General features: G+C 44.1%; 4 protein-coding genes across 5 annotated transcripts; 2 read left to right on the plus strand and 2 right to left on the minus strand.

Annotated features, from left to right (window-relative positions):
• Positions 1-6,048: 6,048 nt before the first annotated feature.
• IRF6 (interferon regulatory factor 6) lies at positions 6,049-18,576 on the plus strand (the record flags this gene model as incomplete). The annotated part of the gene is made up of 8 exons (XM_080698504.1): positions 6,049-6,072; positions 7,073-7,249; positions 11,420-11,624; positions 12,817-12,945; positions 15,186-15,359; positions 16,269-16,661; positions 17,391-17,509; positions 18,352-18,576. Exons 2-8 carry the CDS (start codon positions 7,076-7,078, stop codon positions 18,574-18,576), a joined length of 1,419 nt encoding a protein of 472 aa, XP_080554630.1. The 5' UTR covers positions 6,049-6,072; positions 7,073-7,075.
• A 5,305-nt stretch (positions 18,577-23,881) lies between these two features.
• On the plus strand, positions 23,882-24,691 carry LOC308264831 (UPF0739 protein C1orf74 homolog; the record flags this gene model as incomplete). The annotated part of the gene is made up of 1 exon (XM_080698358.1): positions 23,882-24,691. One exon carries the CDS (start codon positions 23,882-23,884, stop codon positions 24,689-24,691), a length of 810 nt encoding a protein of 269 aa, XP_080554484.1.
• Positions 24,692-25,288: 597 nt separating this feature from the next.
• Positions 25,289-47,982, minus strand: TRAF3IP3 (TRAF3 interacting protein 3; the record flags this gene model as incomplete). 2 transcript variants are annotated; one of them, XM_080698963.1, is made up of 15 exons in its annotated part: positions 25,289-25,381; positions 26,429-26,542; positions 27,381-27,499; positions 28,869-28,925; positions 30,067-30,129; positions 30,738-30,873; positions 31,737-31,874; positions 32,310-32,450; positions 34,995-35,066; positions 44,703-44,798; positions 44,888-44,917; positions 45,136-45,160; positions 45,427-45,490; positions 45,622-45,769; positions 47,698-47,982. In XM_080698963.1, 15 exons carry the CDS (start codon positions 47,980-47,982, stop codon positions 25,289-25,291), a joined length of 1,581 nt encoding a protein of 526 aa, XP_080555089.1. The 2 variants fall into 2 exon arrangements, with proteins under 2 accessions (XP_080555089.1, XP_080555088.1); XM_080698962.1 differs by having other exon boundaries at positions 47,638-47,982.
• A 10,288-nt stretch (positions 47,983-58,270) lies between these two features.
• LOC308265666 (cell division control protein 42 homolog) lies at positions 58,271-58,846 on the minus strand (the record flags this gene model as incomplete). Its single annotated transcript, XM_080699469.1, has 1 exon — positions 58,271-58,846. The coding sequence occupies one exon, from the start codon at positions 58,844-58,846 to the stop codon at positions 58,271-58,273; it is 576 nt and encodes a 191-aa protein (XP_080555595.1).
• Positions 58,847-60,948: the final 2,102 nt, after the last annotated feature.

Below are 60,948 nucleotides of genomic sequence, written 5' to 3' on the forward strand. Positions count from 1 at the left end.
CCTTAAGGAATCACATTAGATATGGGAATTTCAATTGGTGTAAAAATGAGTGTCTGGGTGTGGGCTCATACTTAAATGCCATTGGGCTTTGAGATCCCCTCAAATGACACTCTGCAGGGGATCAACCCCCTCCCCAATCTGCACACACATCCCAGTGGTGTGCATTTGCTTGTGTCTCAGCAGCCCAGCCCTGGGCCAAATGGAAGATGCTGCTTGTTTAGTCAGCTCATTAGCAGTAAAGAGCAGGCTGAGCTGGTGAACTAGCCCCTCCCGGCGAGGGAAGAGTGGCCACGGGGCAGTGGTTGAGACAGAGGCTGCCTGAGTCAGGCCTCAGGGCCCTGCTGCCTTCCCAGGCCTTTGCTGGCTACATTTCAAAGCTCAGTTGGGCTAGGAACAAGCCCACATTATTACCAATCTGGGGCTCTCCAACTCACTTATATTAACTTACCAGGGCTCCCATAACAAAGAACTATAGACAAGGTGGCTTACACAACAGAAATTCATATTCTCCTTGTCCTTGAGGTTAGAAGTCCAAAATGAAGGGGTTCTCTGAGGGTTGTGGGGGAAGGATCAATTCCAGGCCTCTCTCCTTGACTTGTAGATGGCCAACTTCTCCCTATGTCTCTTTGCATCATGATACCTCTATGCTATTTGATTCTGTCCAAAAAGTTTCCCTTTATACAGAGAGCAGTCATATTGAAATAGGGCATTTTTATTTGATTTCTTCTGCAAAAACCCCGTCTCACATTGTGAGACATTGGAGGTTAGGACATTAACATGTGGATAAAATTCAACACATGACACTATTCTTTCAGTTTCTTTTCTATTATTTTAATTAATTAGCTATTTAATTATTTTTTTTGTAGTACTGGGGATTGAACACAGGGGCACTCTACCTCTGAGCTACACCCTCATTCCTTTTTATTTTGTTTTGTAACAGGGTCTCTCTAGGTTGCTGAGAGTGTTGCAGAGGCTGCCTTTGAACCTGAATTCTTCCAGTCTCAGTCTCCCAAGTACTGGGATTACAGGCATAGGCTACCATACCCAGACCCCTCATTACTTTAAATACCAAGACCTAAGTGCCCTGTCCATACTCCATCTGACCTGTGACATAGCAGTACTTCGAGTGGGGAGTTTGTGTTCTTTTCTGGTATACAGTTCTCAGTGAGCATGTGGATGGGGACGGTGAAGCACCCAGGGTTGAATTTCAAGTAATAACAAAGGATTCCCTCTTATGCTGTGGAGCACTTTTTATAAGGTACTTTTGGTCTTTACAACCAATAACGATCGCAAGTACTTACATGATACTTGATAAATGCCAAATACTTATCAACTTGATAAGTTCCAAACACTTTATATATAGTAATTTATTGAATCCCCACATCATTCCTAGGAGTAGGTACCATTATTAGCCTCATTATGCAGATGAGAAATTAAGGCCCAGGGAGCTTCAGAAACCTTTTCAAGTCTGTAATACCTGATGGAGTTGGGGTTTGAAACCTACTAGTTACTGGCCTTAGAGCCAATGATTTTAATCATTATCCTATGTAGATTAGAAACAGCGGGAATTATTGTTTTCATTGAATAAATGAAGACACTGAAACCATGAGGAGTTGAGTAACTTTTCCTGGATCGCACAGGTAAGAGACAACAGAATTCCAGTCCTGGAAGCCACAGGGATAGGACTTAGTATTCGAGAGACTTCTTCCCATAGCCAGCTCCACGGGTAATAGGGCCTAATCAGAATCTCAAAGCCCTTATTTGTGCTTAACTGTCTTCATACCTCAGGTAATTACGGGGCACGAGGGTGGGAAGGCTTAGGCTCGACTTAGATTTGACCTCCCAGTGGCTTCCAGTTCCCAGGACCACCAGCCCGGAGGCACTAGGGCGAGGCCAGAGTCTGGTACTTTTCTTAGCCCAGGTTAGAAGCGGGGGAGTGGTTTGGGGAAGAAGCAGGGCGGGGGCGGACAGCCCAGGAACGCAGAGTATCATGTTTCTTACAACCCACCAATCCCGAACGCCAGAGGGCGTGGCCACACCTGGAAGGCGTGGCCAGACTGCGGAGCAGGCAGTGGTGCTCTGGGGCGAGGCGCTGACGTGAGCTCGGCGCACCTGGGTTGGGCAGGTAAGGACTGGTGCGCGACTCGGAGAGGAGCCCGCGGTCCCCACTTGCGCGGGGCCCGGCGCCACTGGGCCAAGCCGTCGAGGGGCGCGGTGGCGGCCGGTGATCACAGCTGCAGACTTGCTTCGAAGGGACGTCCGCTTCTGGTAACCAGTTGAGGAAAGGTGAGTACGCCAATTTCTAGAGACCACCCTGAGGGAGTGGAGACACCTCCTTGGGTGGGGAAGGGTCCACGACAGAGTTTGTGTGGGTACGAGAGCTTTCTTTGGGGTTACCCACCGGAGCTGGGTGCCTGTCGCCAGCCTCCAGGTAGCTTGGGGGCGGTCCTAGTTCTGTAGCGCTGGGCCCCTCCCGATCTCACGCGGAATTGGCTCCTTTTCCCTCCTCCCAAAACAGAGTTCGCTTCACTGGGCCCCCATCTACCCCCCTCACCACCTGGTCGCTCTAAGGCGCCCCACCCCACTCCCCTAAGGTTTTAACTAACTTCCTTGGCCTCTGAGCCCTTGTCCCAGAGGAAACTTCCCAGGCCCTCCGGCCCTTGATCCTGGTGAGTATTTGGGGAAATTGGGGATGAGGGAGACCAGGAGTTTTGGCCGGTTTGTTTCCCTTACCTGGGTTTGTTTAGCACAGTCAGGCCTCTCGGCCTGGACTTGGGAGACACCCATAGATTTCCAAGTAGCCAAACTAGGTGTTGGGGAGGTGGCGCCAGGCGTGGCCGCTGGGGGGTGGGGGTGAGGCCCTCTTTGCCTGAAGGGGCTGCAGTCAGGTACAGAGACGGTGGGGGGGGGGGATCTCCTAGGCCTGGCTGGAAAGGAGACCTGGGGTGCCACTCTTTCCAGAAAGTCAGCTTTGTGGCAACGGGTCACCTGGCCCCTGCCCTCTTTTGGTGGATATCAAGAGTGGGAGCCAGCCAGGAAAGGAAGAGAGAGGAGAAGGTGCTTGAACAGGGATTGAAGCTGAGGGTTAGATGCCTGTAAAAAACATGACAGCACCACCACTACCCTGCACACCTTTCTCCACCTCCCCAACTTCAGCCATCAGGTAGGAAAGGTGTGGAGATTATGGCAAGAGCCCAGAACTTACCCCTAAACAGGGCTAATACACTTAATGGAGGGGAGCCTGGAGAACTTAGGGCAGCATTTCAGTTCCCTTCAGGAGGAAGGGAAAAATGGAACTGCCCCTAAGATCTGTTTGCAAGAAATGGCAGGGTGTCTTTCACTCTGAGCGAAACCACTGACAGCCATCTCTTGGCTTTAAGGTAGCAAAAAGTGCCTGCAAACTGGTCTGGGCAGGGGCTGTGAAGGCAGCAGTGGGGGGTGTTTATAGAGGATCTGCCCCCTGGAACCCTGAGTGTGAGTGAGGACAGTTAGTGCCCCAGGGAGGCTGAAAGTCTCCCTGCTCTATCTCTGTAAGGGGAATGGATGGGTGGCATCTTTGTCCTTTGGATGGTTAAATATGTGTTAGAGATATAGGCCTTGAATTAGCTGTTCCAGTAGCTGGAGATACCAGGGCTGATTTCAACTTGGTGAAGGTTGAGTGGCAAGAGTGTTTAAAAAGAGAGCTCTGATTTCAGCAAGCTAGCAGGAGAGAGGCCTTTTCCTCTATGTGTCTGTTCTTGTCTTTGCCCATGAACTTGAAAATGGGCATCCTGCAGTCTCCTCCTCACACACTCATTTGAGCCTCCAGGGGGTCTTTGTTGTTGTTTTTGGTTCTTTTTCTTAGTGTGTAGAGGAAGATAGGAGGGACTTGGATTCAGGGCACAGTGGCAAGATTTGGTACAGCTCACTTTGACTCAGGAGTGTTGTGTCTGGGGTATAGATAATGCATTCAGTTTTTCATGCCTCAGTTAATCCAGCTATAAAATACCACTTTAGGATCCTGAGGATGAAATCAGATACATTAAAAGTATGTGTAAAACTGAAAAGCCCATGCAGCAAGTATAAAGGATTGTTATTATCCTTCACAAGAAATGTTATTGTTCTATGATTAAAATTAGTGTTGAACCTGAGTTCAGTCTCTGCCTTCCACGTACTGGGATTACAGGTTCAGACCACCATACCCAGACCTCTCATTTAAATACCAAAACCTAAGTATCCCGTTCTTGCTCATCTGACCTGTGAGAGTGGGGGAGAGTTTGTGTCCCTCCACTAAAAACATGGTGTTTAACCATAGAACAATACTTAGTGTTTTAAAACTATAAATTGAAATGTGATTGTCAAAATATAAATCATATAAGGCCGGGCGTGGTGGCGCATGCTTGTAATCCCCGCGCTTGGGAGGCAGAGACAGGAGGATCGCGCAGGTTCGAAGCCAGCCGCGCTGGTTTAGGAGACCCTGTTTCCAAAAATAAAATAGGTCTGGGAGTGTAGCCCGGAGATAGACGGGCTTCCAGGAACCCCAGTACCACCAAAAAAAAAAAAAAAAAAAAAAATATATATATATATATATATATATAAATCATATAGAAAAGTATATAGGAGAGTATAAAACTGCCCACAATCCCATCACCAGGCAACCATTACAAATGTCATGTTGCTTTGGTATATTTCTTTCCTTTTTCCATGTCCATGTCTGTGCATTTGAATACATTATGGTATAAAGCGGAGATAGTACTATACATTCAGTGTTGTATGTCACAATATCATATTGTATCTCCCAATATCATATTGTGAACATTTCCCCAAACCCAATAAAAATTCTTCCAACACTCATTATTAATGGCTGCTTGATATTGCAGCCTCTAAATAGAACTTAACCATGCTTCTGTTGGCGTTTTGGTGGTTTGTAAATTTTCCGCTCTGCCTGTTTTAAGAGTCTTAGTTACTGAATAGCAGGTAAGAAAGATCTTGAGTGGCTTTTAGACAGTGAAGATGGTTGGCAACGAAGGAGGCAGGGCACAGAGGAGGGCAGGCTGGGGCTCCTTCTATGGGCTGAGGCGGGGTTGCTCATGCATAGTGCCATCTTGGGAGAACACTGAGAACCCAGGCTCTAGATCCTCGTCACTGATCTCCAGGGGTGGCTGCTCCTCCTTCCCCATCACTAGGTGCAGCTCCTTATCGCGGCCTGGCTGCCTCATCTTTTTTCCTTGATAGCTATGATCAACTACAGTAAGCCCACGATCAGTCAAGAGGTGAATTTCATGCGTCTGATAGACTCTGACATAGGACTTACTAGTATTGCAAGAGAATTATCACAAGCCCCTAACTAGGTCGATTGGTTTGCTGTCTACTTCCCTATTCTCTTTTTCCTTCTCTATCCCCATCCCCCTTCTAGCAGAGCTGGGACCGGGGAGGAGAAGGTAGAACTTGCCCTTGGGAGACTATGCATTCCCTTCTCCATATGAGGTGCACATGTCCTGCATGGTTTAATGGCTTCGCATGCTGCCCTACAAAATACCCTAAGCCAAGGTGAAGAACGGGGCACTTGGACACTGTGTGCCAAGCTCACTGGCCCACTATGAGCTGGGCTCCCAGGGGGAAGGTTTCAGTTGCAGGACTTGGTAATTGGGTCAAAAGGCTCAGGTGAAAGCAGTTCCTACCTTGCTCTTAAAGTGCCAGAGGCTGACTTGGGTTTGGGTTCTTTGCATTTGTTGGAGTCTGGCTGGGGAGAGAAGTGGGACTGGGGGCCATTCCTTGGCTAAGCTTCTGAGTGAGAGCTTTCAACTGGTTTTGGTCCAGAACTAAGATCCAGTAGAGGTGTGAAGGTCACTTACTTTCAGGCTGTTATGGGGCTTTAGCAGTTCCAATGTGGATTTCCTCAAAAAAGGACTCTGATGAAAACACTGAGCTTCAGTGTTAGTACCTAGCACAGCGCTTGGCACACAGTAGCTGGTGAACAAATATTTGTTGAGTGACTGCTATTTTTCTAGGCGTCCGTTTCTCATCTTAAGTAAAAACAAAATAAAAACACCAGAAAGTCCAAACACAACATCCCAGGCAAACCATTCTCCAGTGACTAGTTTTTTCTTCAGGCGCCCAGCCCAGGCAGGCCTTTGTTTTCTGCTGAGTGCCGGCTGCTGTCGGGTGTTATCAACTGTGCCCATGTATTTTTATGTGAATCAATTGCAGACTTTACCCAGGCTGGCGCCGGTAGCCAATCGGTTCACTCCGGCCTCTGTGGGGAGATAAACAGACCTAGACAAGGAGGCTGTCCTCATGACTGTGTCTAGTACACTAAGGTTAGGGACCGTGGGATTTGATTCTTGTGGGCCTTCTGAGGGAAGTTACGGGGACGTGTTCTCAGAACTTTGTCTCCACTGTCTCAAACCTTCTCCCAGAGATCCCCTTTTTCTTGGTCTAGAATCTTCTTTGAGTGGCCAAGAGAAAGAAAAGCCGACCCGGCCTGGCTCTTCAGATCCCCGGGGACAGACGCCCGGACAGACAGACTGCCTGCTCACCCATGTAAGTGAGGACTTTGGAATCCAGGCCCGCCTCTCACTTCCTTCTCTCACCAGATGGTGCCACTTCTTACCGGAGCATTCTCAGTCCCTTTCTGTCATCTCCTTTGAAAAGAGAACGGGCTTAGCTTCTTGCCCATAGGTGTGTTGTTCCCACAACGTTTTTTTATTTTTTCCCTCTCCTGTGGTGAGATTGAAAAGAGCAGTTGACCTTCTCTTCCAAAGCTCTTGGTACTTCAGGAAGGACTGTTCCAGCAGGGATGACATCACCTTTTTATTTTTCTGCTTCAGGATTTAAATAGAAGAAATGTGATCTACTGGCATGATAAGTCTGATTTGGCTAGAGCATGAAGTATAAATGGCTTTGGAATAAGAATCAAAAGAACCTTTTAACCTCTTTTCTTTCCCACCTGGAATGGTTTATTCCCCTATTTAGTTTCTTTGCTGTAATCTAGTGAAACTGTACCTCGAGCATACGGGAACGGGCCTGGGAAGAGGTCCCAGGGACTGGTCTAATTCTCCAGTTCTCTCCATTTCTCCTCCCCGTTCCCCAGATCATGGCCCTCCATCCCCGCAGAGTCCGGCTGAAGCCCTGGCTGGTGGCCCAGGTGGATAGTGGCCTCTACCCTGGGCTTATCTGGCTACACAGAGACTCCAAACGCTTCCAGATTCCATGGAAACATGCCACACGGCATAGCCCCCAACAGGAAGAAGAAAATACCATTTTTAAGGTAAAGGACTTTTGCTCCATCCAACTTGGGTTCCCCCCCTCGGTTTTCTCAAACCTTTCTGAGTTTGTTTGCTTAGTCTGTTTTGGCACAAGGAATATACTACATCCAAAACTCTAATGAGAAGCACGTTTATTGGCACACGCCTCCAATCACAGTGGCTTGGGAGGCTGAGCAGGAGAAGTGTAAGGTTGAGGCCAGCTTGGTCAGTTTTGCAGATCTCAAAATAAACAGGGATGGGATGTAACTTGGTGATAGAGCTACCCCTGAGTTAGGTCCCTAGACTACAACAAATGAATAAACAAAAGAGAAACAGGCTTATGAAGTTTATAAACTTAGCAGGCATAGTAAGTCCCCTTCATGGGGCATGTGTATAATGGTTGAAACCTTTTTTTTTTTTTTTATTGGTTGAAGGTACTCAATTCATGTCCCAGAGGATCTGATGGTTGGCTACACTGTAGAGGTTATAGTGATGTGCTTGGGTCAGTCAGCCATTGTTCTTTCCTCTCCATTTTCTCAGGGATCTTTCCATGAAGAGCAGTGTTTGGCCTGGGCAAGAACTTTTAGACATTTGCAGGCTCCTAACACAGCCTATAAGATGAATTTGGAGACCCCCAGCAAGTTATTCTTTTGATACTAAAATGTTTTGCCCATATTCATAACCTCTGCTTAAAAATTAATGGTGAAGCTGGGCGTGGTGGTGCACGCTTGTAATCCCAGCATTTGGGAGGCTGAGACAGGAGGATTGTGGTTTGCAACCAGCCTCAGCTACTTAGTGAGGCCCTTTGCAATGCAATGAGACCCTATTTCAAATTCAGGAATAAAAAATAGGGCTGGGGGTGTCGCTCAGAGGTAGAATGCTCCTGGGTTTAATCCCCAGTAACACACACACACACACACACACACACACACACACACACACACACAATTAATTATTTAAGTTTAAATTTTATTTCTTTTGTGTGTGTGTCTGTGTGTGTGTGGTACTGGGGATTGAACCCAGGGATAGTCTACCTCTGAGTTATACCCTCATTACTTTTTAGTTTTTATTTTGAAACAGGATCTTTTTGGGTTACTGAAAGTCTCACTAAGTTGCTAAGGCGGGTCTCACACCTACAACCTTCCTGTCTCAGTTTCCCAAGTACTAGGATTGCAAACATGCACCACCATGCCCAGCTCATGTTTTTATTCTCTAAGTACGAAAGCCATCCTAGTGAAGTTTCCCACCTGACTGGGTTATGTCAGGTGTAGAGTGAGGCAGAGAGAAAATGGACCCGAGGGCACATAGGAAGAATATGAATAAGCACTCTTAATTTAGATATAAATAATTTAAAAGTATTAAGGAAAACATCCGTAAATCAGCACCAATTATTGGTGAAGAGGTCCTTTGAGAAGAGGATCCGCCTGCCTAGCTGGCCTCCCTCAGGGCCTTGATGAAACTGGACTTACTACTGAAGTGCTGGCAATGGGGAAGAGGCTGATTCTTGAAAGCCCCACCCACGAGGGTGACCCATATGCCTGCGGCTTGAGTAAAGCTTTGGGGAGGCTGCTCTGTTTTGTTTGTATCCTTGTATATGTTTGCAGAATGCTGAGGGAGGGTCTCAAAGATCAGGAAAAGGTAAAGGTGCTTTCATGGAGCCTAACCTCTGTTGAGCCTTTGGCAAAATCTGCAGGTGAGGCACTTTGTGCAGCAGGTACCTGTGTCTGTAATCTCATATAATCCTCGTGATGACACTGTGAGGGAGGTAGTACCTTTGCATTGTAGATGAAGAAACCAACTCTCAGAGGGGCTCAGTAACTTCTCCAAAATCATACACTCAGTAAATGATGGGTCCGGGATTTGAACTCATGTCTTTCTGTCTAGTCCCTTACAACATTCCTACCATCACACTACCCTTTCTAACCCTGATGGGGAATAGAAATATCTGGCCTCAAATCCTACTGCCATCAATTGCTTGGGAAGTCTTGAGCGAGGCATGGAAATTCTCTGAGCTCCAGTTTCCCCTCTAGTAAATTGGGAATGAAACCAGTGCTGTCTGTCTCACAGAATTATGCAAGAATCAAGTGAAGTCAAGTATGGGAAGGGATTTGTTAAGCACCATAAAAATATAGATTGTCTTTATTTTAGGAAGAGCTATAAGGGCCTACACAATGATAAGACTCTCTCCAAACAAGACTCAGGATTTTTTATTTTATTTTATTTTTATTTTTTATTTTTTGGTGTACTGGGGTTCCTGGAAACTCTTCTACCTTTGGGTTACACTCCCAGACCTATTTTATATTTTATTTGGAAACAGGGTCTCTTAAGCCGGTGAGGTTGGCTTTGAACCTGCGTGATCCTCCTGTCTCCGCCTCCCAAGCGCGGGGATTACAAGTGTGCACCACCATGCCTGGCCAGGATGGGTTTGAACAAGCAATGTTTATGTCACAATGATTGCCACATGGTACTTCATAGGCCCACCTTTCCTAATTCTGAAATTCCAGTTACACAGAGTACAGCTTTCTGCTACATTAACTTGGGTCCTCAGTGTCATCTGAGTGGGCCTCGGGGGATGCTGCATGGTGACCATGAAGCTGGGGCTGTGGTTCTGGGTTAGTCTAGCTGTTCTCCATAGAGGGGGCAGGGCTTTAGGGAAACCACAGAAATTCACAAACTTCTGCCAAAATCTGCACAGCACAAGTCAGCTGGGTGGAACCAGAGTGAACAGGAACACAGAGGACCAAGCAACTAGTAGAGGAAAATGTGGGGCGGCAGCAGCCAAGAAGACCAGGTGATTACCTATACGCCTCTCAGACACTGGGACTCAAATTTGAAATCCCTTAGGGGGTGAGATGGAAAAGAGCATCAGTTAGGGCTTGAAGGCTAAGCCGCCTAGAGCAGCACAATTTGTTAAAGCCCTTCCGTCCATACCACAAAACAAGCAGAGGAACCCAATTCTGAGAAGATTGATTCTGAGTTGGAGGAGGAGAAGGAGGAGGATTTAGATTAGCTCTGAGGAAAATCTTCCTCAGAACTGTGAGGCTCTGCAGGGAATGACTGAGGGAGATCAGAGATCTCAAGGATAGGGCAGAAAAATTCCATTTTAGCTTGAGGAAAAAGTCTGTGGTTAGAACCAGACACAGGGAGTTGGTTTTGGACAAGTGATATACCCTGTCAGCTTGAAAAAGTTAGTGAGTGCTGCTTCTGTTGAGTTGTGTTTTTTTTTAAATGACATTTCCTTTTTCTGCATCAGCAGGTGTTACATTCCTGAATAAAGCGTGGGGACTATGTTAGCAGCCAGGGAGTGTGGGTATCTTGTGAGTGGTAACATGAAGGTCTGTTAGGCCTGGAAGTAGGGCTGGCTTTCTACTTCCTGCTTTATTTCTGGAAACTTGGCCTATGGAATGAGTAACCTGGGTTTTTCTTTTCCTTACTGGAAGAATACCTTGTTCTCTTTGTCCAGGATAGTGGTGGTAGTTCCCATATCTAGAAACTAGAGAAGAGGAGTCAAAGTGGTGTTAGTCCCTGCCACTAGCCACTGTTGTGGCTGACATGAGATTTCCAATGCACTAGGTGTTTTTAAAATAGGGAAAGGTGACAAATATGGGTTTATTAGGACTCGAGGTCTTCAGCCAGGGAAGCAAGTTAACCCTTCACAGTGTAACTTCTGCCTCATAAAGGCACTTGGTTTTTTTATAATTCTTTGTGCATGAGATTGAAAATGGAAGGGAGGGGATCAGGAAGCCAAAGGCTTTGTATCATCTGCCATACTCCTTTACTTATTGGTTGTCTAAGCAACTTATGTCAAAAACAGATAAAGAGAAGAAGAAAGAAAGATTGCCTGAAATCCTGATGTCCAGAGTTACCATGAGCATTTCTTTGCGTATTTGCTCCAGAAATTTCATTATTTCAAACTTTAATTCTAGCACTGTTTGTCTTAACAGGTACTGGTGCTAAGGCTTGAGATAAGGCTCCTCCTTTCAAAGGATTGTGTTTGCACAGAGCTTAATTTCCCTTTGGCCCTTCCTTGCCTGGTCCTAAGGGCAATGTTTCCTGCTGCAATCTCTGTAAATCATGGTTAACATTGTCGGGCACTCACACAGGGATGTGTGTCTGTAGGAAAAGGGGTGAATGCATGTGTTGCAATAGTTCTGGGTTATAGCAGGCACTCACTGTGATTTCCCATTCCTCAGGCATGGGCTGTAGAGACAGGCAAGTATCAAGAAGGGGTAGATGACCCTGACCCAGCTAAATGGAAGGCTCAGCTCCGCTGTGCTCTCAACAAGAGCAGGGAATTCAACCTGATGTATGATGGTACCAAGGAGGTGCCCATGAACCCGGTGAAGATATATCAAGTGTGTGACATCCCTCAGCCTCAGGGCTCGATCATTAACCCAGGTAAGGCCCCACGTGCAGGGAGAAGGTGGGCGATAGGTCAGATTCTGGGTTGGACTCTTAGAAATAGTCAGTTGAAAACAGTCTGAGTTTGCTAAAACAAAGTCTTCCCCTAGGAAAGAACCAGGGGAACAAACGGTGTACACTCCGCAAAATCTTGTTCACTTTGGAAAGGCTTATTACCGAGGATGCTCAAAGCATGAGAAAGCAGAGGGAGTACAGAGTTCTGCTGTCAATGTAGCCTCTCTTGGGACATGGGAGGCCAGGTAGTTTTGAAGGAGGAGGAATTAAAACTTATTTGGGTTCCGAACTTGTCTCTTATTGTTTGACTTCTTACGGGACTTGAATCAAATTGTTGGGCCTGTTCAGCCTCAGTTTCTTCAGCTCTAAAATGTGGGGATTTCAGCTTTCCTGCCTATTTCAAAGGCTATTAAAAGAATCAATTGATAAAAGGTGTAAAAGCTATTATGTTCTTTAGAAATGTTGAGTGAGTGGTTATTTCATTTGTAGAATACTTTTGCTGAGAGAAAAACACTGGATCCTGTTTACTCAATGCTTAATGAATACTCAGAGCCAGATAATTTAGACGAAGAGTTCGGTGAAAGTGAAGCCAGTGTGCTCCCATGAGGGAGGGGTCTGTGCTTCATGTTCTCATACGGGTAAAGTTTTTTTTTTTTTGCGGGTCTGGGGATGGAACCCAGGGGCATTTGACCTCTGAGCTACACCCCTTGCCCTATTTTTTATTCTTTATATTGAAACCAGGTCTCATTGAGTTGCAGAGGGCCTCACTAAGTAGCTGAGGCTGTCCATGAACCGTGATCCTCTGGTCTCAGCCTCCCAAATGCTGGGATTACAAGTGTGCGCCACCACGCCCGGTTAAAAGTTGTTGTTTCTGAGCTCTTAAAAGGAATGCTAGTGTGTAGGAAGCTAATGTGTAGCAATGTTAATATGTAGAGATTAAGGTCTCTGAGAAGGGAGTAGGGTCTGTAGCTTCTGGTAGGAAAAGAGAAGAGAGATTGCATATTAACCCTTAGTTCTCAACCAAAGAATGGTTTCCATTTTTAGCTAGGACATTGAGGGTGCATACTGACCCCGGGAGCCTTTGTGCTGGCAGTCCCCAGCTCAGGTGGTGGATCAGCTGCAGTCATGACAGAGCAAGGGGAACTGCTCACCTGTGGCTTGTGTGTCTTGGTAGGATCCACAGGCTCTGCTCCCTGGGATGAGAAAGATAATGATGTGGATGAAGATGACGAAGAAGATGAGCTTGATCAGTCGCAGCACCATGTTCCTATCCAGGACACCTTCCCCTTCCTGAACATCAATGGTGAGTGGGATACTGGATGGTACAGAGGGATAAGGAGGATCTAAGGGGCTTTGGCCTTGAAACTGTGGACCCCTTGGCCATCACTGTCCTGGGAGCTGTGGTTGTACCTTGTGGCCAGACTGCTGCTGTTGGCAAACAGGAGTCATAGATAAATACACTCTGCCAGCCCAGTTATTCCAGTGCAGTGGAGTGGGTTCTGGGGAAAAAAAAGAACATCTAATTCAAAGATAGAAAAAAGTTAAATCCATTCTTATTCCAATCCCACATACAGCTATATCAGTGGTTATAAATTTGGCCAATTTCTTTTAGGGCAAGCGCAGATATCATTTTATGAATGGTAGGCAAATGCTTTGAATATTTCTCTTGTCCTAAATTTCTTGTCACTTCCCAAACAGGGACTATTCTACTCAGGCTGTATCTTGGGAGACACGGGGTTTCTATAGCTGCTGGTAGTAGGCTTTGATAGGATTTATCTGCAAGGAACTTTTCTTTTGTAGACTTTTGAATTGAGCTTCTCAGGAAAAATGTGTTGAGGGGTTAAGAGGCCACTGTGTGACAGAGCAAGTTCTGAGCGTTCTGCTGCGCCTTCCGAGGGTACGCCGGCACAAGTGGAATTGCTCTTTTGCAGCATCTTCAAGTTTTCTCTGAAATATCCCTAGCCAAATGATTCCCATCAGGCGCAGCAGCTCTCCACGGCCTTTTTAAGTACCATCTGAATGGCATGGGTCAAATGAGATATAACTAGTGCCATCTGGAAAACCTACTATGTCAAGATGCTTTCTTTAGGATTTCGGGGTCCCTACCTTTGACAGCCAGGAATAGCACTTATTGTCTGTCCACTGGTCCCTCGTTTGCTTATCCTGACATTTAGATATTGGCACCCAAATGATGGGTACAGGAAAATTTTATGGAAAGCTTCTAGGTCAGTATTGCCACATGCTACATTCCCACTTAGTGAAATTTTAAGAGTTGGACATGTGGAAATGTGGGATCCTTTCCCGTATTCTTGGCAGATTCATTCTGTTATTCTCATCCCGTAAAAGGATGTAATCTATTCCAAGATCCCGATTTGCTATTTCTGTTCATATTTTATTAAAGCTAATGTTGTGTGTCATTATGTTTTGGACTGCCTTATATTCCTTTGGGAGAAATTGTGGGATATATATTAAAAAAGAGCCAGATGCAGTGGTGAATGCTTATAATCCCAGTACTTGGGAGGCTGAGACAGGAGAATAGCAGATTCGAGGCCAGCCTCAGCAACTTTACAATACCCTCAGCAACCTAGTGAGACCCTCTTTCACGATAAGTAAATAAAATAAAACGAGACTGGGGGTATAGCTTGGAGGTAGAATGCCTCTGGTTTTAACCTCCAGAACCCTCTCCACCCCCGCAAAAAGGAAAAAAAAAAAAAAGGCTAAAAAGCAAAACAAAACAAAACAAAAAGTAAAATGGGTACATAGATTTAATCAGACTTGACACAGAGGATCAAAGAAATTTAGCCTTTGTAATTTCAGAGCTGTTGGGACAGAGGGAGAAGAATTATTGATGAATAGATGACTAAGAAATGAGGCTAAAAGGAGAAATTTATAGGCTTTGGATCAAATCAACTTTTATAGTAGCAGGGGAATAAGACTAGAGTTAACTGGTACCTCTGAATGAATTGCACCTTCACATGGCTTAAAATTCATAATGGTCCAAGAAGGGGATGGGTTGAAAAGTTTTTCTTCCGTCCTCTCCCTGAAGCTCCCAGTTCTTTCCCTAGAGGAGACAGATCTTTCTAGGTTCTTAAGTATCCTTCCAGACATTTTATGCATGTAAAAGTATTTGTTTTAATAGAACTTCTGTACATGAATACTTACTAGAAGCTATTAAAAGCTATTAATTCAGTCTTTATGGAAGACAACCAGCTTCTGTTTAATTACTGGGGCCAAATTTTGTAGCAGAGAATTTCACACTTGTACCCTTTCTAATTTAACTCCTCAAGAAAACTCATGACTCTATGTTAATATTTAGCAAATAAAAGTTTTCAGAATTACGAGTTTATGGGAGAAATAAGATGCTTCGGAAGCAGAAGCTGGGGAATCTTCTTGAGTCAGGGAATTATAGGTCTCAGAGATCTCATTAGGTTGTGGCTTAGTGTCTGGTTCTTGCCTATGGACTTCGTGAGTTCTTAGAGCCTCAGAGCAAGTGATGTGCCTGCGTGGCGGCTCTGCCTGCTCATCCACACCTTTATGTTCTAGGTTCTCCCATGGCCCCGGCCAGCGTGGGCAACTGCAGTGTAGGCAACTGCAGTGTGGGCAACTGCAGCCCTGAAGCGGTATGGCCCAAAACAGAACCTGTGGAGATGGAAGTGCCCCAGGCACCTATCCAGCCCTTCTATAGCTCTCCAGAGCTGTGGATCAGCTCTCTCCCAAGTAAGTGAACCATTACCTCTCTGCTGGATCTTCTTCTCTTATTACAGTTTCTTTCCTATTGTGCCTTCTGCCTCCATTTCTATGCTACCTAGAGAGTAGGTCTGCCCGCCCCACAGGCACCATCTGTGTCTTCTTCCTGGCTACTGAGTGAGTCACCAGGAAAGTAAAGAAAGATTGATCCATGCCTGTGTGCCCATGGGGACACTCTGATTGGCTAGAGCTCCAGATTATTCACCTCCTAGGTGAGTAGGAGGTTTGAGTTTGCTAGTTTGACTTGAGGATTATGACAAGACCAAATGTCGGATAGGGAAGTTAGTGGCCATGGATCTGGTCACGTAGACTCTCTTTCTGAATTTGGTACAATTAAGAGTCAATGCCATTGCCTTGGTTTCCCTTTCACATTCTACTTAGAAGAGGTGCAAAAGCTAAAACTTTGTCTAAGAGGCTAAGTAGCTTTTGTAAGGCCTGTTGGGTTAAATGGAGACCCGCTGAGTAAAAAACTTTACTTTGTGATGAATTATCCTTTTATGGTCTATCGTTAGATCCATAATGTACTCACATGTGTGATTTTCAGAAAGATAGCTTAGTATTTCTTTTTATTCCTCTAGCTTCTTTAAACAATGAGTAAAAATTAGACAACATGAGATACCAGCACCAAAATTCTAGTCTTTGGGGTGTGGTAATTGAACAGGGATAATGTAGATAGGCCCTAAAACCTTTGCTTAAGTGCAAGTGTGTGGGGATTTCGGGGATATGTTGATGTCTTCCTTTATTGCAGGAAGGATAACTGTGGCAGTGGCCTTCCTGAGTGCCTTCTTGAAAGGTGGCTTGATCTTGATGGACTTGTATGAGTCTTAGGGATGGACAGGCAGTGGCGCAGCACTTTTACTGTCGTATCTCACCTTGCAGTGACTGACCTGGACATCAAATTTCAGTACCGTGGGAAGGAGTATGGGCAGACCATGACCGTGAGCAACCCCCAGGGCTGCCGGCTCTTCTATGGAGATCTGGGTCCCATGCCTGACCAGGAGGAGCTGTTTGGTCCCGTCAGCCTGGAGCAGGTCAAATTCCCAGGTCCAGAGCATATCACCAATGAGAAGCAGAAGCTGTTCACCAGCAAGCTCCTGGACGTCATGGACAGAGGACTGATCCTGGAGGTCAGCGGTCATGCCATTTATGCCATCAGGCTGTGCCAGTGCAAGGTGTACTGGTCTGGGCCATGTGCCCCATCACTTGTTGCCCCCAACCTGATTGAGAGACAAAAGAAGGTCAAGCTATTTTGTCTGGAAACATTCCTGAGTGGTGAGTCTTTTTTTTTTTCCCCCAGAAGGTTGATGGTGGCAGTTGCTCTTTGGAAGTTTATCTTCCTCTATCCTTCCCTTTCTCCTCCATCCTTTCTTGGCCCAGCAAAGATCACAACCAAAAGATTTTTTTCTGAAAGAAGTCAAATGATAAAAACAAAAAAAACAAAAAAACTAGGTTCTAGAAAATAAAAGCAACCTCAGCAATGGAGAGTTGGACTCCAAGGCCGTATACATGGAAGTTAATTGTAGACTGATTATGGTTCCCTCAGCGGCCGAAGAGGGAAGCAGTTTTGTCATTAACCCCCAAATGTTTATCGGCTTATATTAACTTTGAAAGGTGATTCTTTTCATTATATTCAGTAAAAAATATACTCTTTTCTTTTGAGAAATATTTGAGTGGTAAATTTAAACAGACAGCTTTAGGGAGAGTATGGAGATGTGAATTTTACAATGGGACGTGAATTCCAAGTCTAGATCAATGATGTGTACTAGAACCCTCAGAAGTAATGAAACATTCTATATTAGTGCTGTGCAATATGGTAGCCACTAGTCACATGTGGCCATTGAGCATGTAAATGTGACTAATGCGGTTAAGGAACTATTTTATTTTAATTTAATTTAAAATTAACAGCCATATGTCACTAGGGGCTATAGTGAGCAGCATGAAATACGGTAGTTACCGAATGGATATGTACTGGACCAATGTACCGACCTTTTTCTTCTGCAGATCTCATTGCCCACCAAAAAGGACAGATAGAGAAGCAGCCACCATTTGAGATCTACTTATGCTTTGGGGAGGAATGGCCGGATGGGAAACCCCTGGAAAGGAAACTCATCTTGGTACAGGTAAGGAGATAAGGATATGTCAACAACTCTTCTTTTTGCCAGGTCAAGTCTCAATCGGGCACTCATCAACCTACGTGTATTTTCCTTTTTGTGTGTGTGTGTGGTACTAGGGATGGAACCCAGGGGCTTTTCTACCTCTGGGCTATACTCCCAGACCTATTTTATACTTTATTTGGAAACAGAGTCTCACTAAGTTGCTGAGAGCCTCACTAAGTATCTGAGGCTGGCTGCGAACCTGTGCGATCCTCCTGTCTCAGCCACCCAAGCGCTGGGATAACAAGCGCGCACCACCACACCCAGCAACCTGCGTGTATTTTAATCCCATCAAATGGAAACACAGACTTAGGTGTTGTATAGTAGAACCAAGCTGGAGAATGTGAGGTTCTTAAAATGGGCAGTTGATTTGGTGGACCTTATCTTTCATTCTCTTACTGACATTAGAGTCTTGCTGAAACCTTATATGACTCTTGCCAGCTTTTCTTACAAAATCCTTTTGAGTTGTTTTTATGAATGTAATCTTATTCAAGGAATGGCAAAAGGCCACTTGGGGTTGGGCTCAGGGGTTGTACAAAACAAATGACATTTGGTCTTGCTAAGTAAGCAGTCATAATTTAAGCATGTGGTGTGATGCTACATCTAGATTCTCTACCTTCAGTTGAGCCAACTTCTAGAATGAATCTTTGCAGAATGGTCTGGAGAGATGAGGTGTGTCCTACATCTAGACATGGGAGCGGGGCTGGGGCTTCTCCTGGGCCTGCTTGGTTTTTCCTCCTTCTTGGGTCCTTCTTGCTATTAAAAAGAACTTTTCCTCAGCACATATGTGTTTTCTCTGTCGCAAACAGGTCATTCCAGTGGTGGCGCGGATGATCTATGAGATGTTTTCTGGTGATTTCACACGATCCTTTGACAGTGGCAGTGTCCGCCTGCAGATCTCCACTCCGGACATCAAAGATAACATTGTTGCTCAGCTGAAGCAGCTGTATCGAATCCTTCAAACCCAGGAAAGCTGGCAGCCTATGCAGCCCACCCCTAGCATGCAACTGCCCCCTGCCCTACCTGCCCAGTGATCAGGAATGTCATTCTCTCTTTCTGTCTCTCTCTCTTTTTTTACAATATTGTACATATGAATTTTTTAAATATTCAGATTTAACCAGCTTTATATCTATCTCCTAACAATGTTAGAAACCTATGACTCTCCAAATGTGCCTCGCTTTTAAAGTTGATTTAATTTATGGAAAAATCACTCTTCAGAATTTCCTTTTCTTTTTTAAACTTTTCAATGTTAGTGTGATATAGGAGAAGAATATTTGGTCTGGGGTTTGGACACCAGGGTTCTAGCTGCAGCTTGCTTCTCACGTGACCTTGAACAAGTCGTTTGAAATCTGGGCTTCAATTGTCTCACTTGTAAATAAATTAGATTTGGAATGATGCCCGAAATTGCGTTCAGCTTTAAAATCCTGACTCAGTTGACTTCATTCTACTTTTACAAGGAAAAAGACTACCTAGATCTTAACCTTTCTGCATTGTTCATGCACCACATTTTTCCCCTTGCTTCATTAAAGTTCCCTCAAGCACTGATCTGGCCAGGATTGGGCTCTGTTTGACCTGTTCTGCTAGTATAGTAAACTGGCTCCCTGATGGGGGAAGTAAGAGGGAGAGGAGCTGACTGGGTGTTGCTTAGCAACCAGGCTTGATATCTAAATAGAAATGGGTGCCAGAGTCTGAAAGTCACCTGACCTGTAGATTAAAAGCTCATAAATTGAGCTTCTAAAGGGAAGCTGATGACACAGAAGCCTGGGGATTCTGTGAAAGAATGGGTTTTCAGGTGCTAACCTTGTCACCTCATGAATACCACTTTGTATATGTTAGGGGTGAGCCCACGTGACTCAGTGGTAGGTTTACTTCTCTGAGGAAGACCTGGACATGAACTGACCATCCAGAATATATTCCTGGCTACAAAAGGGACAGTTTTTCTTTCTTGAAGACTTAATATTATGAGTCTTCCTGTCATTTGGATTTTTGCATTTGGGAAAAATGAGGTGTTGGGTGTGTTAAGGCCAGGGTGAAGAAGGGTTGGGCACTGCTCTTCTGGAAAAGGCTCACTTAGCACAAAGCTGCTTATCTCCCTTGCTAGGGGAGGTGTCTGGGTATGAACAAGGAGGTCAGGAGTACACAGTGTTGAACACTGCAGTGTCTCTGTCTCACACTGGTACTGTCTGGTATTTTCTTTAGCTACAGTCCCTTCATAACTTTTCTCTATAAGATGAAATTATGTATGACTTAAACTCTAATGCCTAAACAAAAAATCAGATACTAATCTCCAATGGCAGGCCCCAGTCCTCTGGAATACTGATGTCTGTGTCAGGTCAGCCCACATATAGTCTGCTACCCTTAAACTAAACTACCTCCTAGTAGGGGAATTTTACACCCCCAGCCCTTTTTATTTTATTTTATTTTTTTGTTTTGAAACAATGTCTTGCTAAGATGCTGAGAGTCTTGCTAAGTTGTTGAGGCTGTTGTCGAACTTATGATCCTCCTATTTCAGCCTCCATCCCCAGTGTTTTCTTGTTACTGAGAATTGAACCCAGGGGCGTTCTACCTTTGGGGGTACACCCCTAGAACTTTTTATATTTTGAAACAGGGTTTTGCTAAGTGGCTGAGGATCATTGCTAAGTTCCTAAGACTGTCTTCGAATGAGTATTCCTTCTATTTCAGCTTCCCAAGTATTGTGGTTACAAGTGTTTTGCCACCACTGTGCCTAGCTCTACTTTTCAAATAGCTGAAAGTATATTTAAAGAACTGACAACTAGCTGGGTGTGATGGCACAACTGTTGGATATAAGCTGGCTTCTTTCCCTTTTGCAAAGAGCTAACAGTCAAGCTGTCCATGTAGATAGGAGGCAGATGAGGTAAGCTGGTAAAGAATTTTGAAAATAGTTCTAAAGTGCCCAGAAGGAATGAGCTTTCAGTATGTGACTATAGTGAAAAGTTTGCTAAAGGGGTTAGAGGGATGGATGGATGGATGGATGAATGTTTTTTTTTTTTACTAGTTTCTTATTTTGAATTTTCTTCAAATGCTGGAAGAATGCATCATGGGATCTACTCTGATCACCTCCCATACTCTTTCTCTGTTTTGTTTTCTTTATTTTTTTCTTTCTTTCTTTTTCTTTCTTCCTTTCTTTCTTTGCCTTCTTTCTTTCTTCTTTTTTTTTTTTTTTGTGGTACTGAGGATGGAACCCAGGGGCTTTCTACCTCCGGGCTACACTCCCGGAATTATTTTTATTTGGAAACAGGGTCTCACAAAGATGCTGAGAGCCAAAGTAGCTGAGTCTGGCTTTGAACCTGCATGATCCTCCTGTCTCAGCCTCCCAAGTACTGGGATTATAGACATGCACCACCACTCTCGGCTTCTTTCTCTGGTTTTGATAACTAACAGGTGTCTTTCTTAAGGATTTGTTAGAAACAAATTTAAACAAATAAATACTCATGAACTCAAAAGTAACTCAGCAAGGTCACTTTTTTTTTTTTTTTTTTTTTGGTGGTACTGGGGGTGGAACTCAGGGGCTTTTCTATCTCGGGGCTATACTGCCAGACTTACTTTATACTTTGTTTAGAAACAGGGTCTAACTTAGTCTAACTGAGAGCCTCACTATAAGTAGCTGAGGCTGGCTTTGAACCTTTGTTATCCTCCTGTCTCAGCCTTTTGAGCTCTGGGATTACAAGCGTGAGCCACCATGCCTGGTAGCAAGGTCCTTTATTTTTGTGCAGAAGCGTGTATGCACACCATAAAATTGGGGCAAGCACATCACATGGGCAGTCCAGTCTTCCTTTTATCCTCCTAATGAGTAGCCCCCATTGGATGGGGTGAGACCTCACGGTCTAATCCAGTTAGCTAGTTTCCCACTGGCCAAGTTTTTTTTCTTTAGACCAAAGAAGAAATAGGAAACCTCCATTTCCCAAAGCAGGGGCATATTTACAAAATAAATGCCTGTCAGTTTTTATGACTGATAGAAAAGGTCATTTTTCTTTTTTTAAGGACTCAGTCTGCTGTCTCTTAGCTACCCCACTTGCTCCCTAGGTGTTTTCTCTTGCTTTCACCTGGAATGGGAATAGATGGTCACCAACACTTCCTCACCATACCCAGCCCATACTAGATTAAAATTAAAAAGTAAACTGCTGTAGGTAAATTGACAGGGTAAGTGTTGGACTTGGGCTGGTTCCTTTCCCATACAGTAGGTCCCTGGTTGTATGTTCCCTTTAAATTTACTTTCTGAATAGTCATGTCTCTTGTGATTGTTCAGCATGTGTCCTACAAACTTGCTGAAGGTGAAGATTGTTTGTCTTGGTCTTTGCTGTCAGTACTTAGAATAGCGTCTGATGGTGTTTTGAAATATCTGTTGTTATAATAAACGAACTACACAAGCCTTCCACTTGAGGGATTTACTGCTATCAAGAGGAAATAGATACGGAAAAAAATTATAAAAAGAGGATAGTTGTATCAATAGTGTGTACTTCTGATTCCTTTTGAACTAAGAACCAGAGTTAGGGTGGCAACCCCAACAAGCTGGTCCTCCGTGCACAACGGACCCACCTTTACTCTTATCATTTATTGTTGAAGATACTACCAAGGTAGAGCCAGGAGCTGAACCTCCAGTAGAGGCACCTGCAAGTTTCCTTAGTTTCTGTCCTGCTGCGTTGTGGATACTGTGGTTTTCTCAAGGAACTCTTTCCCCTCATGGTATAGCCAAAAAGGTGTTTAAAATAACACTTTTCCCTCATAACGACGTGACTGAAAAGCTTCTGGATTTTCATTTCTTATTTGGAATCTAGAACTTGAGCTCCACGAAGGTGGGGTATTTTGTACAATGCAATACTTCCAAAGCCTAGGAGCATTGCCTAGCACATACTATGAAAGACCTTTCCTCCTTGAAGCTCAGCCTATCGAATTTAGGATTTAGGAACGTAAACTTTTTTTAAAAAAAGTTTTACCGTACCACTCACAGGTGAGGATATTCTGCAAAGTATTGTTAGTTGTCTCGGAACAGGTTTTGTCTGCAAGGAAAAGCGCGTTTCCCCAAACACAAATCAAAGGCTGTTTATTAAACCCTGGATGCCCTATTTCTAGCTTCCTGGATAATTGTGTCTCTAGACTCCATAACACAAGAAAGGCAATGCCGCGAAGCCAAGTGAGGGCAGCACCCGACAGCCGGCTTCAGCAGGTTTCGGTATCTTTTGTCCACTTCCGCTCCTCCCAGTCTCCGCACAGGGGCGGGGCCGGCGCCTGTCTGGCCGGAAGGGGCGGGCTCAGTAGGCTCGCACTTCCGGTACACTGAAGGGGCGGTCTTGCTAGTGGTTCTAACCCGAGGCGCGCGAGCGGGCTGGATGACATCACCGAAAGCAGTGGGCGGGGCGTGAGTGGGTGCGCTTGCGCAACAGGTTGTTTTTGCTGGTCTGGAGCTGAGTGGGTTGCGAGGGTCCTACGCAGAGATCGGGCGGGATTTCCAGTGTTGTAGCGGGACGCGGGGGACTATCCGCCTTCCCAGCAATAGGCAGGAAACCGGAAGGAGTTTCCGAGCCCGCGAACCAGCAGCGGAAGTGGAAGTAGCACGTACGTGGGGTCCGCTGCCGCATTTAAGTCACCAGTCACCGGTGTCAGGTGTGCGGTATATGTGTTGGAGGGACACAGTCTTTCCACAGCCCTTGAATAACTGCTAAAAGGAAAAGCAGCAGTAGAAATTAAAACACAAAACTGCAGTTTTAGGTCGTTTCATTTATACTTATGTCTTAGGTTGAGGTGGTTGTTACTCTACATTCTAGTGTATGTTCAGTCAAATTGCTATTACAGCTCTTCTCCTTGGCAGATGGAGAAGGAAGTTAGCAGATTGGATCCCAGAGCTCTGTTCCAAAGGGCAGTTTTTTGGGGTGAAATGTGAATTTTGCCAGATACCATTCCTATCTCTTCTCTGATCTAAACTCTTAAGATTAGAATATGATATAAAAATTGGCAACAGGCAAAATTTAGAAAGTAGAGATAATGTATATCTGGCTGTAAGGTCTTATTTGGGGCACGAATTTGGGACTACGGGAGAGCAAATTAACCAGACAAATGAAGTAGCATTGGTGACTTCATTTTGTCTGGCCTGGGTGAGCCCTCCAAATTAGAGGAAGGACAAAATAACTTTGGGAAGATGCAGTAAGTCATAATGGGAAGACTGGCTGTTGGTAGGTTTCCTAGTGTGTCACTGGTTGGTGTTAATAATCTTCTGCTACTTTACTTCTAGGCTTTTCCTCGGTGTCTGGAGCTGAGATGTGACCTAGGGAAGGGAATTGTGGTTAGCTAAGGAGGCCAAGCTTGCTGTTGCTTCCAGATTGCATGTCAACACTTCCAGATCCCATGTCAACACCGAGCCCTCAGCTGTTGGTGGCAGTTGCTCAGCAGACCCTCGGCCTGGGAAAGAGAAAGGGTCCACCTCGAGCTGCCTGTCTTCATCTAGCTGGAGAGGTGCTGGCTGTGGCCCGGGGACTGAAGCCAGCTGTGCTGTACGATTGTAACTGTGCAGGAGCATTGGCGCTCCAAAACTATCTGGAGGAGCTTCAGGGGCTGGGCTTCCTGACTCTGGGACTTCACATTCTTGAGATTGGAGAAAATAGCCTCATTGTCAATCCTGAGCATGTATGTCAGCACCTGAAGCAGGTGCTGCTTGGTACCATAGCCTTGGTGGATGTTTCCAGCTCGAAACCTCATCCTTCTATCTGTTCCCTGGATGAGTTTCAGGACTTGAAGGCCCTGGTGGATACGATCATCACTCATTTGCAGGGACTGCAGAGGGACTTTTCCCTAGGAGTTTCTCACAGCAGGCTCCATTCCTCAGACTGGAATCTCTGTACTGTATTTGGGATCCTTCTGGGCTATCCTGTCTCTTACACTTTTCATCTGAACCAGGGAGACAACTGCTTAGCCCTGACACCACTACGGGTATTCACGGCCCGGATCTCATGGCTACTAGGTCAACCTCCAGTCTTGCTCTATTCCTTTAGTGTCCCAGAGAGCTTGTTCCCGGCCCTGAGGGCCATTCTCAGTGCCTGGGAGAAGAACCTCAGAACTCAATTTAGGACTCAGAATGACTTTGCTGACCTCAGCATCGCTTCTGAGATAGTCACACTGCCAGCTGTGGCCCTCTGACTTTAAAGCTCCTCCCATGTAGAATGTATTCAATAAATAATCATAACTGGTTTGGGGATGTCAAATAGGAATCATTTCAAGTGCCAGTAGGACGCTAGGGAAGGATGCTGTAATTAATTAATTGGCTACATTGTGAATGCAGATAGGTGATGGTAGTGGTAGCATTGATAATGTCAGTATCAATTAATTGTTTATATATTAATTTTCACTGAATAAGAGACAGAAGGAGAGATGGTGGGGAAAAATAAAAGGTGTGGAGAACAAGCAGTATGCCTTTGTGATAGCCTACCCTGTGTGGCTAGAATCTTCTAGGAAAGGAAAAGGACTGAATGCTTCTGCATGTTTTTGGGTCTCCAACTAAATTTTACTAAGGAGAGCATTCCAGGATGCTTAAGTTTCATGCTTAGATGTGACATTTAGGAATAAGCCAAAAGTTCCAAGGAACAGTTTATTTACAGTAGAGTAAAAAATAAAAATGTTAGAAATCCCTACTCAGTTGAAAGGAAAACCCAAACTGTAAAGTCCCCAAATCTTTTGTGAGTATTTCATTGCGTTACTTGCTTCTGATTGTTACTGCAAGCAGCTGTCACAAGTTACTCAGATCCTCAGATTGTATTTGTTGGCCAGGAACACTGCCAGAGCTGTAGCAATCAACACGATCAGCACTGGGAACCACTGGCCACATTGCCTCTGTGTGGAGGGAGAGGAAGACAGTTGTGAGTCACTTGGAGAAAATATGGGCAAAAACAACCCTTTCTATTCCAGCCCAGTGAAAGACCTCAGGTTATGGGCAGAGAAAAAGCTTTTTACTTTAGTGTCTCTCCTACTTTCTATCACCTCACTTGAGATAAAAACCACTTTACTAGTTGTCTCTATCCCAGGAACCATCCAGAAGGGCCAGATGTATAAATGCTGATAGGAACAATTGAGGGTAGAAAATATCTCAGCAAAATTCTATTATTCTCAACCCAGTGTGGTGGTGCCTCACAGTATCTGGGAGGTGGAGATAGGAAGATCACAGGTTCAAAGCCTGCCTCAGCAACTTAGACCCTGTTTCCAAATAAAATATAAAATAGTTCTGGGGAGTATAGCCCAGAGGTAGAAAGCCTCTGGGTTTAAAATAAAATAAAAAATTAAAAAGGCAAAATAGAGCTGAGGGTGTAGCTCAGAGATACAGTGCCCCTGGGTTGAATATGTGGTGCCAAAAAAATAAAAATATTCACTTTACCTGTCTCAGTAGTTTTGCTCCCCACCCTATCCTTGGCATTATGCCCACAATACACTAGAAGAACACCCTTTCATACTGAGCTAATACAGGTTGAGTATCCCTTATCTGAAATGCTTAGGACCAGAAGTGTTTCAGATGTTGGATTTTTTTTTAAAATTTTGTATTATTTGCACAGACTTCGCCAATCAAAATTCCTAATAATCTGAAATTTGGGACTTTTTGAACATCATGTCTATGCTCCAAAAATTGCATATTCAGAAGATTTCAAATTTTGGATTTTCAGATTAGGGATGCTCACCCTGTAGTCAATCTCTCGGGGCTCAAGGGCTCCATGAAAGTTAGGCCTGGATGCATGAGCCAGTGTTTTCCTGAGTGCGGTACTGTTGGCATAGTAGATACCAAGTACAGGATGACCAGTCATGGGCTAGAAAATTTATCTGCAAAACTTGACTAAAAAAGGAACCATCCCATGATCACTTGGGGCTGCACAGGAGGATGGGCCTTCTTACTCTGGGAGCCGGTCGCTGTCTGTGGTTCAGCTCTTCTTGACAGTGCTGTAGCTTACGCAAGCAGGAGAGGTACTCGTCACTGAGGTTGTCTAACTCTGAATGCAGTTCTCTGCACTGGGGAGAATATCACCAAGGTCATCACCACCATTCTGTCTGGGATAGAACTCAGGGAAGGGAGACTACCCTGAGGAAGGTATTCCTTCACTCATCTTGAATGAACCATTCTCCCTTCCCAGCCTTCCTCTGGGATTCCAATTTGCCTTCCTACTATCTCACCTGGTTCGTCTGGAATGTGTTCATTTAAATGATTGGTTGCACTGCATATATTACATTTTATACATGTAAATGCTTTCATGTGACAGTACATGCAAGTGCTTTCTAAATGGAGATACAAAAAAAAATTAAGTTCTTAATGCACAAAGGACCTGGAAGTGATTTTAGTGCAAGTCTCTTTCCTGGGAGCTAGTTCTTCATGAGTGCCTTCAGGGATAAGTGTTTGTATGCACACAGGAAATTTCTTGCTACTTAAAAGATACTCTGAAGCTTTAATATAGTCAATGTGGAGCAAAGTTTGAGAAGTTAATATGTTTATCCCATGTGGTACAGATGTTACATAGCTTCATAGTAGAGCCCTTGGCTACTACGCTTGAGGCCCTGGGTTTGATCCATAGCACAGTAGAAGAACAAACAAAATGTTTATCAAATGCTTTTGAGTTTAGGTTGGCTTTCTAAACAGTAACTATTTAATAAAACCCTGAATAGGGTTTGGTATAAATAAGGGAAAATAGATTGACAAGTCAATCCAAAAGCGAAGACATTTTATGTAGGTACATGAATCCCTGTGGTCATCCTATCACTATTTAAACTTTGAAATCTCAAATCTCTGGCTGCTTCCCAGCAGTTTGCCTGCTGCTGTGCGTGAGCCCCTCATAATCCTGGGTCAGGCTCTCACCTCCTTCTCCTTGGCCTGGAGCTGCAAATTCTTCTTCTGCAACTGGTCTTGGAGATGCCAGTCTTTCTCCTGCCCAGCGCCCTCAGGCTCCACTTCACTGTGGGAGGGCTTTGCCTGATCTAAAAAAGCAGCCAGATTCTCAGTGATAGTGAGGAAGGGCCTTTCACTGCTGGAGAACCCGGAGGAGTGGGAGAAGGGGAGGAGTCAGGAAGGACCTGTGCTTTGGCTAGACAGAATGGAACAACATTTTTTTTTTTTTTTTGTCTTAACTTCCATTTGGACCTGCTCATCCTGGACAAACACCTGGAATTTGAGCCCTTTGAGAGCAAAGTTGACATCTTACTTTTCTTTGTATTCACTAGTCTTGTCTTATACTTTTAGTGAATATTGAGTAGTTGAGTTTCTTTAGTTGTATGTCACATATTTTCTGTTTTGTGAGGTAAGTTCGCTGAATGCTTTTGTGTAACTCCTTTTATATCCTCATTTCAATATCCTGGAAATGCCAATTATATCCTAGATTTTATCTAATGTGGTTAAATATGGCTTTCAGTCTTACCCTTGGAAAAAAGAGCTATGGATGAGGCATCAGAAGTTCTGAATTATATAAAAACAAACAAGTTCTGGATGTGTGTGTGTGTGTGTGTGTGTGTGTGTGTGTGTGTGTTTGTGTGTCCGGGGATTGAGCTCAGAGACATTTTACTTTTGAGTTAAATCCCCAGCCCAATTTTATTTTTTATTTGGAAATGGCCTCACTGGGTTGTGGAGGGTCTCACTAAGTTGTTGAGTCTGTCTTAGAACCTGCAATCCTCCTCTCAGCTTCCCAAGTACTGGGATTACAAGCATGCACAACCATGCCTGGCTCTGGATTCTTGTTTTAGTTCTATCCTTACTTTATATGACCAGAGACACCTTCAATTTTTTATCCAGACTATGTGGGTATAATTATTTCTGTCTTTTTAGTATTAAACCTCGTGATTGTAAGGAGAACATAGAGGCCATGCATTGTGGGTGAGGAGCTATTGCTTCCACTGTATACATGATGGATTCCTCTCAGGAAGCTTGAGCAGCAGATCAGAGCTAGAGTGAGATAACACTTGCTACGTGGTTTGGGGCTGGGAAGTTGGATGGAACTTGGAAAGTCAAGTGTGTAAAAACTGACATGAAATCCTGTGTTCAAAATCAATTTATTGAAATATTCAACATAGACATAAGTTTTCAGAAAAAGGAACCCTTTTTTTCCACAGTGTATATATATATATATATATATATATATATATATATATATATATATATCTCAGGATAGAAGGTTAACTACTTCAAGTGTCCTTAGGGTCAATGATCAGTCCTTAAAAGAGTCCCGTACAGTCCTGACTTAACAGACTCCCAGTACTGGGTAGGACTTCAAGAGCTCAGGTAGTCCATCCCCTTGCTTCTAGGCAGGCAAGGAAAGAGCACTAACTTAGAATTTTTGGTAGTAAATATGCTGACCTTTCTTGAAGAGTTTCTCCTGTTCTTGAAGCTGTAAGGATTGACTCTGAAGCAGACCTGGAGGAAAACACAAATAATTTGTACTAGCAGATTTACTGCAAAGCGCCTCTTGCCAGACCTTTGCTTAGAACCTTAATTGTTAAAGATGCTCTTATCTCTTATGGGTTAAATTTTGTGCCGCCAAATTTATATGTTGAAGCCATAACCTCTAGTCTGAGAATGTGAGGTTACTTGGAGATTGAGTCTTTTTTGGTGGTAATCAAGTGAAAAAAGAAGTCATTACGGTGGACCCTAATCCAGGTAATTTTTGTCCTTTTAATAAGGGGAAATTTGGACACAGACATAGGGGAGAAGTTGGCTATCTACAAAGCCGAAGAAAGAGGTGTGGAATAGATCCCTAAGGCCCTGGGAAAGAGCAGGCCCTACTCATTCTTGCATTTTGGACTTCTAGCTTCCAGAACTGTGAAGCTATTTCTGTGTTTCAAGTTCTCCAATGCATTGTTCTTTGTTACAAATATAGTTTCCTTTTGTTTCTTCCTACCATGTATTTATCCTCCAAGTCTCTGCTTGAAATGTTACTATAGAAGAAAAGCTTTCCCAGATGGCCCTGTATAAAATAGTTACCATTTTCCCTTTAACCCACCTTTTTTCTTCATAGCAATTATTATGACTTGACATATATTAATTTTTCACACATCAGACTACTGTGGACTGCACATTACTTAGAATGTAAACATCACAAGAGAAGGAACTATCAGTTTCATTTATTATTCTATCCTCAGTGCATATATTTAAGGTGCCTGACACTTAGTAGGGGCTCAAAAGATGCTTATTTTCTGAACCATGGCTTTTGAGAAAGGTCTAAGTAACACATTTATATACATAAGAAAAGAACTACCCTAAAAAACCCAGTACTTAAAAAAAAATCTGTAATTCTGATAGACATGCAAGTAGTTGTCATAGGTATTGAAAGAGAAATGTAGAAGGGAAGAAAAAGAATAGTTGCTAACATATGACCCGTGAAAAATTATATAAATGGCCACACTTTATAAGAAATGGTCTGGAAATGCACAGAGGTAGGAAGATACGCCAGACTGGGGCCCTGGCCACTCCTCTGAATGCCTTTTGTGGGGCAGGAGCCTCAGGAACACTACAAAGCCCACCTGTGCTTGTTTGAAGATCTGGAAAGGAAACTTACTCTGCAACTGCTGTACTCTGGTCACCAGGGCAAGTTTCTCCTCCTCTGACCTCTTTATTTGATCTGAAAATGAAACCATGCAAAACAAAACAGAAGAACCCAGCTTAATGAGCTTAACACCTCAGTGTGGCAATTAGAAATAGGAACTTCTTATCGGTGGCCACTGATAGGGGCCAAGTGGAAGTTACTCAGTCTCCTGCTTGTCCCAATTCCGAAGAGGTAAACCAGCCCCCACATACTGCACATACAGTGACCAGAGGTGTGCACCAGTATGTTGGGTCTTGTTAAGGGGTGTATTTATACACCATCTGGTCCTTTCTCAGCTGACATAGGCTGTGACTGGGAGATCTTCACTCGTTGTGTTGGAACTGAGATTTCCTTTTCAAGTTAGGAATGTGGTCTTGACACTTATGACTAATATGGGAGCAGCTGCAATCTGGCCCAGAGGGATGGGCTGGGGAAGAGAGCTCATACAACAAGATCCTCTAGTGCAGTGAAATTAATTTTCATCTTGGATGATTAAAATAACCCTGCCTTTCCCTCAAGGTAAAATGAAATCATAGGGCCCAGCAAACAAATGAAGGCTAAAGCTGTCTCTCCACCCAGCTTCCTTTCTCTGAGCTCACTGTGCCATGGTTCTTATGCTCTGTTGGCCTCCAAGGAGAGGGTACCTCGCAGGTCCTGGGCATCCAAGTTGCGCAGGTCTCGGTCCCCTTGCAGGCATTCGATCCTGGCCTGCAGTTCCTGGTGCTCATTCTTCAGAAGCCTCAGGGCCTGACTCATCTGTGAGTCTCTGCTGTCTGCTCCCTGCAGGGAGTGAGCAGGACCACAAAGAAGCAGGTCAGTGCCCGGTGGAGGATGGACAGAAGTTCCCATGGAAGAGGAGGATTATGAAAAATTAGAGAATTTCAGAAATAGAAGGAGTGCTGGGGAACAGGGACTTTCTTCTTTTCTGTTTTTCACCTTTTTAAACTTTACATTGGTCTTTTGATATTCACGAGGAACATGTTCTGACACCTTGATACATGCCCAAATAAAGGCATACCAAGTCATAACTTTTCTGGATGTTTCTTTTTCTCTTCTCATCCCAGAACTATCTAGTTGAGGGGATACAGCAGGGAAGTAAAGAGGTTTTAAAAAACCACCTTCCTAAGAATTGTCTGTCTGTGTGTGTGTGTGTGTGTGTGTGTGTGTGTGTTACTGGGGGTGGAACCCAGAGGCTTTCTACTTCCGGGCTATACTCCCAGACCTATTTTTGGAAACAGGGTCTCACTAAGTTACTGAGAGCCTCACTAAGTAGATGAGGCTGGCTTCGAACCTGTGTGATCCTCCTGTCTCTGCCTCCCAAGTGCGGGGATTACATGCGTGCGCCACCACGCCCGGCTCTAAGAATTGTCTTGTAGTTAGTGGGAAGAAAAGAACAGCAGAGGTTGTGACATGCATTTAGATAGAATCAGTACACTAGATACTTGGTTTATTGGCATGAGCGGTAGAGATATCTTTACACTGAAATGAAAACTGTATTTCAGAACCAAGCAGTGAGTCTGATACACAATGAGAAGTGAAGGAGGAACTGAAAGCTAGATGCTCTCAGCTGCCTTTGGGGCCCACGACCCAGGATCAGCTCCTCTTATTCCCGCTCCTCCTCTCCCACCCACAGTACCTCGTACCTGCAGTTTAGACTGAAGCACATGGAGTTGGCTCTCCAGCTCTCTGTGCTGGGTCCCTAGGACCCTCCAGTCCTCCTTCAGAGCTTCGTACTGGCTCCTCCACTCTTCACACTTTTCCTCTGCCAGGGCTAGGGACCTCTGAAAGAGATCAGAGAGAAGGGATTCTAGTGGAGGCCTCTCTCCCAAGGCAGTGGCTCAGCAGAAAAATTGCAAAAGCACATTGTACCCCCCCCCTCCATTTTGTGTATTTTATTTTATTTTATTGTTGCCGAGGACTGAGCCCAGGGACATTCTATCTTTGAGATGGGGAGCCTTTTTATTTTTTTTCTTTGAAACAGGGTTTTGCTAAGTTGCTGAGGGTGTTGCTAAGCTCCTAAGGCTGGCCACAAATCTATAATTCTGTCTTAGTCTCCCAAGAATTGGGATTACAGGTGTGCACCACCATGCCTGGCCATTTATGCATTTGATATTAATGCATGCTAGGTATGTTTGATGAGATTCCAAAGCATTGTGCATTCCTGCTTCCCAGAGCTGCTTGGGGTCCCCAGCCCCAAGAACTGCACAGCACCCCACCTGTGTGCTCTGAAGTCGCTGCTCTGCACTCATTTTCTCCTCCAGGACTTTTTGCAGTGACTCCTTGACCTTCTGCTCATAGCTGTTCTTCTGGTCTTCCATCTCCAATAGCACCTTTTTCATTCCCCAAGGGGAATATTTCTGTAAATTTGATGCAGTTCAACAAATACACATTAAATTTCTGTGTGCCAAAATCTGAAATGGGATAAAGAAATTAAAACTTGGCCCTTGTCCCCAGGGCGGATATACCAACAACCTGGGTTAGGGCTGAACATGGAGTCCCTCAGGCGATGTGGGAGGTGCGTGTCAGAGGATTTCTGTGCATTTTCCCTTAGGCCTTCTATAGGCTTTTGGAATCCAGCATGTCCAAACAACTCATCTTTTTAGATCTGCATCTTTCTCCTGGGCTTCCTTTCTCAATGACCAGCATCACCACCCAGCCGGTCTCCCACACCCTACACCAGGGAGTCATCTTTAATTTCTCTCTCCCTTTCTTCTAGTATTTAGTCGGTCACTGAACCATGTCAAGTCAGCTTCCTGAACAGCGCATGCTTGTCTTCTCTCTGTCCCTACGGTTACATCTTCAATTCAGACTGTAATAGTACTATTAAGTGAGATAACGCAGTAGTCTCCCTATCTCCAAGCTTTGTCTTGCTTCAGAACCTTCTCAGTTAGCAGGTTCTTTCTAACATGCAAGTCAGATCATGCTATTTCTGTTGTTAATCTTGCAGTGGATACTTGGTGTCCTAATGCTCAGGACTGAACTGATAAGACATGGCTGTTTTAGAGTCCAGGCTTTTCTTCTATGCTACCTCTGCCCAAGCTAAACTGCCGGCAGGTCCCCTAAGCACTGTGGGTTTGTCCTCTGCCACTGCCCAGAGAGCTTCTTTTGGCAAGGGCCTGCTTATCCACCCCTTTCTTCCGGTTAACCTCTCCTCATGCTCAAGATTCAGCCCAAGTATCATCAGTTCTGAGAAATCCTGTCTCATCCCCCAACTCCTTATGGGTTATGTAGCTTTTCTTAGTACTCATAGAGTATACCCCGTTCCATTGTTCTACTCTGGTGTCTCCCTTACTAGATGACAAACTGCTTCACAGCAGAAGGAAGCATGATGTTGCTGCTTTAAAAAAAGTCACTATGGCCTCAGGGATCTGAGAAATACCTAGTAAACTCAATTGGTGTTGTAAAGTGAGTGCGTTTGCATCTTAAAATTTCTCCTGGCTTCAGGATCCAGAATGAGATGGCAACAGATTTGTAGAATCACTGGGATTGTCTTCCCCGTGCCTTTTGACTTCACACCCTCTGTTTTTGGAAAAGCCAGGCAGCATTTACTGTTGATTCTTACCCCGTGGGCAAGCAGTGGTCCAGATAAGGAATATGTAGGCATCAATATGAATTGTTTCCGTTTAACTTTGAAATTGTCCAAAAATTAAATGTGAATAGGTCTTATGTTTTTGAATTTTCATTTAAAATCAGATCCAGGAGTGATTGGTTGAGGTCATACATGGGGGAATGTCTCAGTTATTGGATTTAACCATGCTGGTCTCTGTCCATTTTCATTCCCCACTGAAATGAAATAAACTGGTATTCTGTTTTATATGTCAGTCTCTTAACATGCTTGATTAGCATTTTTTTTACTTTACAAAGGAACCTAACAAAGCAAGTCATATTGAAACAATAGAATTTGTGGACCAGGAAACTTATAAACTATATGAATTATCCTCCTGCAAGACTCCAATTATGCAATCAATACTACCTTATCTCTCTAACTCCAAACTCAAATGTGAAAGCTGATTTCTTTCCGCTTTTTGTAATTCAAGATAAGGCCAAATAGAGATTACTGAAGCTGGGTATTAACATTGTAGAAGAGGCAAGAGTCACACTTTACTTTCTTCTAGAGGTTACTATTAGGAAAAAATTGTCCATGGAATGGAAATTATTTTGCAAAACTTCTTTATAACTTGCAACTCATCCATTTAAAGACTGGGAGCTCTGAAGTATAGCTGGGTAGTGTGAGTCTTTACCAAGAGCCTCTCTGTACAGTTTGGGGTATTTTTAAGGTTCCCCTGGAGCTGGCAAAGTATTAAGTGTGGAGATTCCTTTCCAGGATGCAAAAAGAAGGAAACTGGAAGAAAAAGGGAAGATGGATATAATAATATGGCAAAATAGGGACCAAAATAAAAATGGCCAAGCCAAGCCGGGCATGGTGGTACAAGCTTGTAATCTTAGTACTTCGGAGGCTGAGACAGGAGGATCGCAGGTTCGCAGACAGCCTTAACTACTTAGTGAGGCCTCCACAGCTTAGTGAGACCCTGTTTCAAATAAAGAATAAAATAGGGCTGAGGGTGGAGCTCAGAGGTGGAATGCCTTTGGGTTCAATCTCCAAAAGATGAAGAAGGAGAAGGAGAAGAAAGAAGAAGAGGGAGAAGAGAGAGAAGAAGAAGGAGAAGGAGAAGGAGAAGGAGAAGATGAAGAAGAAGAAGAAGAAGAAGAAGAAGAAGAAGAAGAAGAAGAAGAAGAAGAAGAAGGAGAAGAAGAAGACGATGACGGCCAAGTTAGAACCGAGTAAGAATAGGTATGTTAATCTCTACTTGGTAGCATTTCTAGAAAGAAGATCTGAATTCAAACATTCTTCTCATTTAATTCTAGATTCATGACCTGGAAGCATTCTTCAGAATACTTACTTGGGTACAGGTATAGAGCTGGTTTTCCAAGGACCTTAGTTTGCCTTTCAATTTGTCTTCATTAAGCTGTCCCTGGAGCAGATGGGAGGAATTAATAAGCTTAGGCCAAAATATAATTCACAAAGAGAGTAACTCTGTATTCCCAGCCCACTGCTCAGCACATAGTCAGTGCTCAAACAATATTTACGCAACTGAATTCTTTCAAGAAGGTAGGAAGGAGCAAAGATGAAAAGAATGTTTGGGAAAGAGGAGGAAGGGAGGCTGAGGCAGCAGGACTGCAAGTTCAAAGTCAGCCTTAGCAACTTAGTGACACCCCATCTCAAAATTAAAAGGGCTGGGGATATAGGCCAATGGTAGAGAATCTCTGGGTTTGATCTCCAGCATTGCAAAACAAAACAACCCAAATATTTTCTTTCTCTGGACTAAAACAGGGTGAAATGAGTCAGACTGGCTTCCAAAGTTTTCTTTTTACCTTGAGGTACTCTAGTATGGGACCCCTGGAAAGAAATTTTCTAAGTGGTTTCCTTCTCCCTCCTTACTCCCCCCCCTTTCTCCCTTTTTCTCTTCCCCTCTCCCTCTCCCTTTATTTTGTAGTATTGGAGATGAAAAAAGGAGCATTCTACCTCTGATATACACTCCCAGCCCTATTTTGTATTCTTTATTTTGAAACAGGGTCTCACTGAGTTGCAAAGGGCCTTTCTAAGTAGCTGAGGCTGTCCTTCAACCATGATCCTCCTGTCTCAGCCTCCAAAATGCTGGGATTACAAGCATGTGCCACCATCCCAAGCTCTTTCTCCCTTTCTCTCCCTTCCTTCCTTCCTTTCTTCCCATGTCTAGGTACTTCTGCATTGCTCATCTCTTCTCAGTCTTGTGCCTGTACTTTACCTGTAAAATGTAGGCTAGTAAAGTTAAAGGGCCTCTCTTCCCCTGGGAAATATGTATTATTTTTTTTTTTATTTTCTGTTATGGGCTAAATGTTACCCCCCCCCCCAATAATTTATATGTTGAAGTTCTATCTCCCAGTACCTCACAATGGGAAAATATCTGGAGATTAGGTCTTTAAAGAGGTAGTTAAGTTAAAGTGAGGTTATTAGGGTGAGCCTTAATTCAACATGACTGGTATCTCTATAAAAAGAGGAGATCAGGCCGGGCGTGGTGGCGCACGCTTGTAATCCCTGTGCTTGGGAGGCGGAGACAGGAGGATCATGCAGGTTCGAAGCCAGCCATGCTGGCTTAAGAGACCCTGTTTCCAAATAAAAATATAAAAATAGGTCTGGGAGTGTAGTCTGGAGGTAGAAGGGTTTCAAGGAACCCCAATACCACAATAAATAAATAAATAAATAGTTTAAAAGTAAAAAAAAAAAAAAAAAGAGGAGATCAGGACACCAGGATATTCCAAAGGAAGACCAGGTGAATGTATGACCATCTGAAATCAAGGAGTGAGGCCACAGGAGAAACCAACCCTATTGCCACCCTGAACTCAGATCTAGTCTCCAAAATAGTAACAAAAATGAATTTCTGTTGTTACACACACCCAGTTTGTACTACTTTATGATGGCAGCTCCAACATATGGTTATCCCTCGGTACCTACCAGAATTGGTATCATAGCTCCCTCCCCTCCCCAGGATACCAGCATTTCATGGATGCTAATTCACTTATATAAAATGGTGTAGTATCTGGGCATAGTGGTGTAGGCCTGTAATCCCTGTACTTGGGAGGCTGAGCAAGAGGATCACAGGCTTGAGGAGAGCCTCAACAAGTAGTGAGATTCTTATCAACCTAGCAAGACCCTGTTTCCAAATAAGAAATAAAATCAGGCTGCTGGAGATGTAGTTCGATGGTAGAATGCCTCTGGGTTCAATCCCCAGTACTACCAAAAAAGAAAAAAAAAAAGAAAAAAAAAGGATGTATTTTGTCCTCCTATTTATTTATTTGTTTGTTTGTTTATTTATCTATTTATTTTGCAGTGCTGGAGATGAAACTCAGAGGCTTTCTACCTCCAGGCTATACTCCCAGACCTATTTTCTATTTTATTTGGAAACAGGGTTTCACTAAGTTGCTAAGAGCCTCACTAAATAGCTGAAGCTGGCTTCGAACCTGCACAATCCTCCTGTTTCCACCTCCCAAGCACTGGGATTACAAGCGTAATCCACCACGCCACGTAATCCACGTGCCACCACGCCTGGCCCTCCCACATATTTAAAACCATCTCTAGATTGTACACAACATAAATGCTATGAAAATCATTGCTATACTGTATTGTTTAGGTGATAATGACAAGAAAGACATAAAAACAAACTTCCCAGATTTTTTTTTCAATTATTTTTTATCTGAGGTTGGTTGAATTTGAGGATGTGGAACCTATAGATATGGTAGGCCAACTGTACTAACACACACACACATACACACACACACACACACACACACACACGACTGAAGATAAGAAATTCTGTAAGAAAGCAAAAAATGGAGAAAGAGATATTAAAACAGGGTGGGGGCTTAGAGCAGGATAACAGGACTTCCCAGAAAGACATATTCTATTTATTCTAAACTAGGTCAGTCTAATAGCATTTCCTTTTCTTTTCTCTCTCTCTTTTTACTTTTGTGATGCTGGGAGTTGAACCTAGGACTTATGTATGCTAGGCATCCAGGGGCATTTTGGACATTATAAGAGAGAAGCAGATCTCAAGGCTGAGAAGGCGAAAGGTGAGCGGGAAGGGCCACCTTTTCAGCTGTCTTTCAGCGGTTCAGCATTTTAGCTAACTACCTAACAGTGTCCTTGCTGCTTTGTTGTCTCCTCCACCCATAGACTTGTCCCTTTTTTATAGGTAGAGATTTTGTCCTTCCAGCCTTCAGTGTTATTTCTGTCTATTTGTCTCTCTGTGGGTGGGAGTACCATCAATGGCAGTCAGCAAGCTTCCTGGAAGAACGGCCATGGCCTTTTCAGCAGTAACTGGTTTTCATATTTCTTCTCTATTTCCATCCAGGCCCTGTGGGACATGGGCGAAGTCTATGAATTCCACATCTCTCTAGGCCTGGGATGCTGTGGGCCCCCTCAGTCAGCCAGCCTGGATTTGCCCAAGCCTTTTAGAGATTCCTGTCTATAACGGTCTGGGGGCAGAAGAGGGGCCTCTGTTTTGAGGTCTGCCTCCCTGGATGAGTGTCAGGGTGCCTGGGGAGGCAGGAAGTGGTATCTCACAGCTCCTGTTTTGATCTTGTTTGGCTGATTCTTCTAACCATGGGGGCCAGGGGTGCCCCCACCCTTGCTGCTTCCTGTGTTACTCAGCTGGGCCTTGCAAAAGCAAGAAATGTAGCCAAAAATAATTTCTTCAAGTGCCTCCTGCTATTAATGTTTTTTCTCAATGTCCCATGAGAGAGAGAGAGAGAGAGAGAGAGAGAGAGAGAGAGAGAGAGAGAGAAAGAGGGAGAGAGAGAATGCTAAGAATCTGAAATTTGGCATCCACAATAACCACAGGGATTTGGTGGGACAAATAAAAACTGGACAAACACTTCCACTCTTTGGACCTTGTATAACTGGTAAAATGGATGCATTCCCCAGAGTGACCTGTTCCTTTTCGGGCCACAGGTCCTGAAATCGATAGGCTCCACACCCACCTGCCCTGGTCCAGATCATCCAACTCCATGTATTTTCTTTTGTCTAACCTCATACTTTACAGAATGCAACCAAACCCACCAAGCTTAAGGATTATGTTATTATAGTTTGGAAAAAACATGGACTCAAGGCAATATTAAAAAAAATTCTCCAGTCCTCCATCCTTTTTGGATAGCTCCTTTCTCCCTGTTTTGTAGTATGGCTTTAAATCACTATTCTGTCTCTTCCAACTATTTTTGTATTTTAGCCTAACCCCAGATTACTTTTCCATCCGTGTTGCAATACAGACAATTCATGATAGTCCTTGTGGTGAGGATGAAGGGCCACCCAGGTCTGGGGCTTGAACAAAATCTCTTGTCCACAGCTCTGCCTTCCCAGACTCCCCAAGGCAGGCTCGAGAAAGTTGCCGCCAAGTTGTTGCAAATGGCGCGTGTCTTTTCTTGGCCCGAGCCCCAGTTCTCCCCACAGTGAAGCCCAGCACTATGGTATGTGGGAAGAAGTACTTCTTAGAGGCCTGTTGCTCATCTTTGAGACAGTCACACCCCAGGAGCCTGCAGCTCAGAGGGAACAGTTACCCGCAGTGGGAAAGGAGCAAGGTGAAGGCCATACACACCTGGTCTGAGGACGTGAGCTCCTGCTTGTGTTCGGTTTTCCCCTGCCTCTGATCTGTGCCCCAGAAATGCCACCACCTCACCACAGAAGCGCCGGCCCACAGCTCATCTGTCTGCTTGGTAGAGCATGCTTAAGGCTTGCGGCCAATCCCCTGCTGTGCTGTCATCTCAAAATCTCTTCCACTTTGCAGATCTTAAAACCCCAAAATGCCATTTTCCTATTGCCAGAGGTAGAGTTTTCTCTACTGACTGAGCTCTTTCTGCTCTGAAGGTTGGAGCCAGCTCTGGGTTCTCTGTAACACTCCAGGGCCTGTGGTGTCCAAAAGGCCAGAGTCAGCTTGCAGGCGGAGGCAAGAGAGGGCACTAATCCTTGGGGTTCTAACAGAGGGCTGGCTGTGTGCTTCTTTGCTCATAAAGCTGGAGATTCAAATTATAGAGGCCAAATGGAAAAAAATAAAGTATAAACTGGGCTGGATGTCAGAGTCCTAGTTCTGGCCACATTCATCCAATTATTTTTCCCAAATACCACAGACTGGTGCTGTCCTTTCACTAAAGTTGAGGCTGTCATGGGAGGGATAGAGAGTTGAATTGTCTTGTTTTGGGAGAAGCAAGAGCTTTCAACTGAGCAGTCTGAAGCTATTTTTCTTAAAAACAGGAAGCTAGAGGCTTAGGGTGGGGAGAAGAAGAGAAGGGTGAAGACTGGGAGGGGTGAGAAGAAAATAAGGAGAAAACCACAGCCTGAGGAACTTCTGCTCTTAGATTGGAGCAAGACAAAATGTTTCTCTATTTATTTTATTTTATTTCATTTTATTTTATTTTGATACTGGGGATTGAACCCAGGGACATTGTACTCTGGAGCTGTACCCTCAACCCTTTTTATTTTGAAAATTTGAAACAGGGCCTGTCTCAGCCTCCCAATCACTGGAATTACTGGCATTCTTCACTGTGCCTGGCTCAGAAATGTCTCTTAATATGTCTTCCCCATTTCTACCTGACTTGCTCCAACTCAAATTGCTGAGTGTGGCTTACCTGGGCTGTTACTTGAGTCTCCACCACCCTTCCCCTATCCAGAGCCAAGTTCTTGTCAGAGAACCTGTTATATACAGATCTGATCATTCACTTAATTAATTACTTGTCGGGGTGGTGGTGATACTGAGGCTTGAACCCAAGGGCATTATACCTCTGAGCTACACCCCCAGCTCTAGGTTGCTGAGATTCTCTATGTTGCTGAGACTGTTCGGGAACCTTATATCCTCCTGTCTCAGCCTCCTAAGTACTGGGATCACAGGTGTGCAGCACCATGTCCAGACTGACCATCCACTTTCAATTCCATTCTACAGATTGAGCTCCTTTTAAGGTTGGGCAGACATTGATAAATGTAGGACTTTAAACCTGAATAAGGCATAGTTGCATTGCTACCCAGTTTCTTGTCTGTAGTGGTGTTTCTCAAAATGGGCATGGCATGCATTCTCATGGATCTCTGAGACTGTGTGTGTGTGTGTGTGTGTGTGTGTGTGTGTTTCCTTTAAAAAGGGTTTATACCTTATTTAAGAAAAAGTCCTATAGCTGTGCTTGAGGCCCTTTCTGGTACTACTTTGTTAAGATCCCTTCATTCCAGCCTCACCCAATGTCCTGGCACACCTCGGCCTGCAATCATTCTGATCCCTTCATCTTGTACACCCTTCTCCCTTCTGCTCTTTATTTCACCATTATGGCTCTCCTTCAATACTGGTGAACTCCTACTCATCCTTCGGGACTCAGCTGAGATAGCCACTTTCCTGTGGAATCTTCTCTGTTCTCTTGTCCCTGTATCAAGTTGCATACTTGCTATCATAGCCAAATTACACTGTTTGGGAATTATTTATGATGTCTATCTCCTTCTGGCTCCACTGTGAGCTTCTTTTTTATACTTTTATTGGTGCAGTATAGTCTCACATCATAATATATTCATAGTGATAGTGGCATAATGCACACAGCACTTAGTGGTGAGCTCCTTAATAGTAAGGACTTGATTTCTTTTTGTTCCTGAAGCCAGGGTCCAGTGCAGAGTAGAAACTTATCAAATGTCTTTTGAACAAATGAGTGAGATTATCTTAATTTAGCTCAGCGCTGGAAACCACCTGGCATAGCTATCAGCCTCAGGCTCCTACTCTGCCTATGAAATTGACTTTCATGCAAGCAAGAGCTCTGACCGTAGGCCCCCAAATCCAGGTTCAATAACTGATGTCAGCAAGAAGGGCTGAGCGCTGGAAGTCTTCTTCTTTTTTTTAAAAATCACTGTAAAGTCTCATCCCTGTTCCAACACCCACCTGTTACACTTTTCTGTTGAAGCACGAGCCATTTTCCACATAGGGTGAGATGTTCTCAGGAGCCCATGAGGTCATGTGCCCTGTGTCATTGCGCCTGGTGCATTATGCTCTGCTGGCATCAGTCTGCTTATACCTCCCTGAACATATGGGCTTCAACACGGTGTCTGAGGACACCTGGGAGTTTTTTGTTTTGTTTTGTTTAGTAGGGTATTGAACCCAGGGGCATTCTACCTCTGAGCTATACCCCCCAGTCCTATTTTTTTCTTTTTTTCTTTTGAAACAGAGTCTACTAAGTTGCAGAGGGCCTTACAAGTTTCTGAGGCTGGCCGTGAACCTGCGATCCTCCTGTCTCAACCTCTTAAGTACATGTACTTTAACCCAAAGAATGTACTGCAGCAGAATGAATTTAGAGCAAATGTGAGAATTCAGCTGTCATTTGTTGTTCAGATAGATATTGAAAAGGGTTGTAAATTTCTTGTTTTTAAAAATATAGGGTGTGGCCAGGCGTGGTGGCGTACGCTTGTAATCCCCGTGCTTGGGAGGCAGAGACAGGAGGATCACACAGGTTCGTAGTGGGATTATAGGCATATACCATCATGCACTACTGAAAATATAGTTATTTTTCATAAATATATGTAATTTAGGGTAGGATGTGATATGATACAGTATCATTTTAAAATTCTTATTTCTAAATGTTTTAATTTTTTTTTTTTTTTTTTTGGTGGTACTGGGGTTCCTGGAAGCCCTTCTTCCTCCGGGCTACACTCCCAGACCTATTTTTTCATATTTATTTGGAAACAGGGTCTCCTAAGCCAGCGCGCGGCTGGCTTCGAACCTGCGCGATCCTCCTGTCTGCCTCCCAAGCGCGGGGATTACAAGCGTGCGCCACCATGCCCAGCTAAATGTTTTAATTTTGACATGGTAAATTCTAATATGGCAAATATGAAAAGTTCTTTGATATTTTCAATAATTAAAAATAGATTATTATAGCCGGGCGTGGTGGCACATACAGCATTTCGGGAGGCTGAAATCGGAGGATCGCAGTTCGCAGACAGCGTCAGGTACTTAGTGAGGCTCTCTGCAACTTAGTGAGACCGTTTCAACATAAAGAATAAAAGCCGGGTGTGGTGGCACACACTTGTAATCCCAGCATTCGGGAGGCTGAGACCTGGAGGATTGCGGTTTGTGGACAGCCTCAGCTAATTAGTGAGGCCCTCTGCAACTCAGTGAGACCCAGTTTCAAAATAAAGAATAAAAAATTGGGCAGGGGGTGTAGCTCAGAGGTCAAATGCCTCTGGGTTCCATCCCCAGACCCTCAAAAAAAAAAAAAAAAAGAATAAAAATAGGGCAGGGGTGTGGTTCTGAGGTCAAATGCCCTTGGGTTCCATCCCCAGACCTGCAAAAAACAAAACAAAACAAAACAAAAAGCTTGTAAAGAAGTCTTGAGATTAAAACTTTTTTGAAGAATCATTGCATTGAACTATGCCATGCTTCTAGATATTTCTCTATACTGTATCTTCTATCTAGAATATTGTTCCTGCTTGCACATTTGCTTAGTAAGTGCTTATATGCATAGAAATATTTCACTGGCTCTCATCTTCTCTGGAGTCATTCATTTTTTGTTGTAGTCCATTATACCCTGAAAACATTTATTTCTCTTTTTCTTTTTCAGTACTGGGGATAAAACCCAGGGGCATTCTACCTCCAAGCTATATCCCCCTAGACCTATTTTTTATTCTTTATTTTGAAACAAGGTCTCACTGTGTTGCAAAGGGCCTCAGTAAGTAGCAGGTAGCTGAGGCTGTCTGCAAACCAGGATTCTCCTGTCTCAGCCTTTCAAATGCTGGTATTACATGTGGGTGCCACCATGCCCAGCTTATTTTCATATTTTTTTAGGCATCTGCCTCCCTTACAAATCCAATAGTACTCTAAAAGCAGGAGACCTGCCTAAAGAAGCTGATAATTTTTAGAGCTACCCCAGTGCTTAGTAGGAGGAACATGATCTGTGAGTACCTGTAGAGTAAATGTACTAAGATTAGAGCCTTGAGCCAGGCATGGTGGTGCACACTTGTAGTCTCAGTACTTGGGAGACTGAGATAGGAGGACCTTAGGTTCTAGGCCAGCCTCAGCTACTTAGCAAGTGAGACCCTCTACAATGTAGTGAGACTTTGGTTCACAATTAGAATGAAAAATAGGAGTAGGGGTATAGCGAGGAGGTAGAATGTCTCTGGATTCAATCCGCAGTACTGAAAAAAAGTGGGGCCCTGAATTTTAGTTCTAGTTCTGCCACTAACTAGCTGTGTATCTTTGGGTGAGTCACTCAGCCTCTCTGAGATTCCATATCCTCTTGGGTAATTAGATCAGATTGTCTCTAAGGCCCTTCCCACTCTGACATTTGTGTCTGGGCTGAGTACTGAGTATAGGCTGGCTTGGATGAATATTGGTGTGAATCCTATACAAAAATAATTGATATTTACCATATTCAGTAATATAAATTATACTAGGACCTTCCTTCTTTTCTTCCCACAAATTAAAAAATGGGCCTTCTTGAAGATTTTGGTTCTGGGCCTTCCCTTGGTATGCAGCAGCATGGCCTTCAGTTGATAACCCATGTATTTTTTATGACCTGTTGACCTCTAGGTCTGAGCAGCTTCCTTTTCACCTCCTGTCTCTTCCCAGCCAGCTCACTCTTTAGTAATAAGACAAATCCTCCTCCTCCTCCTCCTCCTCCTCCTCCTCCCCCCCTCCTCCTCCTCTTCCTCTTCTTTCTCTTCTTTCTCTCCTTCTCCTTCTCCTTCTCCTTCTCCTTCTCCTTCTCCTTCTCCTTCTCCTTCTCCTTCTCCTTCTCCTTCTTCTTCTTCTTCTTCTTTTTGCAGTATTGGGAATGGAACCCAGGGGAATTCTACCTTTGAGCTACATCCCCAGCCCTATTTTCCAGTCACTTTTTATTTTTGACACAGGGTCTCACTGAGTTGTGAAGGGCCTCGCCTAAGTATCTGAGGCTGTCCACGAACTGAGATACTCCAGTCTCAGCCTCCCAAATATTGGGATTACAAGCATGCGCCACCATGCCCAGATCCATTCCTTCTCTTGCTGGATTGTGTGGAAAGAAAATTAGATGGGCACAAATAGAAGCCCGTGAGCTTTGCCATAATAAAGACTTTATCCCCTTACCTTCCAAGAGCTATCAGAGGCCTGAATTAGGGTAGACAGCAGGTCCTGGAGAATCACCATTTTCTGTTTTAGAACCAGCTCCCTTTGTAGGGCCTCCTAGGGGAAAAGTACAAGAGGGTGAGATTAACCTGGCGGAGGGGGTGGGTGAATGGAGAAGCTGAGCAGAGAGGTTGCATGCTACTTACTTTGAGGTATTCAGAAAGCTGGATGATTTCCTAAAGAGAAAGAAAAAGGGTATTCAGAGACTTTAGGCCCTGGAAACTGGAGCATAGACCCAAAGCCCAGACTAGTTGTGTAGAGCTGACCTCTTCAGTATCCCCTAGCCACCCAGGAAGCAGATGTCTGACACTCAGCCTGAGTGTGTCCTAGAACACCAGAATGTCAGAGCTTAGATACCACCTGATCCAACCCCTTCAAAGTGAGATTTTCTTACCTTATCCAGAACTGCAACTCCATAACTGGGAAGAGAAGGAAAAAAAAAAAAACATTGACAATGACCAAAAGAATCATACAAGTCAGGAGACAGGGAGTTGATTCCTTCTGGGATTCCTTCTGAACAGCCAGTAGGTTGGGGAAGGGCCTCTTCTTTTTTTATTTAAAGTGAACATAGATATTCATTGTGTTCTCTCTCCACATACTGGGTAAAGATATTCAAGTAAAGCTTAGAAGAGAGGAATGGATGAGATGTGAGGGAGTCAGGGCTAGGAGCATGAAAGGCACTCACTTGGTTTGCTGACTGGCATCATTCTTAATTGTTGGCTGTGCCTCTTCTGTCTTTGTCTGAGTGCCTGAGAGATGGAGGATAAGGTGGTTCAGGACCAAGGGAAGGAAGTGAAGAAGGCAGGGAGGGACAGGGACTCTACTGCTGATATGCTGGAATTCTCTGCAGTCTCCCTGAACCAGGGAGCTCTGCTCTTACCCCGGTGGTGTTTATGTGGCTTCTTGGTGGAAGAGTCTTGTGGCGGGAGGGCCCGCGCCTGGGAGGAGGGTTGGTCAGCTGGATCCCGCTGGATGCTTGAGGGAGGATGATGCTGGGTTGGGAAGTCCTCAGAGTCTGACCCTGCCACCTGGAAAACAAGTGAGGGATGCTGAAAGCCACTCTCCAGCTCATCAGGAAGTAGAACCAATGATCATGTCTAGGTAGATTGTGTTCCCCTAAATTCAAATGTTGAAATTGTAACTCTCAGTGCACTGGTATTTGGAGGTGGAGCCTGAGCAATAATTATGTAATATGTCAGGTGGAGCGCCCATGAATGAGATTAGTGTCCTTATGACAAGAATCCTGAGAGGTGTCTTTGACTTGAGAAGTCTCGGTCTGTCTTGTCTTTCTCCTGTCTGCCATGTGAGGATAAAAGGAAAAGGCTAGGCGGGCGTGGTGGCGCACGCTTATAATCCCAGCACTTGGGAGATTGAGACAGGAGGATCGCACAGGTTCGAAGCCAGCCTCAGCTACTTAGTGAGGCTCTCAGCTACTTAGTGAGACCCTGTTTCCAAATAAAATATAAATAGGGCTGGGAGTGTAGCCCAGAGGTAGAATGGCCCTGGGTTTATACCCTGCCCCAGTAACACACACACACAAAACAAAAAAAAAAAAAAAAAAAAAAAAAAAGAAAAAGGCTATCTGCTCACTAGCCAAGAGTGGTCTTAACCAGATATAAGACCTGCTGGAACCTTGATCTTGGACTTGTAGCTGCCAGAATTGTGAGAAATAAGTTTCTGTTTTTTATGCCACCCCAAAGAGGGTAACTTTTTTTTTTTTTTTGTACTGGTGATTAAACTCAAGGGCATTCTACCTCTGAGCTATACCCCAGCTCTTTTTTTTTTTTAAAATGGTCTTGCTAAGTTGCTATGGCTGGCCTTGAACCTGTGATTCTCCTGTGTCAGACTCCCAAGTACTGGGATGATGGGCATGCACCACCATTCCCAGATATGGTAATTTTTATAGCAGTCTGAAATATCACTAAGGTAATATAATATTTCTAGTCCAAAAGCCCACAGTAACCCTCTCAAGCCTGCAAAGCTACAAGACTGCCCCTTTTCTTGCTCTTTCTTGTCCTAGATAATAGGAATGGTCCTCTTCATGCTAGGCAAATGGAGAGAGCTAGCCTTGTGTCAAATCGTGCTAGTTAGAATCTCTTATTTGGTCTCAGCCACTTATGCAGTGTGGTGATACGGAAAGAGAACTGATCCCAGTGGGGAGTAAGAGATGGTTTGCTGGCTGAGGCCATCTCAACATACCATTTGTTTTTTGTTGTTTTTATTTTATTTTATGTATTTATATTTTTGGCTAACACTGCTCCTTCCTGGGACAGACTAATGGGTCCTCTGTAAGTTACACGATCTTAGAGGATTTGTAATCTCACAGGCCTTCAGAAAGCAGAGATAGCCTGGAGAAGCCAGAGAAAGCTTCCTGGACCAGATGAGGTCTTAGCTAAGTGAATTTAGTAGAACTGTAATGGTGCAAGAGAGAGATGAGTGGATGCAACAGCCCCACAGAACAGAGGACAGACATGTGTGAGTATGCGCATGTGTTTTGGGAGAGTGGGTGTCAAGAGTACTGGGTGCCTGGCATATAATAACCATTCTGTGAATATTTGATGAATGAATGCTGTAAGATAGTGGTAGAAGATGTGTAGAGATTATCACATTTTAAATTGATACTAGGCATTAGCTATGAAATAAAAAACCCTTTTTCTCTCTTAAAAGGCAAGTGCAGAGAGAGAGAGAGAGACAGAGAGACAGAGAGACAGAGAGAGAGCACAATAAAGAAACAAAAGCACCAGAACCATTTTGAATGAGTAAGCCGCTAATAGAGACTTTCTATATGACTGGGAAAAAAGGACTTCATTTAAATCACTCGTTAGTGACCCTGACCCCACCTGCCCCTTGGTACTCCTCTATTCCACCCAGAACCACGTCCCTGGACATGGCCCACCTGCTGTCCGGGGAAAGAGGTCCTGTTGGCACAAGACAAGGGCTCCTTGAGGACGGCTGCCTGGCCTGTCTTCCTGGAGGGAACTTGCTCCCTGGCCCACGGACGCCGAGCCTGGCCTTTCTCCTCCACCTCCAAGTTCCTCCTCCTGCAGAACTGCAGCTGCCGTGCTCTCTGGAGCTGCTCTCTCCGCTGGGTCCTCAGCGCCTTCCCCACCTGGCGGCAAGTGGTCACGTTGGGACGGCAGCGGCGGCTTTCACGGGTCTCCTGCCGGCGCTCACACTTGGCCTCGTAGCTCTCAGCCCACCGGGCCAAGCCAGGGGAGGGCCTGGGGTCTGGGCCGATCATGATGACCTCCAAGCACCTGTTGTGCTTGGCTTCCAGTTCCTTGAATAACCTCCTGGATCTGCCAAATGCCAAGAGGGAGGAGCTAGAAGATGGGCAGAAAAAATGACTATCTCCCCAGACCAGGGGGCAGAAATAGCACAGGGCTCCATCCTGTGGGCTGAAAACTGAGGATGCAGTGGTTTCAATTGGGAGCTAAGACTCCTGGGCTCAATCAGTAATGAACTAACAAAATCTAATAAAAGTGAATCCCTGCTTTTCTTTAGCCCATATTTCTCCTCCGTGAAGTGGAAGGGCCTGTTTACCACTTCTTCCTTTACTGACCATCTCACCATGCCTCCACGTCAGGGGAACACGAGAAAAAAATGGATTAAAATTGTTTATGAACTATAATTAGTTATAGCTTCTTGGACGGCAGGTGTGTGTTCCTTTTCCAGACTTACAGAAAAAATTGTTAAATTGAATTTTCTTCTTTACCCCTTAATCTAAAAGGACAGTTGGTGTCTTTGAGGCTTTAGTGGCCCAAGTTGTTAGTAAAGTACTTGAGAGACACTTCTCAAGACTGGAAGGATGACCATCCCCTCCTGGGAAACGATCAAACCTATGATTGGAACCCCCACCCCTTTCTTGGCCTAGCAACCAGCTTGTGGGGCTGACCTGGCACAGTCTGGGAGGGGAGACTACACTATCCTAAACCTCCAATACGATGTCCCGCTGCGGCTCCATTGGCATCTCCTGTGTGCCCAGACCTGGGCCCTGACTCAGTGCAGGTTGAGTCAACTCAGTATTGGCTAAGCTTCTGCCACATGTCCAGTGCTGGTCCAAACCCATTTCAGAGCATCTGGCCCCATATCTCTAGAAGATCAGGGTTATATTCTTCTAGGATCACTTCCCTGCTAGGGCTCAGTCTAGTGCCAAATTTGCTTTCCTTACCCCAGGCACAGGTTGTGTCATCTAGACTCGTAAGCATATAGATTATACCTCAGTAAGGTTTCTACCATTAACAAAGAAACAAAACAAACAAGCAAAAGCAATGAGCAGAAGTCCCCTCTACATGGCCTTACCTCCTGTCCACACAGCACCCAAGCTCTAGTCCCTTCCTCCTGCCCTGTGCCTTCTGTTCCCTTTCCTACTCTCCCCTACCTACCTCTGTACATGTGTTTATTCTCCTAGAAATCTCTGGTAGCTTTGCTGATTTGGGGCTGGGCTTGGATGAGCTGGTTCCTGAGCATCGGAAATTCTGTGCCCTTCCTCTTCTGCCCACTGGAGTCAGACCGGGGACTGATGAAGGAAGAGGTACGCCCCCTCACAGCTGCTGCCTCTTATCTCCAACCCATGACCTCATTACCCACTGCCCTAGGAAGGTAGTTCCTGTGTAGATCAGAGGAGGGTATTGCAGCTTCACCGACCAGCAGGCATTTGCCAGTGCTGGCCCCTTGGGCTTATTTATAGCCCAAACACACTCAGCAGGTAGCAGCCTGCTGAGCGCCCCTTTATTGGGACTTCACTGCCCATCCTGGCTCAGTGTGGGAATCTAGCAGCATCTGTCTGCCTGTCTATCTGTCTGTCTCTCATCCTACTATTAATTCCCAGGGGTCATGGGTGGGGAAGTATTACCCTCTGGAGAGGTCTTATGTGGCCAAGCCCTGGGCACTCTAAAGTGACTGACTCTTGAGAATCAGAGGGGCACACTCTAGTCTTAGACAGTGCTGACACTAAGAACTTGAGGTTGCCAATGTTTTTCCTTCTCTGAATGGCTCTCTCTTCATTCCTACTCCTTTTGGGGGAGGAAGGGCTAGGCCTCCCACCTATCACTTCCTTTAAGAACTTACAAAAGGTTCTGAGAGGCTCGTTCATACCAAGCTATACATGACTGAAAGAAAGGACTTGGATTTATGTGCATATGAACTCCATTTCCAGAACTTACACTCGTGGCATCCCTAAGGCATCTCTGCCATTGATGGTGGAGAAGAGCCCTATTTCTGGGGCCTGACTCTGTGGCCTTGTATTCTGTCTCTCTCATTACCTGTGTGTGTGTGTGTGTGTGTGTGTGTGTGTGTGTGTGTGTGTGTGTGTATTTAGACCAACTATTAAATGTATCTAAGTCTCAGTCTTCTCATTTATAAAATGGGGCTAAAACCTACCTTGTGAGTGTATGAGGATTATGACAAAATGCATACCATGCACCTGGTACAGGGCATACAATAAATATAACTTTTTAATAATAATACACATAAAATGTTACTCATTCTACTCACGTTAGAAAATGAAGACTTGGTCCTGTAAGACAAAATCCCCAAGCTAGACCAGCACTCCCAAGACTAGGAATGCTTGATCCCTTCCTCTAATTCACCTAGCCCTCTCCCTGCTGCAGGAGCATATTGTTTTCCAGATTTGTGTGTGTGTGTGTGTGTGTGTTGGGGGGGGGAATGCAGCCCTGGCTTAAAATCACTTTTACTGCTCTGGTTCCTCTGACCTCTGGGTTTGAGCTAGACACAATCACTATTCTGGTCTGGACACAATCACCATCTCAGTCAGGCCAAGCTGAATGGCAAGGAGGTGAGAGTGAAGAGCTGGCATTGAGCCAGCCTGCACTGCACCATTAAAATGTGGGATGTGAGGTCCCTCCCTATGTGACCTAGGTTACCTGCAGGCTTTGTGGTGGAGATAGATCCCCCAGTGTTGAGAAGCCCCCTACCTTTTGTCTGTGAAGAGGAAAGGGCTACAGGGGAGAAGTTGGGTCTGAGATGAGGTCTCTCTGGACTCTTCACCTAGCCAGTCTGCAAATAAACTGGAACATGGCTGCTTCACCCTCTGTTGCCTCAGGGCAGATACTGAGACTTATTACTCAGAAGGGAAGTTGCAGCAGAAAAGAGCCCTTAAAGAGGAATGCTTTCAGGTCACCATCCCCCCTATCTGTTGAGATTTAAAGTGAACCAGTCAAGTAGAGCTATATCTAGCTTTCTGGGATATCTTAACCAAACTGACTTGCTTAAAAACAAGAAACCATATGAAATGGCTGATGCACAGGAGAAAGGCTATAGAAATAAAAAGGAACTGGTCCTTATGGGGTTCAGATAAAGGTCGTGAGGCCACTGCCCAGGCTTTCTGGCATCTCTGAGGAGGCCCTTGGCAGCATGACAAGGCAGAGTTGGAGCTAGAAGGAAGAGTGAGCTGGCTGGGGAGGCTCTCCTCAGCTACAGCGAAAGACCAGGGCGCTAGTCCTCACCTGACCATGCCTTGTCACTGCCTTTCCAAGTCTTCGCTCCTACTTCCTGGCCATGTGTACGATAGAGACACTGGATTGGCTTCCCATATGGGTCTATCCTTCCTAGGTCAAAGCTCTCTGTTGAGTTAAGGTAGGAGGGCCTGCCCTTTAGCTGCCTGAAAGGAAGCTTTGTGTCATGGGGTCCCATCTTTGAGGAGAACTTTAAAGGTGTATTCATTCATGGTCCAGTCACCGAGTCACCTGAACTCCAAGTCACGTGACTAACTTCTAATCTAATGGATGGAGTGGAGGAGTGAGGGAAGCTTAGCCCATACCTGACTGGTGCCTCAGGCATCCAATCCCAGGTGCTTTCTGGGTTACTCAAACCCCCAGCACTCTTAAACTACACTCCTATTCCTCCCTATTCACACAGGGAAGCTCAGATGGCCAAGCACCTTCTGTCCCACCCCAAAGTCAGAAGTCTCAAACCTGGACACAAAAGTATCTCCCTTCTCAGTTACCTCTGGGTCCCAGGCTCTAGCCCAAGCAGCTCAGGACAGCATTCCGGCCCCCAGGTGGCTCTTGGTTCTGGTCTCTGGTGGAGCTCAGCAGCCGCTGGGTAAAGTACAAGATATCAATCCACCGCCCAGGGCCCCCTGAGCGTTTCCTTTCTCAGTACTGTCTTTCTTTTTGCACAGCAGCCCTGCTGAAACAGGAAACACACAAAGCCACAATGCTCACAAACCCCAGTTCCTCTCTCTTGCTCTCTGCACGATCTGAGTGGGCCCCTGAACCCTGGGGCCTCCAGAGCTGGGCTGAGAAGCTCCTCCCTCCACCCCAGAGGGCACCTTGGTCCCCTTTCTCCTGCCACTCAATTGGTCTGAGCTCTTGGACAGTTTCAAATCAAGATCTGTTTCCAGGATTAGATCAGATGGGCCTGTGGGTTTGATCAAACCTTACAGTTTTTTTTTTTTGTTTGTTTGTTTGTTTTGTTTGGTGGTACTGGGGATGGAACCCATTCTACCTCCTATTTTTTATTCTTTATTTTGAAACAGGGTCTCACTGAGTTGAAAAGGATCTCACTAAGTAGCTGAGGTTGTCCGTGAACAGCGATCCTCCTGTCTCAGTCCCCGAATGCTGGGATTACAAGCATGCGCCACTATGCCGGGCTAAGCCTTGCAGTTTTTTTTTTTTTTTTTTTTTTTGCTTTTTGTTTTTTAAGGATAAACATGCCTTTTTGGTGATAAAACCTAGTTGTTTTGTGTGTGTGTGTGTGTGTGTGTGTGTGTGTGTGTGTGTGGTATTGGGGATGGAACCCTTCTACCTCCAGGCTACACTCCCAGACCTACTTTATATTTTTATTTGGAAACAGGGTCTCTTAAGCCAGTGAGGCTGGCTTCGAACCTGCACGATCCTCCTGTCTCAGCCTCCCAAGCACGGGAATTACAAGTGTGCACCACCACACCCGACTAGTATGTTTTTAGTATAGGTTTGCATATATATTGGGCAGTTCTCTGTATAAAGATTTTTCTTGTCCCTTTGTCACCTCTTCCCAGTCCTGGTGTTGGAAAGAGCTTCTACTCTTTTGAGGTATCTGATGTCTTTTGCAGAATTTGGGATGGAGGCCAGCTCTGGATTTGCTCCTTTCTTTTAGCAGTGAAGAGGGGGTAAAGAAATGGATGGTTGGAGGATGAAGAGAGAAATAGCAGACAGAATGTGTGTGTGTGTGTGTGTGTGTGTGTGTGTGTGTGTGTGTGTGTGTTTGGTACTGGGGATAGAACCCAGGGGCATTCTACCTCCAAGATACACTGCCAGCCCTATTTTTTATTCTTTATTTTGAAACAGGGTCTCACTGAGTTGCAAAGGGCCCCACTAGTAGCTGAGGCTGTTCCTAAACTGCTATCTCCTGTCTCAGCTTCTCAAATGCTGGGATTACAAGTGTGCACCACCACACCGGGCTTAGACAGAATCTTTTAAAGAAACTTTCCCAGTCAATTAAACTAGGAAATTTTGGGAAAAGTTGAAAGGAACTGATCTGTATGGATTAAAAAGAAACTATTATAAATGGGCTTAGGAAATTCCCATGAAGTTCACAATAAAATAGTGTAAAGGCAACTGGATTGAGACAAATTCACTGAGCAGATATGTAATCTTGTGTCATTCACCTTGTTTGAGTTTGCCACGCAGTGTGGTGGTTAATTTATGTGGCTCTTGTGAATTGTAAGCTTGGATATATATGAGGTGGTAATGAGATTTTTAAGTTGCTGTGATAATATTTGTTGCCCACACCTATAATCTAGGTACCTAGGTGGTTATGGCAGAAGAATTGCAAGTTTCAGATCAGTCTGAGCAACTTTACAAGACCTCATTTCAAAATAAAAAAAGATAAAGGCATGGGGATGTAGCTCATAGGTAGAGCACTTGCCTAGCACGTGGGAAGTCCTAGGTTCAATCCCCAGTACATAAAAACAAACAAAAACAACAAAAAACCCACAAAAAATGTGGGTAGTTTCTTAACATGTGGGTAGTTTGTCACAATCCTTTTCTCTGTTGCTACTTCCTCTGTTCTCTAGGCAGAAAAAGGAAAGGATCGGCAGGGAAAACAATCACTACAACCCAAGACAAAGGGCACTTCTCAGGTTGACACAGTAGCCCATGGCTTGCATCTCAAGCTCCCCATGTGGAGATGGGAATTCATAGAGGATAGAGGGTGGGGAGCCCAATGTGGCCAAATAAGAGAATTTCTTCCACTTTTATTTATTTACTTTTCAATAAATCCTTTAGGGGCACAGAAATATCTGGAGTCTGTGTCCTGTGGCCTTAGCGGGAAGGTTGCATCGGGATTTGGCAAGAAGCATGCCACTGTTTCCGCGGGCACAAGCTCCTTTTCCCCACATTACTCTGGTTTTGTTTGGTTTGCCACCAGGAGCACTCTGTTGCTTTTTTGCTTTGTACATGTAAGCACATCTCTTGCCCAGATAGAATTCAGTTTCCTCTTGGGCATAAACACCTTCAATTTTAAGAAGAACTGTGTGCTCCATTTGGTTCCAGAGACCATGCTTATAGACAGCAAAAAAGGCCTTGTACCACAGTCTTCCAGACATGACTGCTTTTCGAAGGGTATCCATTCTCTCTGAGTCAGAGGTCTAGCACCATCAGTCCTACATCTCCTCCATCCTGTCTTCCCTGTTCTTGGAATCCATGAAAGCCACTAGCTGGCAGAGTCTCCAAGCCGCACCAGTGCCTCTCCGAGGAGCATAGGTAAATCCACCCCAGTTATTTGCCCCCTTGAGTATGAAAATTTTACTGTCATAGAAGACTGAGAGTTCTGGGAGTCTAGGGCACTGGAACACAAGGGAAGCCACTGTTTGGACTCCATTAAAATCAGAAAGAAGTGTGTTCAAAAGGTAAAAGATTTAGGAATAATACATGGAAAGTAACCACAATAGAGTGGCAATTAAAATGTTTTTAGAGTCATTTATAGGACTATGCCAATGATTTTGAAAATCTAGATGCAATGGATTTAAGAAAACTCAAAATTTCCAAATCAGACGCAACTAATGGTTTGTCGTCTCAGCCTCAGCTGGCCTCTGTTTGAGGGTCCCTTTCTCTCTGTGGGATGTAAAGAAAGGGTTTAGTCTGCCTGCTCTTAAGCTGGGCACGGGGCATCCACTGGCCTGCACCTGAGCTTCTCCTCACTATTTCTAGATGGACTAGAAACCTTGGCTTCCTGCTGATGATAAATCCTAAAATTTCCAGCTGTTGATTCCTTGATAGATGCTAGGCCTTATGTGGATCCATCCTATGAAGGGATGAATATAGGGGAAGCAACATTTTGCTTTATAGCCCCATTGCTTTAATTCTCAATACCACATAAGTATGTTGGGGGTTATCAGCTTTTATTGTAGGATTGGGGTATCTGAAAGAAATTCTAATTATGAAAGAAGAACATTTAAGCTGAATTACTAACATGACTTTTCCCACATTGAAAAGGAAAGCATTAACAAGTTGGACCCTTTATGGGGGCCCCCGTTTTGGTTGCTATTAGTTCTAGTCTTTCTTTTCTTTCCATTTTCCTGGGCGATACCCTGCTTATCTTTTGGGAAATGGCAACTTTAACCGAAGCATATTCTCTGTCTTAGAATCCTTCCCTATACTCTCAATAGTGTTCTCTTGGTAATGCACTTACCAAGTCCAAGTTACTTATTTTAGAATAATGCTCAGACACTCTTAATAAGATAGTCCATGACAGTTTTGGCACCCTGCTATGGTTTGGATTTAGAATGTCCCCTAAAGGCTTATGTGTTAAAGACTTATTCACCAGCTTGCCGTTATTAGGAAGTATTGGAATCTTTAAGAGATGAGACCTAGTGAGAGGTCTTTAGGCCACTGGAAGCATGGCATTGAAGAGGATATTGGGATCCTGGTCTCTTCCTTTCTGTTTCACTTCCCAGACATGGGGTGAGCAGTTTGGCTCTGCCATGAGGTGTTGACTTTCCACAGGCCCCAAAACAATAGGGCCAATCTTCTGTGAACTGGAAACTTCAAAACTGTGAGCCAAAACATACCATCTTCTTTATAAGCCAATTATCTCAGGTGTTTGTTATAGTGATGGGAAGCTAACGAACACATGCCTTACATTTTACAGAGCAGCTCAGGGTAGGTGTACTGAAGTGTTTTTTGGTCTTCAGAGTGTCTAGGTGGTAACTGTTTTATTAGATGTCCACACAAACAACCCAAGGACAAATATTCATTCTTAAAGATGATCCAGTCTAAACTCATGAAAGGGAAGAGAAATATTGCTTTGAGAAATATTACATTTGCAAGGTTGCCTCTCTACAGTGGAGTTATGACTTCACACTCGGGGCAGGACACAGTGTTCAATACTTTTCATTTTTCAGGTGGATTTGTATCATTTTTGTTGATAGAAAACCTTTTAGCATAATATAATCTCAAAGTTATAACTTAAAAGACTTCAGTATTAGCAAGAGCTCTATCTGTTCTATAGATGCTGTGAAAGTAGTCAGAATCAACTTCCATAGCCTCAGAGGGAAAAAGGATATTAAATAAAGCTGGGACTTTATAAAGAAGGTGACTTCTTGTATGTGTGCCTGAGAACAAGAACTAGTCACAGAAAATGACGTGAGAACCATATTTTTATACAAAGTCCTTTCCAATTATACAAAAATATATTTCTGCAAGAACATCTACCCAACAACTGTCTGTTCAACCTTGGACAGATGCCACCCTTACTACTGATTTTTGTAGCTAAGGATTATTATTTCAAAAGATCTTATATAATTCTCTATAAACACTTCCCCTTGCTTCAACTACCTTATATACACTCATAGTTTAATACAACATGCATATTCTCATTGCAGTGTAAACCTAATTAATCTTTGGAGAATCTCTATTTGTCACAAGTGTCTGATGATGCTAAAAATCTGAAAAGCCTAACACGAGGCACAAATAACTGGGGACCCATTCTCGTGGGTCCAGCATTGAACAAGGGACAAGTTACATTTTGTCCTCTGCTTATGAGAAGAATGTTCTCATGAGCTGTGAGTTTGAAGGGCCCTAATAAGATACGGCCTCAGGCCTGGGGTAGGGGTAGAGGAAGGTGAGACGGTAGAGGCAAGCGTGAGATAGATCAGAAAAAGGACGGCTTTCCAGGCACTCATTTCTATTTGGACTAGAAGGCCATGCCACATGCCAGTCTTCAGAGCAGCTTTATTTCTCCACTTTTATCCTTCATTTCAGGTTAGGCCTATCAAAATGTGAAGGAAGGCTAATTCTGAAGCTAAATATTAGCATGACCAGTCCCCTCAGAAGGCAATGCTGCTGTTTTTTTTTTTTTTAATATATACTCTATTTAGAACCAGGGTCTCACTAAGTTGCTGAGAGCCTCACTAACTAGCTGAGGCTGGCTTCGAAACTGTGCGATCCTCCTGTCTCAGCCTCCCAAGCGCTGGGATTACAAGCGTGCGCCACCACACCCGGCTTGCAATGCTGCTTTCTTTCTTTCTTTCTTTTTTTTTTTTGAAGGATTTTTGTTTGTTTAATACATCTGAAAAGAATGCACATACAAAGATTCAAGACATGAGAAAGCATTGGTTCAACACTAATGAATCTACAAGAATTAGGATTTGAGGAAGTGGAAAAGATTACCTACACATTTTTAAAAACTGGAACCTGCAACCAAAATAAGCTGGAAAAAAATCCCTATTAACACTTATGAAGAGTCTTCGTAAGACTCTTTCCATGGTTTTCACTAAAGGAGAGTCTCAACAAGCTAGGAGGCCTTATATGCAAAATAGAAATAAGGAGATTCCCCTGGCTGTTCCGGTGCTAGTAAGTACTCTCCCCACCCCACCCACCCCCAGCTCCTCAATGCAGCAGGCCTGCATCCTCCTAACTGAAAGGACGCCCATCATCCCACAGGCATCTGTCTTCTAGCACCACCCCTCATAGTCCTCTACGGTCCAGGTCTTCGGCTGGGTTCTAGGAACATCACACATTACTGAGTGGCAAATCTATGCCAAACATAAAAGACAATGACTGACAAGGAAAGAAACTTTTTAAATTACAAACTCAATCCATTTGGTGTATTTCAAAAGGTGCAATACTTTTCTTCATTTAATCAGTGAAGGAAGTTGGTAATTAACTCCCACCCACCAAAAAAAAAAAAAAATCATCAAATGGCAAACAAATTTCCTGAAAGTCACAATCACATAGAGTGCATCCTAGAAAAGAGGAGGGGCAAGACAGCTTCCACTCACTTTCATGAGTTTCATCAAAGCATGCCTTGCTCTTGAACAGAAAAGTTTTTTTGAGACAACCAAACAAAAACTAGTACTGATCACTTTTCTGACAATACACAATTACTCAAAATTAACTAGTACTGGCAGGGGGAAAGGAGGCCATACCTATGGGCCTTGTCTCGCACGAGTGCATGTGGGTAGGTGCAGGGCATTTGTCATTATTGCAGAAACGAATTTTAATCTTTAATCTTTAGTTTGATTTAAACATGGCTTTTAGTATGATGCCAACACCAGCTGTGCAGACAGGGCTCTGGAGAGGTGTTCATAGCAGCACACACCTGCGGCTCTTCTTCGGTTCTGGAGGCTCCAGGGCAGCCAATATTGCTTCGTCAAACACATTCTTTAGGCCTTTCTGTGTGAGTGCAGAACACTCCACATACTTGACAGCCTTCAGATCGCGGGCTAGCTTTTCAGCAGTCTCTGGAGTGATAGGCTTCTGTTTGTTCTTGGCAAGTTTCTCAATAGTAGAGGGGTCATCTCTGAGATCAATCTGGGTCCCAACAAGCAAGAAAGGAGTCTTTGGACAGTGGTGAGTTATTTCAGGCACCCACTTTTCTTTCACATTTTCAAATGAGGAAGGAGAGACCACTGAAAAACAGACTAGAAATACATCTGTTTGTGGATAACTCAGCGGTCCTAATCTGTCATAATCCTCTTGACCTGCAGTATCAAAAAGTCCAAGAGTATATGACTCTCCACCAATCATACCTGTAACTGCATAGTTATCAAAAACAGTTGGTACATACTCAGATGGAAATTTGTTTGTTGTGTAGGATATCAGGAGGCATGTTTTACCAACAGCACCATCACCCACAACAACACACTTAATTGTCTGCATCGCGGAAATAGTTTTGTATCCACTGCAAATATTTCAAATTTGATGCTGACCTCAGCTTCTCCCTTAGTGCTGCTTTTTAAACTTGAGAAGCTCCAGCTCTTTAGGGCTCAGCTGAAGCCCCAGCCTCCTCTCCCCGTATGTGTGAGTTGGCCAATAAACAGGGCTTGAAGACCTCACAGTTTATGACTAAAAACAAAACAAAACACATTATTTATTTAAGGAGTATACTTACTGAGGATTTATTGAGCTATCAAAAGTTATCATTTAACACAAAATTAAAGATATGAAGCTTCTATTCATTAAAATATGCTTCCATATTTTACTTTCTTTCTTATACATTCCATGTTTTTTATACAACCTAGGCATTTAGAACCATTGTCCGTGTCTTCAGCTAAGCGTCCTGAAAGCATCAACAATAGTAACTGTGCTCACTAACCCTAATGTTGGAAATGCTGGATCTCTAATAAGACTAGTATTTAAGTAACGATTTTCCTTCCTGGTTAAGTTGTCATTTCTTGGCACAGCTGCAGTAAAACTATCCCAGTTACTTCACAAATGGCTTCACATTCCAAACTATCTCCCAGAGCCTTTCGTCTACATCTAATATATTTCTACACATCTTTCCAATCTATTTTTTTTACTCATCTGTAACAAAAATATTTTAATTGCTGCAGTAAAATTGAACCAAAATTCATCTCACCTAAAGCACTGGGGTAGTAGATTGCTGTCAGACTGCTTGGCAGAGCACGCTAGGTGCTTGGAGACTAATTAGGAGGCAGAATGGGCTGGGGATGTGGCTCAACGGTAGAGCGTTTGTTTGGCATGCACAAGGCCCAATAATCCATCATGGGCACCAAAAACAAAATGGATGGAGAAATGGTTCAAAAGCATTCAGATTTTCTTTTTTTTTTAGTTTTATAAATACTGTAACATAAAGCCACTAAAAGATTTTGGTACTGGAAATGGAATCTACGGGCATTGTACCTCTAAGCAGTACCCTCAGCCTTTCTTCTTATTTTTAAATTTTGAAGCAAGATCTCATTAAGTTACTGAGAATCTTGCTAAGTTGCTGAGGCTGGCCTCAAACCTGCAATTCAGCCCCCATAGTATTGGGATTACAGATATGTGCCACCATGCCCAGCAATCTCACTAAGATTTTTAGAATTGGAAAATAAGTACTTTAATCCTACTAGAGATTTTTTTATTTTTCATATTAGTTTTTGTACATATGCATGTATTTAAAAAATACATATTTTAGCCGGGCGTGGTGGCGCATGCTTGTCATCTCAGTACTTGGGAGGCTGAGACAGGAGGATTACAGGTTCGAAGCCAGCCTCAGCTACTTAGTGAGGGTCTCAGCAACTTAGTGAGACCCTGTTTCCAAATAAAATATAAAATAGTCTGGGAGTGTAGCCCGGAGGTAGAAAAGCCCCTGGGTTCCATTCTAGTACCACAAAAAGAAAGAAAGAAAGAGAAAGAAAGAAAGAAAGAAAGAAAGAAAGAAAGAAAGAAAGAAAGAAAGAATGAGCCAAGCACCCCCAGTACCACAAAAAAATACATATCTTAAGTGCAGTAAACATACAATTACTTATTTTTTTAAACTTGGCACTCAATTATAAATACTTTTCATGTTTTTACATTTCCCTGTATTTCTCACCTTTTAGTGCTGTTATGATCTTTTAGAAAATTAGTGTACCATAGTCTGCTTAATAATTTCTTCACTATTGAATAGTAGCTGCAACTTAGCATTGCTTGTGATAATTATTAGCCACTGGTAAACGGCCATAAATACAATTTAATTCACATTATGAAATGAACATTAGTTATAATTTTCTGTAATTACAATAATTAATTCAGAGCGGAGGTAACTTGCAACTTGGTAATAAGATTCCTTTCCATGTCACCTGTCACCTGCACCCCAAGGCTGTTGTTCACCTGAAGCACACTGCCCAGGGACAGTAGATCGACAGGGGCAATGTGGGAATACCTGGGCTTGGAGTTGGACTGGTTTTACCACTTACTCCCTGTTTAAGCTTAGCAAATTATCTAACTCCTTTGCATTTTAGTCTCCTCCTCTGGCTACAACAATGGTATCTACTTGG

Source organism: Muscardinus avellanarius, assembly GCF_963383645.1.
Source record: "Muscardinus avellanarius genome assembly, chromosome: 7".
NCBI lineage: Eukaryota > Metazoa > Chordata > Mammalia > Rodentia > Gliridae > Muscardinus > Muscardinus avellanarius.